This window comes from Rattus rattus, chromosome 13 (genome assembly GCF_011064425.1).
Source record: "Rattus rattus isolate New Zealand chromosome 13, Rrattus_CSIRO_v1, whole genome shotgun sequence".
Lineage (NCBI taxonomy): Eukaryota > Metazoa > Chordata > Mammalia > Rodentia > Muridae > Rattus > Rattus rattus.
The window spans coordinates 63614358-63685409 of record NC_046166.1 but is presented as its reverse complement, the minus strand read 5'-3'; the positions used below and the strand labels follow the sequence as shown (position 1 = coordinate 63685409).

The 71052-nt window shown below is 47.9% G+C and overlaps 2 protein-coding genes across 2 annotated transcripts; one reads left to right on the top strand and one right to left on the bottom strand.

Annotated features, from left to right (window-relative positions):
- Nucleotides 1–19923: 19923 nt before the first annotated feature.
- Plat (plasminogen activator, tissue type) lies at nt 19924–43958 on the top strand. The gene is made up of 14 exons (XM_032918938.1): nt 19924–20033; nt 29298–29385; nt 30593–30635; nt 31227–31364; nt 31755–31865; nt 32184–32358; nt 33161–33252; nt 35359–35533; nt 36926–37011; nt 38126–38321; nt 38431–38567; nt 38654–38794; nt 40994–41157; nt 43066–43958. Exons 2-14 carry the CDS (start codon nt 29323–29325, stop codon nt 43222–43224), a joined length of 1680 nt encoding a protein of 559 aa, XP_032774829.1. The 5' UTR covers nt 19924–20033; nt 29298–29322; the 3' UTR covers nt 43225–43958.
- Nucleotides 43959–49078: 5120 nt separating this feature from the next.
- Ap3m2 (adaptor related protein complex 3 subunit mu 2) lies at nt 49079–70702 on the bottom strand. The gene is made up of 9 exons (XM_032918903.1): nt 70599–70702; nt 68893–69232; nt 65028–65199; nt 62123–62260; nt 58503–58588; nt 58156–58289; nt 56494–56701; nt 56141–56285; nt 49079–51170 (listed from the first exon to the last, which is right to left on the bottom strand). The coding sequence occupies exons 2-9, from the start codon at nt 69163–69165 to the stop codon at nt 51070–51072; spliced, it is 1257 nt and encodes a 418-aa protein (XP_032774794.1). The 5' UTR covers nt 69166–69232; nt 70599–70702; the 3' UTR covers nt 49079–51069.
- Nucleotides 70703–71052: the final 350 nt, after the last annotated feature.

The following is a 71052-nucleotide window of genomic DNA, read 5'->3' as shown; positions in this document are numbered from 1 at the left end:
ATCTGTCACGTATGCTGGGAACCAACCTGTGTCTTCTGGAAGAGCAGACATGCTCTTAACTGCCAGGCCATCTCACCAGCCCCTTGCTTTGTTCCTGTATTTGCTTTGCAACCATTTTATTGAGAATTTCTCTATCTATATTCATAACTACCACGTGGAACAAAGTATCAGGGATTAATAAACACATAACTCAACAATAGTTCTCAATATTACTGGTCTCAAACCGCCAGTAAAATGACACAGACTAACAGATCTGATTAGGCAGCAAGATCTTTCTTTCTGCTTCATCCAAACAAGAAACATACCTCAGCCTCAAGGACAAAGAGCAGGTTACAGTTAAAAAGAAGAAGAGGAAACTACTTTTTGTTTTGGCCTCCTCATACCTTGCCCCACCTTCTCCTGAGGAGAGTCTTCTGCCCTTGTCTCTGTTTGCCTTCTATTGCTGCAGTAAACACCATGACCAAAAGCATCTTGGGGAGAAGGATTATTTCAGCTTGTAATTCCCAGGTCAGATGCCATCGCTGAGGGAAGTCAGAGAAGGATTTGAAGGCAGAAACCTGGAGTGAAGAACTACGGGACACCTTTCCTCCTTTGTGGTTTGTGTATGTTTGTGTTTTGTTTATTTTTTTTTATATCTGTTCAATAAAAATAAGAAAATGTAACCTACATTTCCACATAGTCTCATTAGCCAGAAGGAATATTCACTTCAAGATCTGGAAGTAGAACTCATAACGTTTTTTCCTAAACTTTGACTTTTAAAACAACGAAAACTACCACGTGAGATGAACAAGAGAATTTGTTACTAATAGCAAGGCAAATAACTTTGAAATAAAGTTTTAAGGAAAAAAAAGAACTAACAGAGACCACAGAGGAACTCTGCTAACTGGATTACTCCTCATGGCTTGTTCAGTTTGATTTCTTTTTTTAATTTTATTTTTCTTGGATATTTTATGTATTTACATTTCAAATGTTTATCCCCCTTCCCCCCTCATACCCCTCCCCCTGCTTCTATGAGGATGTTCCCACTCCCACCCACCCACTCCCACCTTGACATTCCCCTACATTGGGGAGATGAGCCTTCACAGGACCAAGGGCTTCTCCTCCTATTAATGCCAAACAATGCCATCCTCTGCTACATATGTGACTGGAGCCATGGGTCCCTCCATGTGTACTCTTTGGTTGGTGGTTTAGTCCCTGGGAGCTCTGGTGGGGTCTGGTTGGTTGATATTGCTGTTTTTCCTATGGTGTAGCTTGATTTCTTATACAGCTGAGGCCCACCTGTCCAGAGGTCACACCACCCATATCAATCTTCATCAAGAAATGTTCTCAGCCGTGTTTCCCTCTTCCCAGATGACTCTAGCATGCATCAGATTGACAGACAGCAACATCAAACTTAAGCACCACCCCCAAGTTAATCCTTCAAAGAGCTATCCTAACAGGACTGACCAGAGGCACGTCTCTTAATTCTAAGGTCTAGTCAGGTTGACAACCAAGATTACCCATGACAGTATGCATCGGATAGGCGTGTGTTCGGTATAAACCAGAATAAGCGTGAAATAAAAGCGGTTTCATTAATTTACTACAAGCTCTCCCCACACTCTGAATACCTCGCTCGATCTATTCCTTCTACCGTCTACTTCAGTTTCCACGATATCTACCACAGCACCAGCCACTCTGATTTCAAAGGCTTATTATTCCACCACAGTCCATAAGTATGCTATAAAAGTCTAAACCAGGATTTAAATGCATATAAATTATATTATTTTATGCTTTAATAGAGATACAGCACATAAAACTTTCAGATTTAGTTTGGGTTACAGCCAAGTTGGGCAATGATGGGACCAGGAACCTAGATAGTGGGCCTGGCTCTGCTGTTATATTGTCCTCAAATTCTGGGTGTAGCCTCCATTTTCTGATGAGGAAGCCCTTGGGGACATGGAGAGCTGAAAGGCACTAACATCAAACCCACCTGTGGTGGTTTAAATGAGAATGGCCCACACCCTCTCATATGTTTGAATGCCTGGTCACCAGTTAGAGGAAATGTTTGAGAAGACTTAGGAAGTGTGGCCCTGTTGAAGTAGGTTTGCCATTGTTGGAGGAAGTCTATCACTGGAGCACTCTTCTTCTTCTTCTTCTTCTTCTTCTTCTTCTTCTTCTTCTTCTTCTTCTTCTTCTTCTTCTTCTTCTTCTTCTTCTTCTTCTTCTTCCTCCTCCTCCTCCTCCTCCTCCTCCTCCTCCTCCTCTTCTTCTTCTTCTTCCTCTTCTTCTTCCTCTTCTTCCTCTTCTTCTACTTCCTCCTCCTTCTCCTTCTCCTCCCCCTTCTCCTCCTTCTTTTCCTCCTCTTTCCTCCTCCCTCCTCCTCCCCATCCTCCTCCTCCCCATTCTCCTCCTCCGTATCCTCTTCCTCCTCTCTGTCTTTCTCTGTCTCTGTTTCTCTCTCTCTCTCTCTCTCTCTCTCTCTCTCTCTCTCTCTCTCTCTCTCTCTCTCTCTCTGTGCCTGCTGCCTTTGGATCAGGATATAAAGTTCTCAGCGATTCCTCTAGCACCATGACTGTCTGTTTCCCACCATGATGATCATGGACCAACCCTCTAAAACTTCAAGCAAGATCTTAATTAAGTCCTTTCTTTTGTGAGAGTTGCCTTGGTTACAGCAATAAAACAGTGACTAAGACATCAGCAGAAGGCAACTCAACATGTCTTATCTGACCATATTCCCATGGGATCAGTCATGGGATCCATGGGATCTTTAAAAAAATCAAGCCATGAAAGCGGATTTTTGCTGCCGCTGTTTTTGGTTCATTTTGTTTTGGACTGAGAGAGGATCCCACTGTGTAGGCTAAGCTAACTTCAGACTCACCACTTTCCTGCCTCAGCCTCCCAAGTACTTGGGATTAGAGGTGTAAATGAGCATTTGCATAAACTATCCTTATAATGGCAAATTTCATCCTAGGAACTGAGCTCATGTAATTGATCTACAACCACTCCCATCATCAAGAACATACAAGGCTTAAAAGGTAAAGTGGGTAAGAAAATAAATGTTCAATTAATTTCTTAAAAGTAAAGGAAAATTTCAACTACATATGGCTAACTCAAAATAAAACAAAAGTGGGGTTGGGGTTTAGCTCAGTGGTAGAGTGCTTGTCTAGCAAGAGCAAGGCCCTGGGTTCGGTCCCCAGCTCCGGAAAAGAAGAAAAAAAATAAAACAAAAGTGAATATAAGAAGTTCTTTCTGGTGATGAATGAGGGGACGTTTCAAACATACAGAGAAGTTGAAATTTTTCTTTGCAGATAAGGTATGGTGCCTGGCATCTGCCACATGTATATGCACTCTGTTTCCTTTTACCTTCTTTCAGACAGATAAACAATAGGTAAAAGATGATAGATAAAAATATAAAATTGTTGCCAAGCAACCAGAGCTTCCAGGGACTAAGCCACTACCTAAAGACTATACATGGACTGACCCTGGACTCTGACCTCATAGGTAGCAATGAATATCCTAGTAAGAGCACCAGTGGAAGGGGAAGCCCTGGGTCCTGCTAATACTGAACCCCCAGTGAACTAGACTGTTGCGGGGGAGGGCGGCAATGGGGGAGGGTGGGGAGGAACACCCATAAGGAAGGGGAGGGGGAGGGGATGTTTGCCGAAACAGGGAAAGGGAATAACACTCGAAATGTATATAAGAAATATTCAAGTTAATAAAAAAAAAAAAAAAAAAGAAAATGACTACCAGAAAACAGAAAAAAAAATATATATATATAAAATTGACTCTATACTTTGCTGTGTGACCCCTCATGACAGGGCATGTGAGTCCTGTAAAAACAGGGTCACTTTTTTCACAAAAGTGGGTCACAATCCCACAATGCTCTTGGGATCCAGCTCCAGAATGTTCCTGAAAGTCACATGCATTGGTTAAGGTTCGTGTGGCTCTACTGGGATGTGATAGGAACCTTTCAGAACTGGGTCTAGTGGAAGGTCTTCAGGGCCCTGGGGACACATCCTTGAAGAGAATTGTGGTACCTTGTTCTCTTCCTCTTTTCTTTGGTGTTCTGGCCATGAGGAAAGCAGGTTTTCGATCCGCATGGCTCCCTTCCCCATCCCCATCAACTGCACTCAAAGACTAAGCTCTGCGAATCGTGAGTGGTCATACACCTTCTCTATCTACATTGGTAATTGCGGGGTCTTGTGACACTGACAGAGGCTGATCAACACAGGACTGTGCACCGTCCATGTCGAGAACCCACAAGCTACCTCAGATGCATCCCTTACAGTTTCACTGTCCTGAGGTTGTTTGCTCAGTGCCCTTCAGTGTCTCCAGCCTAGCTAGACTTTCCACTCTGCCTTTTTCTGTAAGGGATGGTCCTGAGGAGTGCTTTACAGTGTTGACACTGCATTCCAAGTCATTGGCTTCTTGACACCATTTAACTTTTTTCTAGCCTCAGAACACCTATTGTCATGGCCATTCTTGGTTGTCACCTTGATTACATCTAGAATTAACTAGAATCCCCAAAATGGAGAGCAAACCAGTGAGGGACGTTTGTTTAATTTGAAGTGGAGTCCAAAGCTTTATTGTAAGAAGATATCTTCAATTCACATCTTCTGAGATGGGAATACCTACCTCTAATCTGGCCCACACCTTCTGCTGTGCATACAAGGACACGAAACAAGGAAGCTCTTGCTCTTTGCCTGCTTGCTCTCATCTCGAGAGCAAATCCATTGCTTCAGTAGCATTAGAGCCTACCTGTTTGGGGTTCTAGCATATACTGAAGACCAGCTTAGACATTTAGCAACTGCTGGACTATTGGACTCTCTCTCCATAGTCAGCCATTGTTGAGTTAGCTGGACCACAGTCTGTAAGTCATTCTGATAAATCCCCTTTCTACACACAGAGAGATTCATTCTATAAGTTCTGTTACTTTAGAAAATCCACCTATGAAACTGGAAGATAAGTTTATAGCCCTGAACAGATTTCAGTTACACATTCTTCACAAAGAGAACCTTACGTATCTCATGATGAGGAACGTACAATTGAGGTATCTCCCACTCACCAAAGTGGTGAACACCAGACCACTCCCTTGTGATATAAGTTTTCTCTTCCTAATTCATAATCCATGGATGACTCTTGGTACCATGAACATTCTGTTTACCGTACCTCTCACCCATTCTCCGTAGCGTCTATAGCTGATCCTTGACCAAATGAACCATCACTTGTGGGATTATAAACTACTGACTTTGGAAAGGAAGGTCTGATAATCAAATGTCTACGACCTTCTGACGTGCCCACCCGAGAGGGGAGCTGTAGTTCACACGTGTTTATAAGATGTGCATCAGAACACCATCCCAGAGGAAGGGTCTGCATGGGGGATCCACTCCCAGCTCCGTGACAGCAGTCATTCATTCCCAATTCATGCTCATTCTTCCCTCTTTACTCTAACGGTTCGGCATTTCCTCAGGTATTCATATGTAATCCTTTATATAAAGACACCGTGTCCGCAAAGGCACCATCAGAAAATGATAATCAAAATCATCATAAGTATCACCAAAACCAAAATCTTATCTTTTGCCTAAAAACCTAACCAGGTCTATACTCCCAAGGTCCCAAGGCTGCTTCTCACTCGCTAACAAATCCTCTTGCAATTTTGCAACAAAGATGATGTCATCATGATAACTGCTCACGCGCTGTTCTTTGATTGTAAACTGATGGGACCTTATGCCAAATCCAGGGCCTTGGCTAGGTGTGTGGCAATGCACATCTGTAATCCTGACACTCAAAACAAAGCAAACTGGGCTGGAGAGATGGCTCAGTGGTTAAGAGCACCGACTGCTCCTCCAGAGGTCCAGAGTTCAATTCCCAGCAACCACAACGGTCTGGAATGGGATCCAATGCCCTCTTCTGGTGTGTCTGAAGACAGCGACAATGTACTCATATACATAAAATAAATAAATAATTCTTTAAAAAACCAAAGTGAATCAACACCCCAAATTCCGGGGCCTAGCACATGTTATGTAAGTGCTCTAGCATGCTCCAGCCCAGAGCAACTGTCTGAGGAATAAAACTATTTAAACACACGGGCATGCGCGCGCACACACACACACACACATACACACACACACACACACACTGAATACTATATACACACATACACACATAAATACTATACACACAACTATTGTATATATACATACTACATATATACATATGTACATACATACACACATGTGTGTGTCTATGTAGCCTCGTTGGCCTCGGGCCCTTCCTGCCCCACCCGAGGATTACTGGTGTGCACCATCACATCCTGCTTGATAACTATTAACCTTTGAGCCTCCTGTATGTGCATGGCAGACCATATGCAGGCTTAACATACGTTCTTCCTCTGATTCCCAAAGCCACTCTGCAAGGTGCAGAGTGCATGTGGGTCCTGTTTCACAAACAGGGAGCCTACTCCGCAGCCTGCTTCTCCTCACTTCAGGGACTAACCCTGATGGGACTAAGCCAGCCTCCAGCCAGTGGCTGCACACCTGAAAAGTAGTGTCTGACTCATGGCTGGAGTACAGAATCTCTGCCTGGTGAGGCCTGGTGGTGAGGCCTGGCGGTGGGGCCTGGTGGAGGGGACCGTACGTGCTCCTTCCTGGGGCACAGGGAGCAGATCTGAGGCTTCACGTATTTCTATTTCCTCACGGTTGTTTGTTACTTTACTGTCTGTGTGGCCCGGGGAAGTCTCCTTACCTTATTTTCAACCTCAAAAGGCTTGGCAAAGGAATTACGAAACACGGCTCAGAATAGGCATCGCTGTGTAAGACGGGAATTCCAGAGGCAAGATATTTGGCTCTCAGCTCACATGTGTCACTAACCATTTTTCCGTTTTCACTTCCTTCTAACCAACCCAACCCAACCATTACGCCTGCTGGGGACCTGTCCAATATGCCTGCTGCTGGCACCAGGGGTGACCAGATCAGTCGCTTTTAACGGAAAGATGATATGCAGGTACCACAAATGTTTTTCTGGACTTGGAATAGAGCTGGACTCAGATGCACAAATATGTTCGAAGTATCTAAAGAGCTAGCCTGGTAACATGGCTCAGTCGGCAGAGAGCTTACCTGGAATGCACAAGGCCCCGGGTTCAATCCCCCAGTACCAATTACATCAGGCATGGGAACAGATCTATAAGCCAGCAGTCAGGAAGTCCTCAGGCTAGAGGATTGGCGATTCAAGGTCCTTAGCTGCATAGTCACTGAGAGGCTAGCCTGGGCTATGTTCCCCACCTCATCATCATCAAAAAAAGGACTCTTGATTTTTTTTTTTCAAACAGTGGACCAAACCAAGTCCACTGTTCCTCAAAGTTGCCCGTGTCTGCAGATTACCCGGGGCTCTCAGTCATTCGGGAGGAGCCTGAGACTCGGCACTGTTTTATTTTTGACTTCGCTGGGAAGGTAATCCGGGCTTCAGACCCGTAAATGTGGCTCTACCTCTGAGCTGCACATCAGCCCAGACCGCGCCTCCGATGAGCTAGTACAGCTCCCAATCCTTCTGTCTGTAGCGGGTGCCCGGTTTCCAGAAGGACAAAGCTCTGTAAAGCGGGGTTGGGTCTCAGTGAGAACCGCGTGTGAAGAGTGAAGAAGTGAGAGGCACTGGAGCACGTGGTGTCCTCCGGCTTCCCTTGTTAAACTCAGCAAATATTTATCAAGGACTTACCCACGCCTGGCTCAGATGGCAGAGGAAATAGAAGCCTGTTCCTGCAGGTTATGTCAAGTTTGAATGGTGTTAGGGCCAGAGAGATGACTCGGCAGTTGTGTTAGGGCCGGAGAGATGACTCGGCAGTTGTGTTAGGGCCAGAGAGATGACTCGGCAGTTAAGAGCAGACTACTCTTGCAGAAGACCCTGATGTGAGTCCCGGCCCCCACATGGTGCTCATCACCACATGAACTCCAGTCTCAGGGGATCCAATGCCCTCTTCTGGCCTCTGTGGCATGAGAGACACACATACTACAGCAACATGTCTTTAGACAACGACCCCAACACATAAATAAAATTAATTTTAAAAAGTAAGAAATAAGAACCAGAGCGTTCTACAAATGAATCATCACGTAAATGGTGTGGGGGGGGTTAGGAGGTGTGGGGGAGGTGAGCTGACATGTGTCAGGGAGTGGGAGGGTGGGTGCTGGGGTAGTTGAGTTGGGCTTGACCCTTTAATGGGCATTCTGGAATTCTTTGCTTGTCTGACCTCAGGCAGAGGGGCCACTGCCCCTTTTCTGAGTTGCAGGAGGCCTTGACAGGTACAGGAAGAAGGCAAAGGTACCCTGGCTTTCCCCTAGCAACAGTGCAGTGTCCAAGGGGCCTCTGACTAACACGGACTGGTGACTGAAGACCAGCACTGCTCCTCCCCGTGGAGATCTCACACAGCGCCCAGAGTTCGGCGCTCTCTCTCTCTCTCTCTCTCTCTCTCTCTCTCTCTCTCTCTCTCTCTCTCTCTCTGCCACTTAGGTCATGTCTAGTCCAGCCCTGGCAAATCATGGCTCTTCTAACCCCTGTGACTGGTGGCTGAGATCCAGCACTGGAGACAGGCTGTGGAGACAAGGCTTCTGGACACACAACCCGAAGGAGTCAGAGCATGCAGAGGGAAGATCTGGGTTTGAATCCTGATCTCGTCATTGTGGAAACTTAAGCAAGTGTTCTCCTCAGCAACCCTCACATTGTAGTATGAGAACAAAAGTGAGATCATTTATGTAACTGGCTCCCAGATGCAGTCCTCTTTCCCTCGCTGTACCCTTAAAAGAAGGACCAAAGGCCCCAACATGGCCCGAGTCACCTCCCTGAGCTGCCTCCTCTTCTCTACCTGGATCTGCCTCCCAGTTTTCCCCAGTGCCTGTCACACTGATTCAAGGTGGCTGCCTACTCCGTGCTGTGTCTCCTGCAGCCTTGGCTTTAGCAGGAGCCTCAGGCCAGCAATGCAGTATCTCTGTTGGCCCAGCCCACTTGGCGAATCCATACTTCTATTTGATCCATTGTTACTTTATTCCAACGCCTTCCTCCCAGTCCCCCCTTGAGCCACATTGCATTCACTATTCACTCCTCTCCTGAACTCCTGGGGAGGAGGTTAGACCAAGTCCAATCACCTCCTGACTGTGGGCTTGTTTGTTTGTTTGTTTGTTTGTTTGTTTGAGACAGGGTTTCACTATGTAGCCCTGGCTGTCCTACAACTCACTGTGCAGGTCAGGGTGGCCTCAAACTCATAGAGATCCCCCTGCCTCTGCTTTCCGAGTGCTAGGATTAAAGGTGTGCAAGCTATGTCCGGCTTATCACCTGATTTTTCCAAATAAAGTTTTATCAGAGCAGAGACATGCGTTTTGAGCAAGGCTGGTTGCATACCCAGGTGATTTGTTCGTCAGTGTTCTCTCAGTGTGACGGAATACCTGAGATAGACAATTTATTGCGAGGAGAAGTTTATTTGGGATCATGGTTTCAGCCTATCAGTGCTTGGTCACACTTCTTTGGGCCTGTGGCAAACACAGAACATCATGGCAGGACCACATGGCTGTGGAAACAACTCACTTCAAGGCAGCAGAGCCAGGAAAAAGATGGGGGAGGAGAGGAGAGGGGAGGAGAGGAGAGGAGAGGAGAGGGAAATGGAGGGGAGGGGAGGGAAGAGAGGAAAGAAGGGAAGGAGAGGATAGAGAGAAAGAAAGGGGAGGGGAGGAGAGAAGAGGAGTAGAGGAAGGGAGGGGAGGAGAGGAGAGGAGGGGGAAGGGAGGAGAGGGGAAAGGGGAGAGGGGAAAGGAGGAGAGGGTAGGGGAAAAGAGGAGAGGGGAGGGGAGGAGAGGAGAGGAGGAGGGGGGGGGGGAGGGGGGGAGGGGAGAGGAGGGAGGGAGGCGAGGAGAGGAGATAGGGAACCGGGAGAGGAACAGAAGACAGGAAGAAGAACATGCTGTGGGTGAGCTGACTCCTTCTCCTTAGACTCTACCCCAAAGACCCCACCATCTGCAGTAGTGCCAGAGGCTGGGGACCAAGCTTGTGGCACACTGAGCTTTGGGAGACATTCAAGATACAAACTGCAAAATGCCAGAGGCAGAACTCCTGACAGAGCTCGTGCAGCCTCTGTGCCCCTGTGCCACTTAGCTTTACCAGAAAATGTGTCTGCTACCTGCTGGGACACACGCACATTTGCCCTCAGCCGATGGCTGGCTACCTGAGGGTCAGGGTGGGTTTGACTCAGTGCTGGTACACTCGGAGAGCTCAGATGAGAGCTCAGCAAGTAAGGAGAGAAGGACTCCCAGACAGGCCTGCCTCTGTCTTCCTGGGAGAGGGGCTCACTGTGTGGCTGGAATACAGAGGTTCAGGATCTGCTTGGTGCAGGCAAGGCCTCCCAGCTCCTGATAAAGACACAGCAAAGTAAAGCAGTTGGTGAAGGTCACGAAAAGCCAGAATATATGCCAGAGAGGAGATTTGCCTGCCCACAGCGTATCTTGAGAGTGCCTAGGACACCCCAGAAAAGCACACATTAGACAGCGGGGAGCAGAAACTGGATGGGAGCTGTGTAAACCGACCAAGGTGTTCACCATTAGCGTCTGCAGACACCAGAGTTAGTTGGTTATAAAATGGTAGTCGCACTGACTAGCAAAGGCGTCTTATACTTACCTCGAGGATGGTCAGCGGCTAAGCCTTCTCCAAGTATAGCATCTCTGCCTTCATGGCGGTGTTCAGCTTCATCTGATCTGATTGCCACAATTAGTTCATCCCACAATGGGTCAGGAAGAGGGCTGGAGTCTTGCCTTGGTTACACACAGACTGGCTGACTGTCTAAGAGTCCAAAGAAACAAAAATGTAAAACAATGTGCTAGACTAAAGGAATTTCACACACACACACACACACACACACACACACACACACACACACACCCCCACACGCACACACACACATACACACACACACACACACACACACCACACACACACACACACACACACCACACACCACCACACACACACACACACACACACACACACACACCACACACACACTCCCAACACACACACTCCCACACACACATATTTACACACACCCCACTCACACACCCACACACACACACCACACACACACTCACACACACCACACATACATACTCACACACACACACTCACACACAACACACACACACCACACCACACACACACACTCACACCACACACACTCACACACACCACACACCACCACACACAGACACTTACACACAACTCACTCATACACACTCACACACTCACACTCATTAACACACACTCATACACATTCACACATACACTCACACACACTCACTCTCACTCACTAACACTTGCACACACTCACACTCATTAACACACACACACACACACACACACACACACACACACAGGTCTGTAATGCTGAAAACCTGGTTTTCTTCATATTTGCTTTGGGAATACAGAATTCCCTCCCAGTTCACGAGGGCAGAGAACGTTGGAGCATAGAGCAAGAGTGATGTTTCCACGACACCATCTTCTGTGCACGGTATTTGCGTTCCCAGATCCCCTTACTATAGTTTGAACCTGAAACATCTCCTAAAGGTTCATGTGCTAAAGTTTGGTCCCCATGGTGGAGCTATTAGGAGATGGCCAGCCCGTGGTAGGCGAGTCCTTGTGGAAGTTTTCCAGGTGGCAGGAGCAGTTAATAGGGCCTGTGTTCGCTGTGCCCAACTCATTTCTCCCTCTTCTTGGTTCCCTGGCTCACGACCTGGGTGTTTTTATTCCACCCTATTTTCCTGGACTTGCACTCCTAAAACCGTGAACCAGCAATAACCTTGTCCTCTTTGTATGTTGGCATCTTCAGCTACCTTGCTGTGGTAACAGAAGGCTAACCAGCCTGCCGCTCTAGCCTTTTCAGGTAAGCGACCCTACTTGCCAAGGTCACAGTAGATACCCAGCCCAGGCTGGGCAGATCCTCAGGATGTTTCAATGGTCTCGGGCTGTAACATCTGAGCCCAGAGTTCTAGTGTCAATGATGAGCCGTATGTAGCGCCTGACTGAGAGACCAGCTCGTGGCGCTCACGGGGAAAGCAGCACAGAGATGGAAGATAAATCATAGTCTGCTACTGTCAGAGCCACTACTGGCCAGCTCGCTGGTGACCCAGGCCAGTGCTTCTGCTAGAGGTAAGCCTGTGCCTCCATCGCCCGCACGCCAAGCCTGGCTCTCCACAACAGGGTCCAGAGTGCTATTGGACCATCATCCTGGCGGTTTTCTTGTGCAATTGTCATCTGAGAGTTTCAGTGATGGAGTTGCACTGGATTACACATGTGGATTACTCAAGATGGTCGGACTGAGCCCTGGCCTGCTCAATGGTGTGATTGAGCAGCTAGTCATTGCATGCAGACCTCTGTGCTTCTGTTTCTGTGTCTTCAACATAGGGACTGTCACGGGACCTGCCTCAGGACCTGCCTCATGGGACGGCATATGTTCCAAGCGATGTGCAAAAGGTGTCTGCTAACATTTTCTTCCTTTCATTCTTTTAGAAGATGTATTTGTTTATTTAATGTATGTGAGTACACTGCCGCCCTCTTCAGAGATGCCAGAAAGAGGGCATCAGATTTGGTAGTGAGCCACCGTGTGGTTGTTGGGAATTGAACTCGGGACCTCATGGAAGAACAGTCGGTGCTCTTAGCCGCTGAGCCATCTCTCCAGTCTGGTCCATCAACATTTTCAATGTAATCTTCTTAAATAAAAATCGCTTTATAACGGAGAGTCGGATTGTGCTTGGGAGCTGGACAGCATGCACGGCAGCGGTAACTGTTGGTTTTTACAGGAGGTGGCCTCCGTTCTCATAAAGTCTTGTAGTGACGAAATTAAGCCACACAAAGAAGATGCAGCGGTCACTTCTGGGAACACAGCCACACCCGCGGACCTGACACCTAGGGGAATAAAGAGTGTAGGTGTGGGGCACCTGGAATGTTCTCCCCGTGGACTGTACAAATGCGTGTAGTTTGTGGAGGGCGGGGTGGGGGGTGACTACAAGTCTCTGGTATCTCTCATTACGGTAGCGGAAACATGGATTTGCGTGGAGCTGCTTTCCGTCCAGGAGGGCTATCACATGCTCACACTGGTAAACAGTTGTACTTGCCTGTTTTTTTTTTTTTTTTTTTTTTTTCTGTTCGCGCCTAGCGGATAGAACAACTTCAGATGTAGTCTTGTGTATTGCTTTATCTAGAATAATTTACAGGAATGCGGTGTTCAGGTCCACTTCCTGTTTAGGAGAGGCAGAACACTGTTTGGGGAAAATGTGCCGAGAAGTCTTTCCAGCCGTTTGCTGGAACCCCACCCCTGTCGCTGTACAGCTAGGTGGCCTCGCGGTGACCCCATGAAATCCGCGAGGCTGCTCGCTGTGAGGTAGGCAGGTGTGGCCGTGATGGTATCTACAGCCTCTGCTGCACTCCTTTTCTCTCTGGATTCTTTACCAAGTGGCTTCGTAGATAATAGGCTTTGTTTGCGATGTGGGGAATGGAGCCTAAGACCTTGTTCCTGCGAGGCAAATGCTCTACTGAGGAGCTACGCCCTTAAGCAGGAAATGATCCAGTGTATGTTTACTTACCAGTGTCACAGACGCTTGAGATTCTCCCAAGCTTCAGTGTTACAGACGGGGGAACTAGCTTCGAGATGTTAAAGGTCTTGCTTAGTGGCCCCTGCCACTTGGTCAGGGCTTAAATTCTGTGAGCAGTGACATGGTCACTGCTAACCCAGAAGGTCAGAGCCTTTCGGCAGATGTGTTCCAGATGTGCTCCAGACGTGTTCCAGACGTGTTCCAGATGTATGTTCCCCTCATCTCACATCCCCCACCCTGGTCTCTGTCAGCTAGAGAGTAGCCGTCGGCCTAAATGCTCCCTCACCCCTTCGGACGTCCCCCGACTTCCCACGAAAGGATGACTCCCTCACCACAGGATGCTTGAGGGGTCTCTGGGGATGGCCGTGCCTGACCCCTGTAGCATAGCAGCATAGAGACAAGTGAAGGTTAAGTGTCTTTATAGCTGCAGCATCAACCCCAAGCCAACAGCCAGGAGGTTGTGTCCTTTGAGAGCAGGCATCCCGGTTTCTGTGTTTCTGACAAGCCCAGGAGCAGAAAGGCCCCGGAAAAGATCGGACACGTGCAAGACTCGAGGACTGGCTTTCCATTCCCACGAGGAGAGAGACAAGCAGAAATTAAGAGCCCTCTGAGGTCTTTGGAACAGCCACCTGGTCTATAGATTTGCCACAGCACAATCCCTGCTGGCCTGCAGCCTTCTGCGGTTTTGAATCCTGTGGGACGTACGGGTACCAGGCAGATGGCATTGTAACAGCCTCGGTCCTTGGAGAGACCAATGTTGAGCCCTCCATGCACCGCTGACAGGGAGCAACAGAAAGCAAGGCCCTGCTGCTGGTGACCTCCTGAAACCCAGGTTCTGAGAACCAGGGCAGAGACCTCGGAGTATGCCCTCAGTTCTCCAAGATGCCCTGGGAGGGCAGCATCGTGGTTAATTTTGGGGATCACCAATCTTTGGAACCCTTCCGTTTTATCCACGGTAGCCACCACCTCTGTTCCTTCTGCTGTCCTAACTCTGAATGCAGACCTGCCCAGAACCTGTTTTTAGTCCTCTTTTTAAAAAAATCAAGTCTCCAGGAGGTCTCACCTCTGACCCATATATCACATCTCCTGCCAACTTTGCCGAAGATACTTTTACAGGTAGGTTAGGATGACAGCTCTCTCCTCCAGAGCCTTACCTGTCCCCTGGCTATCAAAAGACATTTCAGGTGCCCTTTGCATCCACAGCAAAAGCTGTCCTCTCCTGTGCTGTCAGACAGCACCTTGTGAATGGTGCATTTAAAAAACCTACGGCAAAGGGTCTTATAACCTGGTTCATTTTTCCATATCACAGTATAACGTCGGTATTGGTCCTTACACAACTAAAGGTAACCTTAGAATAGCTCTTCTGGTTAGATGCTGACAATGGGTCTTTTCTTCGGGTAGCGTTAGGTCAGCTACGCAGGTGCACAGAGTCCATTCATGCTCTGCCCTGCTGAGCTGCACCTCCGATTTACTTCCTTAATTTCTAATAAAAGCTGTGGACTCGGCCACTCCTGAACAGGTAGTGAGATCGGTCAAGGGACAGTCAGGATGTCACCATTCCAGCTGGTGACTAAAATCAGACAGGAAACTCTGTGCACCATAGATAAAAGAAGGCTGGGACCAGGGAAATGACCTCAGGTTTGTTTGGATTGCTATAAATTCTTCATCGGGGAAAATGTTTGATGCAGTGAGAATGAGGTAAAAGGTCATCTTCATAAATCATGCATCATTTGCATGGGTGGGGAGAGGAGTTGTGGGAAGTGACACTGAGGCTGTGTTTGCTGGGTAAAAATGTCTGGCTCGGGAAGGAGGGTGTCCTGCCACCGTGCTGCAGAGGGAAGGTGGGCATAGAGTAAGCAGTAGTGCTCCCATTACTCTGAGTAAACAGTAGTGCTCCCGCTATCCTGGTCTCACGCAAGCCCTCGCTGGAAACCAGAACAAATGTAAGAGCGGATGCTTCCTAAGTCACTGCGCCCATTAGGAGTGTATGTCCCTCCTGAGGAACTTGCAATGAGCTAGAAGGCTCCAGAGTCTCTCCACAGAGCCTGGCCCCAGCACAATCTACCACTGTTGGGTTCAGAAGGACTGACTGTGGTCATTTGGTTTGGGGTTATTGTCACGCTTGTTATTTAATAACTAAACAAGTAAAGTAAACAACCTAAAGGCCGAAAGGGAACAAGCATTCCTCAAGGGAAGAGGAGTGAGGGCAGAGACATAGTGCCCAGTTGGCTGCCAGAGGCTCAGGATTGTCCCTTTCCTGTGCCTTCAAGCCTAGAATGCAAGGGCTGGGCTTGGGCATCTGGACAGTGGCAGAGGAGTCGCCTAGCAAGCACAAGGACTGGGTACTGTCCCCCAAACACCAGGTAAAACAAAACTAAATAGAAGAAAGAAATGACGACCTGGTTAGAATAGCTCTATTAATCATGGACACCTTTAAAGTTGGTAAAGCTATGACAGAGTACTTCTGCCTGGCCGTTGGTTTAAGATGCTGGCATGAAAGCAAAGGGTAACGAATGATCTCATAGAGCAAACTGATCTCGTCAGAAGAGTTAAGATCTTATGTATAAATGTGTATGGTAAATATCTTATAGATATGTTTTTTATGTCAGAAATGGCTGATATGCATTTCAAGTTAGAGCATTTTTTAAAAAAGATTTAATTTTATATTTGTATTAATCTATAACTCTCTCTCTCTCTCTGTGTGTGTGTGTGTGTGTGTGTGTGTGTGTGTGTGTGTGTGTGTGTGTGTGTGCTAGAGACATTGGATCCTCTAGGGCTGGAATTACAGGCAGTCATCAGCTGATGTAGGTGCTGAGAACCAAACTCAGGTCCTCTACAAGAGCAGCCTGCGCTCCTCACTGCTGAGCTGTCCCTCTAGCCCTCTTAGGCCAGTCCTAAGTTTATAGAGAAGTCAAGCAGAAGGCACAGAATTCCCTCACACCTCCTGCCCTCTACAGTTCCCCCGTTATTAACATGCATTGGATAATTTTGTTCACTTTGTCACCCCAGTGTTGCTTAGCAGACAGTTTGAGAAAGTCTGAGGTGGAAAAATCTTTAAAGGCTCCTTCACCATCTCTAGAGAAACAAAGCCTTCCCTTCCATAGAGCTACCCACCTGAGTAGAGGTAGGTGCCTTGCCAGTGACCCACCTCCCCAGCCCCGAAACCCTTAACTGACTTATTACATCCACAACAGCAGGTCATTCAGCAAAAAGCATTTTTGTCCCAGTGACATCCTATTTGAGTCACATAATAACCCTGAGTCCGGCATTCTCATCTGAAACACAAGAGAGCAAATCTAAGCACAGGGCAAACAGGAAGAAAAGAACAAACTTCCTGGTGTCCAACCTGGGCCTCTGCCTTGGGCCACAGAGCCCTTGGGTGAAGCCCCTGGATCAGAAGCTCAACCAAGTGATGGTGGGCCCAAGGAAAAGGAATCCTATTCCAAAGATTCAAAGCAGATCAACTTAAGAAACTTAATTCTTACCATCACCAAGGAACTGGCTGAAAACCCAATCCTTTTGGAAAGAAGTTGAATAGATTCCGGAATGAGTCCATGGTAAGTTCACCAAAAGCATATTTCTGTTGTTGGAGCCTGCCTGCGTGGACAGCCATTGCTTCCTCATGCCTGTGTCAGATTCATGAGCTCGGCATATCCTGACTTGCCTGCATCCAGTATGAAGTCACTTTCTTTTTCTTCAAAGTAGTGTGCAGGTTATCATGAAAGGAACTGAAAAAAAATCGTCAGTCACTAGAGCAACCGAACCCTAACGCTGAGTTTTAATCTTTACCTACCCATTCCCGTGGGGTTTATAGAGTTTACAGCACAGCATGTACTTAGGGGCAAGGTGATATTCCTAATTTTTGACATGTCTATATAATTGTGCTATCAATCATCCTCACACTGTACAACCCTGTACCATGATGATACGTTGAATGGCATAATTCCTCTATTTTTGAGCTTCTAAATTATTCTCAGCGTCCCATGGTCAAAACAGTGCTATAGACCAAGCTTCTTGATGGTGCATTCTTGTGAGTTCAAGGTCAGCCTGAGTTACATCGTCAGTTCCAAAACAAGCAAACAAACAAACAAACAGAACCACGGTTTTACAGTCCTGCGTGGAATTTTAAAACTTATTAATATTAGGTTAAAAAATTCGGAAGAATTGCTGCTCCTGGAGAATTGCCTGTTTTTTTTTTTTGTTTGTTTGGTTTTTTTGGTTCTTTTTTTTTTTTTTCGGAGCTGGGGACTGAACCCAGGGCCTTGCGCTTGCTAGGCAAGTGCTCTACCACTGAGCTAAATCTCCAACCCCAGAATTGCCTGGTTTTTAACTTTTCATTTTTGTCCTTGCAAACGAGCCAGGGGTTTGTAAGACTAGAGCAAATCCCCCTTGTGCAGAGTGGTAAGCGATTCTTCATGGGTAGCTCTACCTCCAAGAAGATGCTCGTATTTTGCTTTGTTCTATCTATTTCCTTCTCAAGGAATGTGTGAGCATTGCAGTTCACACAGCCGGTCCAGGAGTTGGCATAAGTGTCCAGTTCCAATGAAGGCCTGGGCAATCTCTTCCAAGAAATTTACTTCTTCTAAGGAAATGTGAACAAATGACTTTTGACTCTGCACTGAGGACAGACAAAAGAAACAAGTCTAGCTCGGATAACTAAGCAGTGAGTTTAGCTGGGGTTACTTACAGGAATATGGGTGTGAGAGGTTTCCTATGGTAAACTATGTCACAGAAGAAAAGTCCCTTGCCACCTCAGAATTTGTTAATAGCCCACACATGTGTGCTCCGGGAGAAATGGGGTAGGGAGATGCAGATCTGTGAGCCTTGGATCTTAGTAGGGGCTAATTTCAAGACAGGACCAGCCGTGGCATGCATGAGGGGGCACTGCACCCCAGCATGCCCAATGATACCATCTGAATTTTTACCACGTTTGTCCTTAAAAGCTCAGTTTCCCTTTAAAAGGAGGGCCTCTTGGTCTGTAACAGCACACCTGTCTCCTGGTTAAGGGCGTCTTTGCCAGCTTCTTGCCCACCTCTCTTTCCTTGGGCTATCCTCGGAATCGCATCACTTCTTATTAGGTTTTTGAGCTCATCCTGGTCTTTGTCCTGGTGCCTCATCAGCTGTCCATTGCCCCAACAAAGGGTTCACTAAACCCCCTCTCTACTGCCACAGGTGACACACTCTACAGAGAGGACTCCCCCATTGCAGAAGCTAGCTAGACTCTTTCTTCCACACTCCTTTTTCTTACCCTTCTGTCCCCAAGTTATCGGACTTGGAACTTATCACTCTTGGGAGCAAAGGGCTTCTAGTCAAGTTTCCCAGGATGTGATGTCACCGAGATTTATTTTCATTTGCTCGCCCCCATGGCAATCCTTTGACTAAAATCAAAGTTCCCATTGTTATGGTATCTGCTTCCCATGTGTATTTCTGGCATTCCAGGCTCCGCCAGAGTCTGACGGGGGAAACAGACTCACAGGTGGCAAAAAAACGAAAAAGCTGGGGTTTCTGAGGATGACGGGTTTTGTGTGCATTTAGCAACGCTCAGGGTGCCTGTAATTGCTGAGACTGACCACTAGTTCAGCCCCTTTGATGTGCAGACATCTGCAGAGGAAGACTAAACTGGGATTTGGAGCGACCTGGTGTCCCGGGGACTGTGGAGGCTTCCGTAGGTTGTGACAGGATGTGGGCCACTAGAACGGCAGTTTTCAGGAGCTTTCCTTGTCCACCCCTGGCGTGGGGGAGCTTAGAGAAAGGATGGCTTGTGATGGAATTTCTGAGGCTGAAAGACTTGCGCGGTGTTGTGCTTTTTCTCAATTCCCTGAGAGCTCTCCCACTGAGAAGAGTAGCTCCTCAGCCCAGGAGGGCAGGTCAGAGGTAGGGAGAGCACCATAGCTTGGTGGTCATGTGCTTACTGTCTCCAGTCACTCCCAACCAGCTCATCTTCTGCCTCTTGGCCTATGGCCCACGTGTCCTGAGGGGTAGTCGCTTAAAATTCCAGAAGACCTCTCCCCTCCCTAGCCTAGTTGGGCGGGGCTGTTTAGAACTATAACCTCACGGTCAAGACTGGAGCTTAGAGCCGCACATCCTTACAGTTCCTTTTAGGCCTTTGAGACCAGGATTTTAAAACTGGATGATTCTTAAGTCCCCTCCAACTCTGAAAATTCCTGTGATTCGATGACATCAGTACGGTGAATAATCAAGCTGGCGTCAAGCCAAGAGTGGCTGTGCTCCTCCGCGCGCACTTCCTCCCCTGGCCCGGTCCACCCGGCACCCACCATCATAGGAGAAACCCCGCCCACAAGAACCTCTGGCCCCACCCCTCCTTCACCCTTAAAATTGGCCTGAGCTGTCCAGGGAGACAGAGCCTGCGGGGGAGCTCATCAGCTCAGCGCCAAGGAGAAGCCCCTGCGAGAGTGGGAAAGAAGCCAGCAAGGCACGGTAAGTTGGGTCTCTGCCTTTATGGAACAGCCCAGCCGGCTCTTCTTCTGTCCCTTTAAAGTCTTCGGGGGCAAACTGAGCTAGTGAGGGAATGCTTAATGGAAGCACAGACTTGTAGTTCAGCAGAAAGCGGACCAGCCAGCATCATCCACACAGAAGGGACAGTTCTTTGCAATGACTCCGGGTGAGCTGCGGTGAGAGGGAGAGAGTGGGAGAGAGGTGTCTCTTGCAGAAGTTCTGCTTGCACAGTAAGGGGAGAAAGTAAAAAGAACGACTCCGGTTCTCCGAACGGACAATGGGAGCCGTACTAACGGGCGGTAACTAGATCCAGCTGCCTTCCAGAGCGGAGACATCGTATGGCTACCTTCTGACCTCAAGGGACGCACTAAAAAACAGGCTGGGTATCAAGGAGGGGCGTTTGCGTGGGCAGCGTGTTTCGCTTGGCTGGCAGAGAAAAGCTGAGACTTTTAGGAACCTCTCGTTACTGCTGGGGGTTAGGATGCAAAACCTCTGGTGTCTCGCGAGTTCATCGCATCCTCTCTACGATTTACCAGTCAATTTCACCCCTCGCTCATCACGCACGGCTGCGTTTGCTTTCTCATGCTGCAGCAGGAAAAGTCTAAGGGCTCTCTGGAGTCTGTCAGGACCTTTATTTTCTTAACCTCGGAGACAGCGGGAGGATAGACGGAGGCTGGGTGAGTGGTGGGGGTGGGGGTGGAAGGAAAGCGTGCAGCGCTCGCAGATAACTAAGGGCAAGCTTCAGTGCAAAGAGATGCAGTGGGGAAGCTTTGGCCGGGTTGGAACGATGCATTGTTCTTCCGCAGCTGATAATGGGGCAGGGGCATACACAAAAGGTGAGTGTGTGGTGGTGGTGGGCATTTTCAATCCTGAGTGCGCACAGCCAGTGAGGATTAAATCAGTCAGTCCCAGCCCAGATACTGGAAACACTGAAGTGTAAATCGTCCCTCTGCTCACCCTGTTCTTTCCACCTAAAGTGTTTTCAGGAGAGCCTGTATGTATCTTGGAAGGGGCGTACTAGCTGCACACCCCCAGACGAGCTGGATTAGGGCAGACTTTGCAGGACAGCCCAGATTATTTGGGAAGTCTCCTGTGAGATATACAGCAGCTGGTCTGCCTCCTCCCAGACCCAGGATGCACAATGCAGCCAGGAGGAACCGAGGAGCATCCCTGCTTCCGCTAAGGCGCTGGGGACTGAAGGAAGAGCGAGCTGCACACATTAAGACGCTCACTGAGCAGGGTGCTCAGCCAAGGCCAGAGAGTGACTCAGAGTTGCCTGCAGGGTTCTTGGACTGGAAAGACTGGTGTGAGGGTTTGAAGGTGAAAAGCATGTGTATGTGCTTGTTTTCAGTCTTAATGGTGGAGGCTACATCAACACGGCTTATCAACAACAGTACTGGGCTTAACGCCATTCACAATGTAAGGTTCGCCAGTCCCTGAGACAGCCGGTCTCTGTGAGTGGGAGCCTTTTGCGGTCTGAGCTGAAGTAGTGCAATCTGTGCACCGGCAACTGAGTGTCTATTGTCTCAGAATAGTTTTTTTTGTTTCTTTTCTTTTCTCTTGGGTGGCAGAAAATAATGCAGGAAACAACTAAACGAGGGAGCGAAGGGCAGCTTTGAGCCTGCCGTGTAATAAATAGGTCAGGGCTGGAATTGGGGTTGCAGCTTAGTTGGCAGTGTTAATGGAGCTCGCAGAGAGCCTTTCCACCTGATTCCCAGCACCATATAAACTTGGGGTTGACAGTGAACACCTGTGATCCCCAGTGCTCAGGAGATGCCGGCAAGGAGATCAGAAACTCAAGGCTAGCCTGGGGTAAGTGAGATCTTGTTTTAGAAAGGAGGGAAGGAGGGAGGGAGGGAGGGAAGGAGAAAATTACAGGTAGAGATTCATAAAACCTTGGTCGAGCACCATCATCTTGAATATTGAGCCCAACTGCTTTCAAGATGCCTGGGAGACAAACTGTTATAGCTAGGAGTACAAGGTGAGATAAACTCGATTCCTGGTTACTGGAAAAAGCAAATGAAGCAGATTGCTGGTTATGTATCACAAATTTCTCTGGCGTGTTTGAAGGCGCAGCCCAGGAGAGCTGTGTCAGCTGTCCAGGAAACACAAACCAGCTGTTCTTCATGCAATACATAAAGAACTGGGTGTCTTCAGAGGCGCTTGCCAAGCCGTTGGCCAACATCCTGTAACTGACAGGTCTAGCTGAGCTATATAGACTGGCTGTTGGGTGCTCCAGACGCACAGCAGAGAGAGGTCTCTAGAGTTTTTTTAGGGGATTGCCCTAAAGACCTGGGTCCACACTGAGCCTCTGAAATGATCACTGCAGACTTAGGCTGGTCCCACACATTGTAGACTTTTCTACTGAAAGCCTATTCTGTGGAAGCAAATACCTTGTTAGCATAAACCTTAAGGACCATGGAAGGGCATGGAAGTGGCTAAATGTGTCAACTGCTAATTCCAAATTCCCAGAGCGTTTCAGAGGCCCTGCTGTGGGGGCATAAATTGGCCTGGAAAAGGCGAAGAAGAGAAACAGATTAAAGATGGGATACAAGATCTCACTCTGCTCTCAGGAAATAAGTGCTCCTGTCCATGGGGCTCTCTGACCCTGGTGAAGAGCGTGGCATTTTCTATCATATCCTGTGAGCTAGGAAAAAGGATTTGCCAATAACCCTTGAAGACCATGAGGACCCCACCCCCACCCCAGAGAGCTTGGTACCTCTTCTTTATCAGTAACTTCATACAAACTTGATTCCTGTTGACGAGGGCATTCTCATGAAGCCCAGTGCACACCTGCCACCCGTCAGGCTTCCAGGGTCTGTAAGGATTGCTTCTTTAGCTTTCAAAAAAATATACAAGATGGAAGGGATTAACTCATGGGGAAGCCTAGGAAACTAAGGCTCAGAGAGGCACTGAGACCACCCAGACCTATAAGTGGCTATTGGGGGTCCAAGTTGAGAGTTCAAGGGTCACGTTCCTAGCATTAAGAAATGCCAGCTCTCTTCAAGCAGCTTAAGAATGTTACCAGTAGGGCTCAGTTGTGTAGCTCAGCGGTTGAGCATGTGCTTAGCGAATGCAAGGCTCTGGGTCCAATCCATAGCACCGGAAATTAAAAATAAAAATGTCACAAGCAAGGATCATGCAGACAGTTAGTGGGAAGAGTCCAGAGCTCGGCCAGCTCAGGAGGCAGGTGTCAGTCCACAAACCACCGCCTCAAGGAATGCTTTTGAAGTTCTGTCTTGTTTTCACAGCTGTAAAATGAGATATGGTGCCTTAAGTAATTAATGAATGTAAGGTGCTTTGAAAACTCATCAGGCTAGTGATAGGCATTCAGACCCCTGCTGAGTACCTGGCTTTCATCCACGACCATCTACTCGCTGGTGTGGTGCCATTCTAGAACGTTCCAGAATGATCCAGAAAGTTCCAGAAAGGCTGGTGAATTTCAGATACATTCATGGACTAACCTAGCGAACACTTCAGATCGTGACCTCCTGATTCAAGAGGGCGAGCATCAGAGACAGGCTGAGGAATTGCCAACCTATTTCATTGTTAATTCATTACATCTGGAGAGGGTGGTGTTTACCTTAGGGACTGGAAGGAGTTGAGGAGATTGGATGGATACCAGATTCCCTTTGTTTAGACTCTCGAGTGAGTATTTCATGGCACTGACTGGCTGAACTCCCCCCCTGCCAAACCCCCTTTTTTTTCTTTTCCAGAAGGATATGAAGTCACTAACATAGTTTGTTTTTATCCCAAGAGGACACAGGATACACTTCCTAAACCCACAACCAACAGACAGTTGCTTACTTACTTCTTCTAGACAACTAGATCACGTAGCGGGAGGTAGAACAGGAGATTCCACAAGGAGCATGGTGGTGGTTGCAGGATAATCCCACGTAGCTTAAACACAAGTCGTGCCTCCGTGCTAAGAATGCTATACCTTCTCGGATGGGTGGGGGGCGGCAGAAAGGATTTGATTCGATTCAATTCATCTTCCACCCCCTTGTGACTGGTCATAGTATATCAAGAAGCAGACTTTTCCAGGCGCAGAAGTTCAGCTACCCCAGTTACATAGCAAACTTACGGCCAGCCTGTGTTACATGAGACCTTGTATCAAAAAACAAGCAAACAAACAAATAAAAAACCAGAGACAGAGGACAGAGGGGTGTGGAGAGAAGGAAGGAGAGAGAGAGAAAGAGAGAGAGAAAGAGAGAGAGAAAGAGAGAGAGAGAGAGAGAGAGGAGGGAGGAAGAAGGAAAGGAGGAAGCAAGGAAGGAAAACTTTCTTCTCTCCTTGTTGTAAAGCACTCTGTTCAAAATGGGAATGAGAAAACAAGCATTGGCCTTATGGAAGGTTACTTTTTTGAGAAGTTAAAAATTGCTTCTGGAAACCAAACACTTGGGACTAAAGGAGAGCTGGCAGGAGCTGACTCCCTTCTCCACCATTTGGGTCTCTGGGAATGAATTCGGGGCTTCAGACTTGAGGACAAGTGCCTTAACCCGCTGAACCATCTCATCAGCCCAAGAGTTTCTTATATCATGGTAGTATATTTTGAACATAGCTGGGTGTGGCGGTGTATAGCTGCAATACCAGCGTTCGGCAAACAAACACGGGAAGATCAAAAGTTCAAGACCAGCCCGTAGGGCACAGCAAGTTCTAAGCCAGCCTGGGCTATGGAGGAGGGAGATCCTGTCTAAAACAAAACAACCAAACCAAACAATAAGGCCGTGTAGAACGAAAATAAACTAAAGGTTAGGAATTTAGGTCAACAATAGAGCATAGCTTGCTCAGCGGGCTTCTTTAAATTATGTTCACTCTTGACAAAAGGAGGCAAATCAAACCATAGGCTGAACTGTCATTAGAAGGCAGGGGTGGAGGTGGGGTCGTCTCTGCCTGGACGGGGAAAGGCAAGCTTATTTTTCCTTTCTTTGAGGCACTCTGTATGTCTGGACTTGGATAGTCCAGGTTGAGCTCAAATTTTGTCCTTTTCCCTCTGCTTCTAAGGGGTGCTAGGGTTCCAGGTGTATCCCACCAAGCCGGGCCCAAAGTTGAGCAGCTATGGAAACTCCCTGTCTTTCCCAGGCCCAATTCCTACTAAAGCAACTCACCTCACCTCTTAAGCTGTTCTAGAAACGTGTCTGATGGCATAGGGGTCTGGAAGACTTTCCTAATTGGTTGGCTTTCTGGGCTGTGGTGATCGAATGTGAGTGGAATCGTGGCTTCAAGGCCATGAGTTATTTTAGGGTTATTGTTCCTGACTCTCCAACTCTGATCTCTATGGTTTCAGCAAAGCAATAAGAACCCCAAGTGTCCTTAGCAAAGACACAAGCAGTACAGTCTAGCACGTAGTACAAAACTTGACAGCAGGGTGGGGTCCTAAGTGGCCTCTCCTGGTCCCGCTCTGGCCTCTTATAACTTGTTGGCTCCCTCGTTCAAGTACAAAGTCCAAGTCCCTCTCTCCACCAACATCTAACTAAGCAACGGCATAGCAGGCACACAACCTCGGGCCCAATGTATACAGTTGCACATGCATCTACGTCCTATGTCACAAATTGCTTTCCGATATATGGAACAATGGCGGGCTTATGAGTGAAAGCACTTTATCCGTTTACAGGTCACCACTCATGTCACAACAGAAGTGGGAGAGCTCGCTCTGGAGGAGGGCTCCAAGAGTCTAGCCGCTTGGGCTTCCTTTCTGGAAGTTCATTTTCTCTCCCAGTATCATTACTCATCTTTTTGTTCAACCACCTTTCCTGTCTGTGAATGAGTCATTACGGTTGGGGGAGGGGGGGCGGCGGATGGTTTTAGGAATGTAAAGAGGACAGGGTCGTGCAAAGGCCCGGGGGACATGTCACCTGCCTTTTTCAAAGCTTTCTTTCCATCCGCTTATTACTATTCCAGTAGCTTTGTCCGATCCAGAACCGCGCAGTCACTGCCTGGTATCCATCAAGTGCCGTGCCCCCAGGTGTCCTGCTTCTTATAAAATCCCCACTCTCTCAGAATGGCCCCTGTTCTTGGCTCTTGGAATAGTCTGTGTCCAGGGAGAGCCAGTTATAGCAAGCTCGATATCTTCTTCCCTTACCCCCTCCCTTGCAGGCAAGGGGGTAACTAGCGTATTTGTATCTTAAAGCCAGCCTCAGATGCTGTCCTTAGACCCCACGCTGGCCTTGCCATGAGCACCCATGAATACCCCTAGTGGGTTCCCAGGGTCTACAGAGTCAAAGCCTCCCCTCCCCCACTCTGTGGGCCTTGAGTCTCGGTCCGCACTTCTGCTGGTCACTTTAGCTCTGGTCCCAGCATTGCCCGTGACCTCTCCAACCACATCTCCCCACAAAGTCGAAGGAGGTTCTCCTCCCTCTCTTTCTCCCGCTTTGGAATGGCTCTGGTTTTCGTACGGCATGTGACTAATTTCCCTGTCATCCTCTTAGGCCACGTGGCCCATCCAGCAGCTTGCTCTGATTGTCTCCCTGGAGTGTGGGAAGAGGTAGTTATTTATGTATTGCTTATGCGCAACTCACCACCACTGGCTCAAGGCCCAGCCTTCGAAAGCCCAGACAGAGATAGGTAACAAGGCTTTAGCCTCTGAGCTCCTGTCCATCCATCCGGTGAGAAGGGGCCTCCCATGATGCAATGCGGCTGAGGGAGTCTTGGGAAGAGGAAGATGCCGCACATGCCCCGGTGATGTACTTTTTTGCTCTGCATGTAACTGACATCTACAGAGTCTTGAGTTAGCAGGGCATGGTGGGGAATTCCTGTAACCCCAATCCCTGTGTGGTGGTTTGAATGCTTGGGGTAGAGGTTTGAGGTTTAAAATCCCACACTATTCCCAGTAAGCTCTCGGCTACTTCTCTAGAGCCAAGCCTGCTCACTGCCATGCCTTCTAACATGCCGGCCACGGACTGACTCAGTCTCTGAAACCGTAACCCAACCCCCCACTTAAACGATTTCTTTTATAAGTTGCCTTGGACTTGGCCAGTGTCTCTCCACAGCAATAGAAAAGCAACCAAGAAACCCAGCATTCCAGGGGCTGAAACAGGGTTGGACTAGTTTCCCTGTCGTCAAGACCAAACTGGCTACATAGCCAGATCCTATCTTAGAGGGGCAAACACAACCCCAGGAACTTAGAAGGTGTCTAGAACAAAGACTCAGGAGACGCCCCTGAATGGGCTGACTGGTTTGAAAAAGAAGAGGGCCGAGTCTCTGAACCACTTCTGCAGTAGTGTTCAGTTTCCTCCTGTCTCACTGTCGCCAGGTAACAAAGACAAGGAAACCTGCATCCGAACTTAATCCCACTCTCGGAATTAAGGGTGAATTTAAGTGGAATGGTGGGGGAACCTGGGAAAGGGAAAAGTTAAAGGAAGTTGAGAAAGGGGAAGTCACCCACGAGAAGATTCCCCGTCCTGTCTGGGTGGCCTCCGTGGCCACTTGCTTCCTTCTGGAATTGCCAAAGGCAGACAGGTGCTAGCCCAGATGGCCCTCCAGTGGAGAAAGGCTTCCAAAGGCCCCAGGCCACCCTGCTAGGGGCAGGTCAAAGTAAGCAAAGACCCTGGGAGCCCTTCTGCCCCTGTCATGGCAGCAGGGATGCTCAGGAGGGCAGGTCCAGCAGGGAAGAACTTCTTGTGAGCCCATGACCCTCACTTTCTCACAGAACTACTTTGTTCCTTTCCCCAGCACCCCCCTCTCTTTGTGTTCTCCCTTAGGGCTCTGTACTCCTTTCTCTGAGGCTCTTTGTTCCCTCCACAGTGACTCTACTTCCTCCTCCTCCTCCATCACTCCATCGTGCACTTTCCCATTGGATCACTTTTGTTCTACCCCCACCCCATGCCTGACCTCCCTACCTCCTACCTTCTCCCTATAGCTCCATACTCCCTCCCAGCAGCCCCAGATGAACCCAGAAATTAGTAGTCTCCCCGCTCAGCTCCCCCCACCCCCTTTCTGTTTCCATCCTGAAGCTGAAGGGATCTCAAACTCAGAGAAGCCAGAGCCTGCTGGCTCCAGATGAGATGGCCCCCTGGATCCCAGTAACTTCTGAGCCAGCGGGCTCAGGGGCCCCGAGTGGCTAGTGGTGGGAACCAGAGTTGTTGTGACTGAAGGGAAATGAGTCAGGGCGAGGAAAGTCCTGCTTCCATGTCATGGATGGGGGAGTGAGAGGGCTTGCCAGACCACAAAAGAACCAGACCAACTAACCTACTTTCAGACCAAAAACAGAAATCACGGGGAAGGCAAGTAGAAATTGGATCGGGGGTCAAGGGCGATGTGAGTTCATTGTCCAAACAGTGTCTGCAGATCTGTTCTTCAGTCTACATAAAAGGAGTCAGATATTCCAGAGGGAACTGGGGCCAACATGGAGGGGGCCTTCCCTTGGACGGAAGGAGGAGGCCATGCCTCAGAAGCAGCAGTTAATCCACTATGACCACCAAGGCTGGGGCTATGAGGCAGCTGACGAGGCAGCATGATGTGCCGGGAATAGAATCCCTACTGCTACTTCTGAGAGTCAGAGAGGACAGCACTGTGGCTTCTAGCTCAGCCTAGGGGAGCCATTCCTTCTCAGGAAGCCAGGTCCAGGTGATGTGGTACCTGAGAGGCCAAGAAGCTCCAGAGACGGCCCCTACTCGGCAGCCCACAGGAATCCCTGGGGAAAAGATACTTTCAGCAGCTGCTGCTCTCCATCTGCAGATTGCTAGACTGGCAGAGTGTGCTCTCAGCCAACAATGGGCTATTGTTCAGCCTCAAAAAGGGCAAGGATTCTACAGTGTGGCTGACCCTTCAGGATATCACTCTAATGAATCCTCGTCTATAATACGGGCAAATAGTCAAAGCCACAGATGCAGAAAGGATGGTGGTGGCCAGGGGTCGGGAGAACAGAGAGATCCAGTCTTTGATGATTGAGGGATAGCATTCTGGGAATAGAAGGGATGGTGGGATGAGTTCATAGTGGTTTGTACATGCCGAATACCGCCGAACTGGATACTTAACCCTTAAGGCAGTGAATGCAATGCTGTTGTACACTCTTCACACACATTTGTGCATGTGCACACACACATATATAACACACGTGCACACACACAAGTGTTTATCTCTACCTCTAGACAGACACAGATGCGGGTGAAATCTTTCAGATGATGTCTGTAAGAGTCAACGCTGGAAGGGTCACCCGAAATAAAGGGACAGCCCTGGATGTCCTAGGATCCTTTGCACACCCACATCACGCACTTAATTGCTTTTACTTGTCTTCTAAAACTTAAGGGACACGGAAGAAACGGGGAGCAAAATGAAGGGAGAGCTGTTGTGTGTCCTGCTGCTTTGTGGAGTGGCGTTCACGTTGCCTGACCAGGTGAGTCCACCTCCCTGCCTCATCCCATTGGGCCACCAAACTTACAGATACTGGTGGTGTCACCAGGAGTCTTCATGCTTCCAAGCACCTCAGGGTGGGGCAGGCATCCAGGAATGGTCAGACACATAGCACACACTCCCCTGTGGGTAGGATACTAAGGATTTGAGTCCCAGAAGTAGAATCTGGCCATGTCTCTGGCTTAAAGCCGTTTTTTTTTTTTTTTTTTTTTTTTTTTTTTTTTTTTTTTTTTTTTTTTTTTCGGAGCTGGGGACTGAACCCAGGGCCTTGGGCTTGGTAGGCAAGCGCTCTACCACTGAGCTAAATCCCCACCCCGCTTAAAGCCGTTCTTAGCACTATGTCCCTCCCTGCTTCGATGTCTGCTATGGAGCTCTTTTGTGGAAATGTGTCTGTGCGTGAGTGTGGCGGTGCACACGTGCGTTCCCACCAACCGGGAGGCCGAGGCAGGAAGGTCACAAGTTTGAGACAGAGGCTTCAAAGAATCCAGGACTAGGGTGAAATCAGTGAAAAAGAGCCTACATAGGGGCTGGGAGTCAGCCCAGGGGGAAATGCATTTGAATTCACCCTCAGAGTACTAAGGGAAGACAGGCATTATGAGCCAAGGAAGTAGGTCAGTTGACAGGGACAGAAGCTGCACCCACTTTCCAAAACCTCACCTCCACATAGAGAACGATATTTTGGGCAAGCTTATCTGAGCTGTGGGACGTGCACCCGGAACTCGGTTAGGGTTAAGGGTTAGGGTTTAGGGTTAGGGTTTAGCATTAGGGTATTCAATGCTCTGACACAGGGTTTTTAGAGAAGCGAGAATCTCAATGACTTCAGGAAGGGCACCAGGAGCTGTAGCTTTACTCCTATCCACTAGCCATGCACCAAGACCTAAGTTTAAAATGAACTAAATCAAATCGGAATTCCAGTTTGTCAGTCACACTGGCTGCACTTTAAGTAGTCTGTGGTTACGTGGGTGTAGCATCTGCCACCTTAGACGACACGGATAGGAAGCATTTCAATTGTGCAAGAAGTTCTTCAGGGGTGGGGATGGGCATTAGGTATGTAAAAAAGAACAGGTATTTGACAAAAAAGTAAGAAAGGCTATTCTCTATCTCCTTAGTAGGTAGCACATGGCTGGAAGACCCTGGCCAGTCTTTCCCCAGCCCTTGGTGACCGTTCCTCCATTCTGGTCTCTTTGCAGGGAATACACAGGAGGTTCAGAAGAGGAGCTCGGTCCTACAGAGGTGAGTGGTGAAGGGGAGGCAGTCCCAGGCTTCACAATGCTTTGTCTGTCGGGAGATCGGTCTTCCACCTAGCACCTGCTTGCAGGATCCTTGGGAGATCTTCCAGTGCTTTCGTGAAAATGCCTGCCTCATCACTATTTGCAGGTCAGCAGACCCAGCTGGCTGGAGATAAAAGCTGGTGACCTAGAGCTGGGTGTGGTCCGTGTCTATAGTCCTGGCCCTTGGGAGGCTGAGGCAGGAGGATGGTGAATTCAAGGCCAGTCTGGGGCACTGTCTAACATGGCTCAAAGCCGTTGGTACAGAGATGAGAAAATGGCCCTAAAAGAGGTAGATGACTCTCTGAAGGCCCCCCACCAGGCCTGGGAGTGCATAGGTGCCCTGTCCTCTAGGTGTTCCTGGGCTGAGCGCTCACCAGTGTCTGTAGTATCTGCTACTATCCCCATGTCTCCATTGCTTTAAGCCTCACCACAGTGCCGCTGTAGAGCTCATGAGAGAACCTGGAGGTCCAGAGGGCTCCTTGCACGCTGCCAGCAGAGCCAGGAGTGGTGGATGACTCTTCTCTCACTTTTGCAAACCTGCTTTGTGTTTCAGCGACCTGCAGAGATGAACAAACTCAGACAACTTACCAACAGCATCAGTCGTGGCTACGTCCCATGCTCAGAGGCAACCGGGTGGAATACTGCCGGTGCAACAGCGGCCTGGCACAGTGCCACTCGGTGCCCGTCCGAAGTACGTACCAGCTTCTCACGGAGGGAGGCCTTGCACTAGAGCTCAGACTCAGGGCCCAAACCCTTCCGCTGTGGTTCCTAGCACATTCAGATCTTCTGCTTGCTTTGGGCGGGATCTGTCCAGGCAAATGTGAAAGCATTCGGGAAAGCTGAGGCGGGGCAGGGGTGGCTTCACCGGTCCGGTCTCCATGTCCACTTCATGTATGTGAAGTGGTGTATAACATGCACACTTTGTAGTTGACAGGGGCAGGGGAGGAAGGTTGGGGAGGGGCTACTTAGGCTGTGGACTGTGGAATGGAGGCCGACATTAAAACACTTTTACTTTTATAATTCTGTTATTCATGGAGCTGCTTTGAAAGTACTTAGGGGTCTCCTTGTTTGCACTTGACAGGTTGCAGTGAACCGAGATGCTTCAATGGGGGTACGTGTCAGCAGGCCCTGTATTTCTCTGACTTTGTCTGCCAGTGCCCTGACGGATTTGTTGGGAAACGCTGTGATATAGGTGAGTGCTTTGATGGGTGGGTGTGAGAGACGTTCTGAAATTCCGGCCCTCAAATGGACCAGAAGAGGAAAGGAAATACGTGCTGGAGGGCAGGGCCCAGGGAAGGGGAGCTGAGGTCATTTAGAGAATAACACTGTTGGGCCCAGTGGTCAGAGCCTGAAGTGTCAATCCGGAGTCTGGCTTGGCAGCAGTATTTTTAGTGACCAAGTCCACCCAGCTCACTTTGAGGACCAGCAGTTTCAGCAACAGCCTTCTCCACTGTGCTGAGGGAAGGCAGAGGATCCCTTGAGAGCCTTTTGGTGTCCTTCTGTCTATCAGATACCAGAGCAACCTGCTTCGAGGGCCAGGGCATCACCTACAGAGGCACATGGAGCACAGCAGAAAATGGGGCTGAATGCATCAACTGGAATAGCAGTGTCCTGTCCCAGAAGCCCTACAGTGCAAGGAGGCCAAATGCCATCAAGCTGGGCCTTGGGAATCACAATTACTGCAGGTAAACAGACTTTCTACAGGGTGGGAAGTCTGCTAAAAATCGATTTCATTCAGGGAAGACCTGGCCAATCAATCACACTTTCCAGATAGACAGGTAGATGGGTAGATAGCTATGTATATATGCACATGAATATATACAGGCATACATAGATACATACGTAGATGGGTAGAGAATTGATAAATGTATACACATATGAATACGTGCATGCACATTTACATAAATTGATATATCAATGCATCCATATATCAATGACTGATCCATTTGATTTGAAAGCATCAGTTCACATCTCTGTATAGACATCTGAATCTGTAGTCGTAGGGTAGACCAGCAGGCTGAGAACGCAGGCAGGAACTGCCATTTTTTTGTCTTGATACTTTTAGACTTTAAACTGATTAGACAAGTAAACCTTCCTTGTCTAGGATAATTTACTTAAACTCAACTAATGGTGAATATTAACTACAGTTACAAAACACCTTTATAGCAGTGCCCGGATCACAGTTTAATTACATGCCTGAGACTACAGTTCAGCCATGTTGACACACAGGCACCCATTGTATATTCTTGTCAACTTGGCACACACACACACACACACACACACACACACACACACACACACACACACACACACACACTTCCTTATAAAGAGCAGGATGAAGCCATATTTCTACCTAGCATCGTAAAACTTGACAGTGTTCAGTCCAAGATACACTAACCCTACCCCCCCAAAGCAGGTCTAGTCCTTGGGCCAGGAGGGGAGACTTCCTGTTCAGCCCTCACTCATCTTCTTTGGCTGATTTTTCAGAAACCCAGACCGAGACGTGAAGCCCTGGTGCTATGTCTTTAAGGCAGGGAAGTATACCACGGAGTTCTGCAGCACGCCGGCTTGCCCTAAGGGTGAGTGTCTCAGTTTGGGTTTTATCGCTGTGAACAGATACCATGACCAAGGCAAGGCAGCTCTTACAAAGGACAGCATTTAGTTGGGGCTGGCTTACAGTTCAGAGGTTCAGTCCATTATCATCGCAGTAAGAAGCATGGCCGCATCCAGGCAGGCATGGCGCTGGAGGAGCACAAAGTTCTACATCTTGATCCGAAGGCAGCCAGGAGGAGGGTCTTTTCTGCGCTGGGTGGAGCTTGAGCGCTTGGAGCCTAACAAGGCCACACCTATTCCAACAAAGCCATACCTCTAATAGAGTGTCACTCCCTGTGGGCCAAGCCGATTGAAGCCACCACAGTGAGTGACAGCTACCCTGCACCTTCTTCTGTAGTATCTCCATGGGAGAAGCATCAGGGAGTGTAAATCAAACTCTCCTGAATAGTCCCTTCATGCCCAAGGAAGAAAGCAGCCATTGCAGAGTGAAGAGCTGTCAGAAGGCTCAAATGCTCAACCAGGCTTCTCACCTAGTGCTAGTTTAGCCTTGTGCTCATTCCCTGATTCCCATCAATAGCATTTCTAGTAAGAAGAGGATGAGGCCAAACCTGTGGCTTCTAGTTCTTTGGGGTTTTAAAAATTAATTCTTTTATTTTTGAGATTATAATTACATTATTTTTCTCTTCCCTTTCCTCTCTCCAAAGCCTCCCATATATACCTTACTGCTTTTTAAAAAATTCATGGCCTCTTTTTTCATTGTGGTTACATACATATATATATATATATATATATATATACATATACACAAACACCAGCACACATACATATATATGCACACATTCCTATATATTCCTATATAAACATGTGCACACATACATATATATGCACATATTCCTATATATTCATATATACACATATACACAAACATATGCACATATATATGCACACATTCCCATATATTCATATATATACATACATATACACAAACACATGCACACACACATATGTATGTATACATTCCTATATATTCATATACATACACATGCATAGATATGCACACATTCCTATATATTTGTATATATACATACATATACACAAACACATGCACACATACATATATGCACACATTCCTATATTCATGTATATATGTATATATTCCTAAATATAGCCTTCTCAGTCTGTATAATGTTAGTCATCATGCAGGGCTGTGTGTTTTCAGGGCTGACCATTTGGTATTACACAACCGATCAGTGTGCTTTTCCCTGGGAAGACTGTCTCTCCCACTCAGCGTTCCTTAGTTGCCTGCAGTTCTTTGTGCTGGGTTGAGACCTTGCAGGCTTTCCCCCATCTGCTTTGGCGTGTCTGTCGTTCTCATCCTTGTTTAGCTCGTGTGGAGGCGGTCATGTAGGTGAGACTTGATGGGTGTAGCCTCTGACACTCCCACGAGACACAGTCTCATAGCAAGCTCCCCGAACCTCTGGCTCTTACAATCGTTCTACCCCCTCTTCCAAAACGATTCCTGAGCCTTAGGCGCGGTATTTGTATCCGCTGGGACTGCTCTCCAGATCCCTTCATTTTGACTCGCTGTGGTTTTGTTCCTGTGATGACCTCTGTTCTGAAGAGTTGTTTCCTTAGGGAGGGGTCAGGACTACACCTATGTCTGGGTAGAAGACAAATAGTCAGTGCACTTAGGGATTATGCTGGTCTAGTGAGGTAGCAGTTGTAGGCTCCTCCAAGATCCATGGCTTCAGTAGCCCTGGCTAGGTTCCCAGTACCAGTGACAGTTTCCGTCCCGCCGACCCCTTCCTCATCTGGTCAACATTAGGGGTCAAGACTCAAGATAACTTTACAGATACCTTTCAGCTGTAGTGAAGCAGACAGGAAAACGTGGTCAAGTTTCACAAGAGGGCGACAAGGACAGGATGGGGCAGGTAGATGGACATGGGCAAGGTTGGCAGAGCAAAGTTGAGGAAAGCAGGCTGGCAGCCTAGCATGGCCCCGTCGCAGTATCCTGGTACCGACTGCATGGACTGTCATTGTCGCCCTTCCCAGCACCCTTTCCCACCGAAACCCTGCAACTGCTGCATCAACGTTTAACCACTTTGGCCTAAGTGAGAAATATTCTGTTCCAGGACCAACTGAGAACTGCTATGTTGGAAAAGGTGTGACTTACCGTGGCACCTACAGCTTCACCACATCCAAGGCCTCCTGCCTCCCGTGGAATTCCATGATCCTGATAGGCAAGACTTACACAGCGTGGAGGGCCAACTCCCAGGCACTCGGCCTGGGCAGACACAATTATTGCCGGTAGGTAGCATGGTCTAAGGGAGTCAGGTCCCAGCAGAGAGGCCTGGGATACTGGGCGGGGAAAAGATTCAGTGTAAAGCGTTGTATAAAAGATAACAGATGTTATCTAGACAAACCCATTAGTTTTCTAAGACTCATGGGCTTTGTTGTTGTTGTTGTTGTTGTTTTTTTGGTCAAGGTAGAATGGGGTATGTGTGTATTTGATAGTGTGCGTATGCTATGCGTGGAGGTACATGTATATATACACAGGTGTGTGTACATATATGTGTGTGTATGTGTGTATGTGTGTGTATGTATATGTGTGTATGTATGTGTGTGTGTATGTATGCATGTGTGCATGTGTGTATGTGTGCATGTGTGTGTATGTGTGTGTGTGTAGGTATGTATATGTGTGTGTGTGTGTAGGTATGTATATGTGTGTGTAGGTATGTATATGTGTGTGTGCATGCATGTGTGTATGTGTGTGTAGGTATGTATATGTGTGTATGTGTGTGTGTGTGTGTGTGTGGCAGGTATGTATATGTGTGTGTGCATGCATGTGTGTATGTGTGTGTAGGTATGTATATGTGTGTATGTGTGTATGTGTGTGTGTATGTGTGGCAGGTATGTATATGTGTGTGTGCATGCATGTGTGTATGTGTGTATGCGTGTGTGCGTGTGTGCATGTGTATATGTGTGTATGTATGTATGTGTGCATGTGTATATGTGAATGTGGTGTGTGTGTGTGTGTGTGTGTGAGTGTGTAGGCCTGAGTTTGATATCAGGTATCTTTTTATCCATCTATCTCTACCTTCATTTTCTACAGTCTCTTTTTGAAGCTAATTCATTAGACCAGGCTGGCCCATGAATTTCAGAGACCTGCTCTCTACCCCAGAGGCCCCAGCCCCTTTCCCACTGGGCTTACAGGAGCAGGCTGCTACGCCCGGTTTTCCTTTTTCAGGCAAGGTCTTCCTTTGTAGCTCTGGCTTGCCTGGAACTCACCATATAGACAAGGCTCGCCCGGAGACCCTCCTGCCTTTCTCTCTCATGTGATCCACCATACCCAGTTCTGACTTTTTCTGTGAGCTCTGGAAGTTCAGACCCCTAATGAAGCAGGCTCTTTATAAGCCATCTCCCCAGCCCAAGATACATACATTTGCAAGCAAGACTCTTGTTCTTTCCTCACATGGCATTTCCGTGACATTGTAAAAAAAAAAAAATCTCTCCGTAGGCAGCTTTCGGTTCTTCCCAATGCTGATTGGATACATGGAGGTTAAGGACGTCATCTTCCCCTATGGTGGAACTGCTACAGCCAAACGGAGTTTGGGACCCCTGTCCCTGGCTTCTTGGCTCTGCCCTGGGTCTATCAGTATTCTGTGCCATGACTAAAACCCTCATGCTCTCCTTCTACAGGAACCCAGATGGGGATGCCAAACCTTGGTGCCATGTGATGAAGGACCGAAAGCTGACATGGGAATACTGCGACATGTCCCCATGCTGTAAGGGTCACTCCCATTCTCCTAGGCTCACGCCCTCACTACCACTGATCTTCTATAACCTCTGGACCTCCAGGAAGGCCAGGCCCTTGGCGGTTAGGGAGGCTTCTCGACCATAGCCGTGGCAGGCATCCACGCTGGGGGGCGTAGGGGGAGGCAGGGAGGGACACATCCACTCCTCTTCTAATGCAGTAGGCTCCAGGCTACCTCTGTTGACTGTAGTGATCGCCCTGGTAACCATGAAGAGAAAGCGCTCCTTGGACAACTTGTTATGTGTCCCTAGTAGCCTGGTGACAGTTAGACTTCAAGATCCATTTATTCAGAAATGCCCTAGAAACCATGTGGCCCTGCCAAGCTCTGCGCACTTCCACATCCCCGTGGAGCCTGTTTAACACAGGGGATCTGAGGTGACAATAGAGGCTTGGGGACAGACAACTCGGGTTGGCACATGTCCCCAACGTGAACGTTTAGTTTGGAAATTGCCCAAGAATAGGTTATTACTTAGTTTCCGTGAACACACAGATAAATCAGAGTGATCCTCCAGGAACAAAGAGTCTACTTGGAAGGTTAAGACCTAAACCGAACTCTTAGCCAAAGTCATTATGATGCATTCACCTCAGGAAGTCCACCAGGGGGTCTCAAAGGCTATGGCTTCTGTGGGGAACCGTGTGCGGCAGTGGGGCTTGACTCGGCCTTGAAGGATGCATCAGGCTGAGGAGATGGAAAAGGAAGGGCTCCTCAGGAGGAAATCTGCAAGGTCACATTATGTCTTAAGCCCAGAAACTGCCGTAGGCCAGACTGGAAGGAATGCACAGAAGAAAGGCGCCGGCTTTGGGAGTCTAATCCCAACGTCACTGTAACGTTCAGTGAAAGTTTCCCTGCCTTCCTGCCGCTCAGTATTGGGAAGGCCAAGGACCCACGTCATCGTTGGCACGTCACTGTACTCAGCTGTCACCATCTCTGAGACAGTTGAATCATTCTCTATCAACGTGTGGAAGGGCTGTAGTCTGTGAAAATTCAGGGTTCTGACAGGAAACTATGGTGGATTTCTCTCAGCCCTGGATTCCCACACTTCGGGTCTGAACCCTCCGTCTCCCATTTTTTTTTTCCTCTCCAGCCACCTGCGGCCTGAGGCAATACAAACAGCCTCAGTTTCGAATTAAAGGAGGACTCTTCACAGACATCACCTCACACCCTTGGCAGGCCGCCATCTTTGTCAAGAACAAGAGGTCTCCGGGAGAGAGATTCCTGTGTGGAGGGGTGCTGATCAGTTCCTGCTGGGTACTATCTGCCGCCCACTGCTTTGTAGAGAGGTATGTTTCCTAGTCTCTAAGGTCCTGAGGCGAGCCCATGGGAGGAGCCCACAGCAGTAAACAGTTAAAAGTGAAATTAGGAAACACCCTCGTGCTGTTTTCCCACCAGGTTTCCACCCCATCATCTTAAAGTGGTCTTGGGCAGAACATACAGAGTGGTCCCTGGACAGGAGGAGCAGACATTCGAGATCGAAAAGTACATAGTCCATAAGGAATTTGATGACGACACTTATGACAATGACATCGGTAAGACGCTGTTCTTTTCAGACACCCTGGTCCCTCCCCTTTCCTCCCCTGACACCGACTCACTCCTCTCCTCTCTTGGCTCCCAGCATTACTGCAGCTGAGGTCAGATTCCAGTCAGTGTGCCCAGGAGAGCAGCTCTGTCGGCACTGCCTGCCTCCCTGACCCCGACGTACAGCTCCCTGACTGGACAGAGTGTGAGCTTTCTGGCTACGGCAAGCATGAGGCATGTAAGTGGCTGGAAGTCTTGTTCCATTCTTGTCTGTCATGAGGTAGTCACACCGATGGGGAGGGGATGTGATCATAAAATGTTCTGGTCCTAATTCTGGCATTGCCACACAAAAATGCAGGCGAGGACTCCGCCTGTCGTGTGATGAGAAGCTACCATCCCTTGCATCACAGGGATACTGTGCAGGGGCACAGTAAGTGGGGACAGGGAAATGTTCTGAGGAGCTTTACCATCCAGTGGAGGGGGGAGGGTAATGGGTGTGTCTGTTCTTAGATGACGACGTTGCACAGGTTGAGTTCAAATCCCAGACTTGCATCTGGCTTAGCTGTGGGACCCTGGATATTTCACTCAGCTTTCTAACAATATCAACAAATATGAGTGAAATTAACCTAAAGAAAGGAAAGCTTTGTTTGTGCTCATGGTTTTGGAAGTTTCAGATTACGGTCGGTTGGCCCAGTCTGTGGGCCTGTGGCAAAACAGCACATCATAGGAGGACAGCACCTTATAGGACAGCACATCACAGGGAGGAGGATACATTATAGGAGGGGAGGACAGCATATTACAGGAGGAGCCCACAGCAATGGAGAAGTTCACCTTGTAGGAACTCACGAGTGAAAGGAGAACCTGTGTTGTTGTAAAAATATAAAAAAGTAAAATAAAAAAAAAAAATAGGGTCGGGGCTGGGGATTTAGCTCAGTGGTAGAGCGCTTACCTAGGAAGCACAAGGCCCTGGGTTCAGTCCCCAGCTCCGAAAAAAAGAACCAAAAAAAAAAAAAGTAGGGTCGTCGTTTATCCCTGCTAGGTCTGGCACCACAGTGCCCAAGATATCTGCTGGATATCTTAATTCTCAGTCAGCAAAGCCTCTCACCCGCTCTGCTCCATCCCCTACCACACTGCTGAGGGCCTCTCTCTGAGCCTGGCAGCAATCTCTCTACCTATCTAGGTTCCAAGAGGTTTCCATGCCAGAAACACATCCCAACTCCGAGGTGGCCCAGACCAGCCGCCCCACACTCCATTACACTTAAATCTACACCTGAAAGACCACACAACACAATAACCTTTGATCCAATTGATAAGATATAATTGCCCACCTAAACATACAAAGCCCAGTACCATCCATCCCTTAAGAACATTCATAACAACCTGTAAATACACAGAGCAGAATCTTAACGTCACCTGCCATGGCTTCTCGCCCTCTCCCTCCTGTCTCTTCTCCTTTCCGTTCCAGTCTCCTCCTCTTCCTTCAAACTTCTCTCCTGCCCATCTTCCTTCTCCTCCAATGACAGGCCTCCTTCTATCTTGACCCTGCCCCTCACCTGTATTTTACAAATTCAATGGGGAGAAGATTCTGATGAGGTCACCTGAGTCCTGAGTAGTGACTGGGCAGCTGTCCTTGGGGCAGTGGAATTAGCATCAAAAAAGATAACTACAGGGCAAACCACCACAAACCTGGGTCTCAACATCTCTTCCAAAGGCTTAACTTCCTTCTCCCAGAGCCACTTCCTAAGGCTCTGCCATCTCCAAAGAGCACCAAGGTCTAGGACCAAGCCTTCACCACAGTGGCCTTTGAAGGAGCGAGGATCCCGACCAGATGTGTATTTTGTATTATTTTATGAAGGTGGGGGTTGTGGGGGATCTCATGGTGTTTCCTAGAGTGGTTTCAAACTTGCAATCCTATCTCAGCCTCCCCAAGATTACAGGTTTGGACCATTAGACCGGGCTGAAGTACTTTATTTTCCTAAGCCTCAGTTTTCTCACTGCCAGTGTGGAAACAGAACCAGCTCCCTGGTTAAACTATAAGGAGTAAATACCACAGTGCACAGCTGAATGGATGGTCCTCACTTGGGGAGATTTCGCTACCTAGGCCACGTTTGGCAGTGTCTGGAGTCATTGTGGCCACAGTGTCACATGTGTGGCTGAAGGCTGATCCTGACCTTTGGTTAGCAGAGAGAGGCTACCAAGCATCTGTGGTACACGGGGCATTCCTCATGACATTTAGCTATCTAGTAAACCGTTGGTGGCATTACTGACCAGCGTGATCTCATCCTAGAGAACTGTTGGGAGGTTCCAACAGTAAAATAGGGTAACCTCACCGGGGACAGCCCGATTTGTGTCAGCTGTTACCGGGACGTTTGGCTTTCTCCTTCTAAAATGCTTGAAAACAGCATTGAGACCCCAAGGCCTAATTGTTCTCTTTCAGCATCTCCTTTCTTCTCTGACCGGCTGAAGGAGGCTCACGTCAGACTGTATCCGTCCAGCCGCTGTACCTCACAGCATCTGTTTAACAAAACCATCACGAGCAACATGCTGTGTGCAGGAGACACCCGAACTGGGGGCAACCAAGACGTCCACGACGCGTGCCAGGTAAGCACGGTGCCCCGGCGCTCTGGGTCCTCCTCTGTGCCCTTAACAGGGTGGGGGAGCGCACAGGGAAGGGTTTGATGCTGGGGTTCAAAACTGGAGCTTCAGAGAATAAAACTATAAAGACCAAAACACCCCAAATCGAAGAGATCTGAACTGCAGGAAGTTTTCCCAGTCTGTGGACAGGAAGCTCCACCTAGCACAGGATTTCCTGTGAGCCCTATTGAAGTGATAGGTAAGGCGACATCAGTAACCCTTGACTTGTGAAGGTGTTGGGCTGTGTGAGCCTCCTTTGTAGGATGGGGAAAGGCACCCCTACCCCCCACCCCAGGACTCAAGAGATGGATAGGATATGGGGAAAAATCCAGTTTCAGCCTGGGAAGCAGGGCCTTTTAGGTTCTCAGTGCTGAGTCCACTGGACTTGGTACTTACATTTCCCCCTTAATAAGGTGCTGGGGTGCAAGCACAGAGCAACCACTGACAGTGAGACCCAGATAGCAACCACCTGATCAGGAGACTTGAACCAGAGGTCACTGAAGCCATACGACTTACAAGTAGCAATATATATTCCTGTATATATATTCCTGCATACATATCCCTGTATATATACATATATTCCTGTATATATACATACAACTTACAAGTAGTAGCAATATATATATATACATATATATATATCCCTGTATATATATTCCTGCATATATATATATTCCTGTATATATAAATATATTCCTGTATATGGAATATATATATTCCTGGCTGGCATGGAACTCTGTGTAGAAGAGGTTGGCCTCAAACTCACAGAGATCTACCTGTCTCTCCCTCCTAAATGTTGTAGTTAAAGGTATGTACCACCTGCTCAAAGCAGTTTTTGTTTTTGTTTTTCTGGTGCTAACAGTTATTTTAAGTCTGTTTTTAGTGGATTTTTATTTATCTATTGTTTTCTTTTTTTGTTTGTTTCGTTTTTTTTTTTGTTTTTTGTTTTTTGTTTTTTGTTTTTTTTTTTTTTTTTTTGAGACCAGGTCTCACTCACTGTATGGTCCTCAATAGCTTGGAACTCTATATGTAGACCAGGTTGGCCTTGAACTCAAAGAAATCCACCCCCTTCCCTTTTGAGCACTGTGATTAAATGCATGTGTCACCTTGCCAGATTCTTTTTTTTTTTAATCTTTATTAACTTGAGTATTTCTTATTTACATTTTGATTGTTATTCCTTCCCAGTTTCCAGGCCAACATCCCTAACCCCTTCCCTCCCTTCTATATGGGCTTCCCTCCCCATCCTCCCCCATTACCACCCTCCCCCAACAATCTCGTTCACTGGGGGTTCAGTCTTGGCAGGACCAAGGGCTTCCCCTTCCATTGGTGCTCTTACTAGGCTATTCATTGCTACCTATGAGGTTGGAGCCCAGGGTCAGTCCATGTATAGTCTTTGGGTAGTGACTTAGTCCCTGGAAGCTCTGGTTGGTTGGCATTGTTGTACATATGGGGTCTCGAGCCCCTTCAAGCTCTTCCAGTCCTTTCTCTGATTCCTTCAACGGGGGTCCCATTCTCAGTTCAGTGGATTGCTGCTGGCATTCGCCTCTGTATTTGCTGTATTCTGGCTGTGTCTCTCAGGAGAGATCTACATCCGGTTCCTGTCGGCCTGCACTTCTTTGCTTCATCCATCTTATCTAGTTTGGTGGCTGTATATGTATGGGCCACATGTGGACCTTGCCAGATTCTTAAATGCTGTTTTGTCAGGATGGATTAATATACAGCCTAATCTATACCATCAAAATAACTGAGCCTCAAGTCTCCCTCTCTGATCCAAGTACTTTGAGGGCTACAATCATCAAAGTACAAATAGCAATACAAACCTTCTTCCAAACATTCTGCCCTGCGTACAAGCCGCTGATCTCTGCTCTTCCACAGGGTGACTCAGGAGGCCCTCTGGTGTGCATGATCGATAAGCGGATGACTTTACTGGGCATCATCAGCTGGGGCCTCGGCTGTGGGCAGAAGGACGTGCCCGGGATATACACAAAGGTCACTAATTACCTGGACTGGATCCAAGACAACATGAAGCAATGACGAAGAAAGCCCAGCTCCTTAAACCCAGAGGGACCTGCCTTCCTCTTCCTCTTCCACAGAAGATTCGCCTGAAAGGCCAAGCGTTCTTCGCAGGCTCATCCTCCTGAGCTGCCGCTCAGCAGAGGGAGTGACAGTCTTTAGGCGCAGACAGCGTTTACTTTGTGACAGGTACTTCACAAACTTGTACGTTTTAAGGATGACGGTCTGACTTTAGAATCAGCTCTGTCAGATGAGATGACAGGGAAATGCCAACCTTCCTATAACTCTAAGATTTTAAAAAGAGAGATAGACCAAAGTCCGCCCTTCCTGGACCACTATTTTGTACACTGAACCACAAAGATCGTGTCTCAACAGTGAAATACAACTTGATCTTTCAGGAGTGAAAGTCTGCACTGAGGGCAAGAATGTGTTTTTATAGTTACACAGGGGCCCAGCACGGCCTCCAAGAGAAGGAAGGGGTTAGCTGATCAGACCACAGCCCCCTAAAACCCTTGAAATCAAATATTCCCCATCCTCCCACAATCCTCAACTCTTGGGGCATAACCTTTGTACACAGTGTAGATGTCTTTTACTTCATAAACTTTCCAGATGGCTGGGAGAACTGTATGATTTTATAATCGATGAGATGACACTAGTATATTTATATTTGGATCTATTTAGTTTTTATTGTGTTACTAGAACTCTGTATTATGCTGTACTGAAATAATAAATTTCAAGTTATTTTTCACACTTTTCAACTGGTGCATATCTATTCAATTTCTTTTCTTTTTTTCTTTGAGTCAATTGAAAGACTTCCTTTCATTTAGTCAGCATGTGGAAATTCTGCGTACCCCCAAGGCAATATGCTGGGTGCCACCTAGTAGAAATGGGCTGGGGCTGAGGCTGGAGAGGTAGCTCAGTGGTTAAAGAGCACTGGCTGCTCTTCCAGAGGACCTGGGTTTAATTCCCAGCAACCACATGGTAGCTCCCAGCTGTCTGTAACTTCAGTTCTAGGGGATCTGACTCCCTCGCACAGATATGCATGCAGTCAAAACACCAATGTACATAAAAAATAAATAAATAAATTTGAGGAAGAAGAAATGGGGTTGGGAGATTTGGCATGGACAGGAGGCATTTACAGAAATAAAGTAGGATGGAGATGGTCACGGCGCAAAGGAGACCTCACTAGAACAAAGTTGTGAGATCAAGAAGGGGTTTGCAGGAAAAGCAGGACTCAGGAGGGTCTTCATGCAATGGGTAAGATGGGGTTAGTGGGTGGATCCAGGGCAGCCGGTCCCCGAGACCCTGAATTTCACTGTTTGAAACAACAAAGAGACAGCAGAGATCAGGGACTGATCCACAGTTTGTCTTAAGTGAAGTTTTAAAAATATATCTTCTGCTATGTTTTATTTATTAGGGGTGGGGGAGTTATGAGTGCCCCAGTGCACGGGCAGAAGTTAGAAGGTATTTGGCCGAGTCTTTTCGCTTCCACCATGTGGATCCTGGGGGTCTGACCCACATTATCCTGACTGGGTGGCAGCATCTTTACTCACCAAGCCATCTTGCTGGCACAAAGCTACCACCTGCCACCACAGGACTGAGGGTTGAACTGGGGACCCTGCATATGCTAGACAAGGTCTCTGCCACTGAGCTGCATCCCCGGTCTGTTAACTCTCGATCGGGACTGCAGATGAGATGCTAGCGACTCCAGAGACCTAATGACTGTTTTGCTCCAGGAGGCGATAAACAGAAGACACATCTGGAAAATCTGTGGTTACACTATGACCACAGACTGAGCAGACAGCTGTGTTACTCTCTAGACAGTAACTACAGCAACACAAAGGAAGAAAACCCTGAGCCAGTTCTTACTGACCTAGCAATGGCTCAACCAATGATGGCTCAGAATACACGTTACTACCTTGGTTCCTCCCCCCACCCCCATTCTGTTTTGGTTTTCTACTCCCCAGAAACAATTAGCTCCCAGGTCAGTGCACACAAGCATGATGCTTCTGCCTGCCTCTCTAGCGCCCCCTTTTTTTAGTGTGTGTGATGTGGGTGTGTGCAGGTGTGCACACATGGAGTATACAAGTCAGAGGAGAACTTTCAGAAGCCATTTCTCCCCTGCTGCCACAGGTTGGAGCATCAAACTTTAGGCCCATGTGGTGTGCACTCTCTGGGGCTCATCTTTCTCTGGCCCCTTGTACACTATCTTCCCAGTCACGGGATGCAACCTCTGTTCCAGCTTTCTTCACCATGGCTTAGTTCCAAGAATCTATTTCATGATGTAATGTTTGCTTTCGGGTGTAGCTAATTAAATTTTTTTAGGAAGAGTCTTATCTCTCTAGGGTTGTTGGTACTGCCCTGTGAGAGGCTCTTGGGAGAAAAGTAGTTTAAACTCACAAAAGACATTCACTGAAGCAGCCCAAGGACTTGATGGGGGAGGTGTCAGGTGATTTCCCGAAATCTCTGAAGTACCCAGACCAGTTCCATCCATTTGAGTCAGAGACTAAGTCACAGGTTTCTTGACTTCACACAAGTCTGCCTTCATGCTCTGATCTAAGGTTTTAGACAGAAATGCATCTCTACTCATTTCTGGAAAACACCGCTTAAGAGAGCAGTAAGCAAGGCTCTCAAGCCCGCTGGTCGAAGCTGGCTTCACCCCTCCCCCACTGGAAGAGATTTTCTTTCGACACTAGGATTATTGAGACTGAAACCGAAGCTGAAAAGCCTCCTGGGATAGGAATACAAAGTCAAAAGGCCCCAGCATTCCTGAGGGGAGTCCTGGAAACCATACACAGATGGGGACAATTGCTCATTCTTGCAGGGAAGTGTCCAACTCGAGAGTCTTATGAATCATATTAAAGGGTCGGAGGAGCTCATCCCGACCCAGTGCTGGTTAGGAAATGGAGGGTGCAGAGACTGGAATTCACCAGGAGAAGGGGATGAGTCAAAGGGAAAGTAAATGCCGCCCCATTATTCCTGGTTGATTAATAAAAGAGGGTAGCAGACCCATAGAGCAGCTATGATCCCAGTTAACTGCATGCTTGGTTTTGGTTGTCAAAGACCAGAGGAGCACAGAGCCTTGGTCCTGTCCCCCACAGAGCCCAGGCCTTGGCATCGCCAAGTGTTACAGACTTTCAACTCCACATGGAAAAGCTGGGGCACACAATCCTTCGTGTTTAAGTCTCCTTGGGTTTCTCATGAAGTTCCTTTTCAAAGCCACTAACAATTCATAACCAGTTCTGATGGCACCTAGTCACCTCCTACTGGCATAGAAGAAAATATAAGTTGATAAGGTTTCCTGCTCCCAGTGCCCCAACCCCCAACCATCCAGACCAAGGGAAGGGGTCCAGCAGTCCGCCCTGATCAGGAGGGAATGCATTCCAAGATCCCAGTGGGAGTCTGAAGACAGACACAGAAAGCATCTTTTTCCTTTGAGTTGTATCCTACGGGAAGATACAGTTACAATGAGATCCAGTAAGACATTGGTGGTGAGTTAGCAGAAGACTTCAACACTCAACGGGTGCCTCTTGTCCAGAGAATCCCTGCTAAGTCTCCCTTGGGCTCAGCACAGCATGTGAGAACAGAAGCAACCAGAACATAGGTTTTCTTCCCTGCCGCCCTCCCCCAGCGACACTGATGCCTTTGTCATTTGCTGCCAAGGCACTGCAGTGTTGTTGCAACAGAACTGCATGCAGCACCCCCCCCCCCAGTGCTTTACAATTTCAGTTAGAAGTCTCCTCCTTACTGAGATCTTTATGTGTGATTTTTGTTCTTATTGGGAGCTTTGAATTTCTCACTGAGAGGAAACACTTTCTTTCAACCTTCTTGATCTTTCTTTGGTCTATCCAACCCCATGGCATTTACTTGTGAATCAGGGCTACTAAATAAAATATCGGTTACCTGAGCACAGAGACTGATACTATGGGTGTTGATAAGAGTGGAGACAGGCGGGCCCTTAGTGGCCAGTGAGCAAGAGAGTGTGGAGATGAGGGAGGGGCGAGGCATGATCTGTGTCTAGGGAAAGATGGGTCCTGCCAGGGTGAGATGGCAAAGTCAGAGATAGACGTCATCAAGCTACTCAGAACAGTACACAACCTGAAAGGTTATCTGTTCCTGGAATTTTCCATTTAATACTTGCAAAATTGCTAGGGAAAGGGGAGGGCACTGTACTAGAGAAATGTCTGAGAAGTGGGCCAAAAAAACTGGATCCAAGAGTAAAGCCGCTTACAGCCAAACTCACATAAAGGAAGAAGAGACCCCCCCATAGGCTTGATTTCTTCACACAGGCTGTCCCTTGACTTCTTCACACAGGCTGTGGTATATAGAACCTGCCTTCCAATGGAGACATATGTGTCAGGTCTAAGAGAAACAAAAACAGAACTTTTTTTTTTTTTTTTTTTTTTTTCCGAGCTGGGGACCAACCCAGGGCCTTGAGCTTCCTAGGCAAGCGCTCTACCACTGAGCTAAATCCCCAACCCCCTTTTTTTTTTTTCTGGAGCTGGGGACCGAACCCAGGGCCTTGCGCTTCCTAGGCAAGCGCTCTACCACTGAGCTAAATCCCCAACCCCCAGAACTTTTTTTTAAAAAACGTTCATTGGTGTTTTGACTCCATGTAAGTCTATGTGAAGCAGTTAGAGTTCCTGGAACTGGAGTTACGGACAGGCGTGAGCTGCCTCGTAGTGGATGCTGGGAATTGAACCCTGATCCTCTGGGAGAACAGGGAGAACATCTCTCCAGTCCTTAAACCGAACTCTTAAGAAGCACAACACACTTCCAGGTAGTAAACGGAAGTCTGTTGGGGTGCACTCTGTGAGGGTTGTCTCTGTATATTCGACTGCTGATTGCTACACCAGCAGAGAGCTGAGGGCTGGCTGGATTTTCACATTGTTATTCTTATATGTCATCATTATCTGCCTCCGGACTTTGTAAATACCCTTCCTTCCTCCCTCACCTTTTGATTGGCTTAGCAAAGATCTGACAGCCAATAGCTAGGCAGGAAAGGGGAGGCGGGACTTATGGGCGGACCGAGAGAGCGGGTCATAGACTAGGATAAGAAGATTAAATTAGATGAGCTAGACGGGAGATTGCCCAAGGTAAAGGCCTAAGCTATACTAAAAAGTCTCTATGTCATTATTTAACCTCTGGCAGGTCCAAAAAGGCCCGCTATAGATGTCTAAACAATCGGTTTAGAAGTGGAGTATCAGTGTTGATGTTGACTGGCAGGATAAGACGCCTCCTGGTGATCAGAATGAGGCTCTCTCCCCTTATGTGTTTGGATTCTTGGTCCCCAGTGGGTGGAACTGCTTGAAAAGGATTAGAAAGTGTGGCCTTATTGGAGGTGGTGTGTCACTGGGGGTGGGACCCCGAGGTTTCAAAAGCCCACACCACACCCACTATGCTCTCTGCCTCCCGCTGGTGGGTGGAGCTGTGTGCTCTCAGCTGTGCCTGCCATCTTGCCTTTGCTCTGGCATCACGGACTCTAACCCTGTGGAACTGTAAGCTCAATTAAACACCTTTGATGAGTTGCCTTGGTCGAGGTTTTTTTGTTGCAACAACAGAAAAGTAAGTCACCCCTGACGCCTGTCTCCCTTGGAAACTCTACAAGAGACACTTGGGACCTGGCAGTTCCCACCTCCTGCCCGTGTGGAGCACAGAAAAGGTCTGCTATGGGCACCAGGAGCTTTAATGGCATTGCCTTTTACAACCTGGTAAAATCATTAGGTTCCTCTGGACATTGGCGGCCACCAGCCTTGCAAATAGCACCAAATGACCCGTCTCCCAGGGTAACTGGAGACTCGCCCTTTACACATGGTCTTACATGTCCCAAATGAGTGTCTTCTACTTAGTGAAGGGCAGTCTTAGTAACCAGACAGAGTCCACAAGACTGGTAAAGCTTTATTAAGACTTCAACAGAAATGCTACTTCCACACATGGACCACACACATGGAGCGAGCAGCTATGGAGAGGCCCTGCACGACCTCTGCTGACAGCCACTGGGTGGGGACGGCGAGGCTTGGCTGTATCCACGGTGTCTGGGCCTGGGGAGCCCGTACTCCAACCCTGTCTCTGCCTAGAAAAACAAGCTATACTGTGCTCTTGGGAGTAATGAGCCACACGTACAAACCTAAACACACACGGGGACCGATGCAAATAGTTACCTATGACCCAAGAAACCTCGGAATCCCCCAGAGCCTGTGAAAGTGACCCGAAGTGTCCCCTGCAGCAGGGTGTGGGGCTACACTAGTCCAAATCCTGGTAAGGAACATCTGACTGTACACAGTGCAGTTCACCCCACAAGGAAACCACAGAGTAACTCTACTGGGCAGCAAAAATAAGTCCTGGCCACAGCATGAGAGCACTAGCAAACAATAGAAACTAAGCAAGCACGAGCACTTAGACACGGGACTTCAGGGGGAGCCCTGCAGACTGAAGCAAGCCGGTCTTCTCCCTCCAGGCACAATACAGAGCACAGGCTGCTCCCTAAGCTCTAAGTTAAAAACAACACACACCCGCACCTTCTGTGTTTAGTAAAATGACTAAAGGACACATTGAAACAGATTGAGAATACTCTGCTCCTTAGGCTGCTGGGTTCAAACTGGGGAGTAATGGGGAGCTACTCGTGGCCAACACTGCCTGCCCTCCTATGGTATTCTATTCAGAGACTCAAGACACCTTTTTAGGTTGTAAGAACGGACTGGGAGCTGTCTGTCTGGAGACCGGAACAGACAGTGGGAAGCATTTGTGCACTCGCGCATGTCCTCAATGGGTTCACATCTACTCAGGGGTTCTGATGGGACCTTCAGACAGGAAAAAGCAAGGCATAGGGCCAGTCCGGCCTCACAAACATTAATGTAATGGAGGTCACCGAGCATGGGCATGGTCCACTGTGGGAGGTGAGTTCCACCTCGACTCTGCCACTATCATTCACAAGATCTGCCTGCACCGAGCACTGCTGTTTTGGGGGGCGAGCCCACCGAGGAGTCAGATAACCAGCAGAAGGCTGTAAGCTGCTCTGACAGGTAACCTTCCCACCAGGACGATGGGCCAGCGCAAACAGCGAGTGAGAATCTCAAGAGGCAGGCCGTGCGTGGCACCTTAGTCTCCAAAGGACGCTGATCCCACTGCAGTTTCAGTTCAAGCGTGGACTTGAACTTTGAAAGTCCTGGACATGCAAATCCTTTCTACACGTAAGAGGGGGTCAGAAAGCAACCACTGCGTTCTGCTCGTCCTAGCCCCTGGGGAGATTCTGATGACTGTTCTCACCAACTCTTCACTGTAACCTCTCTCTTCACAACTCTCTTCACACCAGCTTCTCGGTCTTGCCCCTCGTAGAGCAGATCTGTCTTGTACTGTGGACGGTACCAGGAATGAACCAGGGCTCGCACAGGACCCAGGTCGGCACTTGATCACCGAGTTACAACCCAGACCAACGAATCAAATCTCAACTGCTCTTTCTTGGACTAACACCCATTTTTTCTATTCTTTTTTTTTTCTCTTTCAAATCTTTCTATCATAAAAAAAAATCGATATAGACATCTTCCATTGGGGTTAGGTGATTGAAACCAAACGTCAAAGGCCGGTTTTTCCCGATGGCAACCGTGTTAAGAGGTGAAATGCAGTGCGACAAGGCCACCGCTCTCCAGCCCACACCTCTAGGACTCAGTCAGTGCTGCGATGGGTTTGGCTGCGTTTTCCCTGAGGAACCTCCTGTCCCTCCATCACTTATGTGGTACTGAAGACAGAGGACAACGGGGGCAGATGGAGCCTGAGGGAACTGACCTAAGAAACAGGCTGACATTTTACTTTTAGACAAGTAAGAAACGAAAAAGTGTTCGTGACTGTTCCTTCACCAAGACTTTCCCTTCAGGTTCGGACTTGGAACTTGCCGGCTTTGGTCATGTATTTTATGCCCTTAAAGGGCTTGTACTTCTCTCCGTACATATCCAGACGGTTCACTTTGAGTCCTGGAGGGAGGGAGGAAGGGAGGAGTGAGTCGTAAGTATCTCCCAGGAGTGGCAAGCAGACAGTCTGGGTTTGTGTCAGCGCACACAGCAGGGTGTGTAGAAGACACTGTCTAACAAGCCTGCTCTGCCAAGCAGAGGCGGACAGCCCTGCAATCTCTCTACTCGCATTTACAGCAACGGCTGCATCAGAGGACGGCTCTCCTGGGGGAAGCCGTCTTCTCGGTGGACAGGGCAGAGAGGCAGGCACAGACCGCAGCAGGGGTGAGACAGAGTCACACGGTGTTTTGCTCAAGTTGTTTGACTGACTGAATGATAGCAGCATAATGAAAGGGATGGATCGATGAAGGCTTCCTAAAGACTCTTGCCCAACTGGACAAAAATCGGTTTGCCCATAGCATTATGGCCCATTATGAGGTTTAAGAAAAAGAGCATCACTTAACTTAGTCACCTAAGTTAAGGAGTCTTTCAGAAAGGAAAAACAATGCTCTCTAGAGAGAGCCCATGTCTTTCTAAGGCTCTTAGAGGCCATTCTAAAAGTTAAACAAGAATAAAAGTGTTTTAGGAGCTGCCAGGACGTAACATACCCGGCAAATGGTATCTCTTATTACTTTCTGAAGTACAGTGAAGCCTGGCGGTCTCTAAAGACGGTGCCAGCGAACACAAGTCTGCTGAAGTCAGGGGCACTGGGGGCTTAGTTCTTCCCTGTTGGGCCCTACCTTGGTGTTTCCCTCCCCCCTTGCTGAGCCTTTTAGCCTGCTATAGCAAGAAATTGTTTACACCCTTGGGAGCTGCTCTGGGAGCTACTCTTAGCCCCTGATTTGGGGCTGGGATTCTCCATGGCACCCTTCCTCCCTGCTGAGCCTTCCTGCTTGTTGTTGTTAAGAAGTTGTTTATGCCCCTGATTGGGCCGGAACTTTCACCACATAGACTTTTTCCTGTTTTCCTGGTTGGGGGTTTTCACCTGCCTTGTTGTTTTCCAAGGAGATCTCAGTAAAGCCTTGGAGGCACTCGCTGAAAACCGATGACCTGTGTATTTGATTTATTTCAATCCGCAGACCCACGCCTGATACTCACACACTGTCGATTTGCAGGCACCCGACATCTGGAGGTTCCACCGAGATCGGGAAAGAAGAGGACAAACTGACGGATCGTTCAAAACCCGCCGGCAAGGAAGGGAAGAATTGGGGACAAGCGACCATGGGGCAAAACTGGGAGTAAGTAGTGCTACAAAGGTTTTGTCTTAGTGATGGGAACTACAAGTTCCTCGTTATTGGTCGTAGATAAGCTTGTAATTTACTCAAACAACAAGGTACTGGTATTAAGGTAAAGATAGCCCAAGATTTTGTTAAAACTATAGAACAAGTCAGTCCTAGGTTTATAGCTAGTGGCGGTTTGAATATTCTGGATTGAACGGAGGTTGAGAAATTGGGGAAAATGGGCTAGGAAAGGCCCCAGTAAGCAGAATTCAGAAGGACTGCAGAAATTGAAAGCGTGTGGCGTGTGCAAAAGATAAAGATTTGGGGTAGTGCTGAGTAAACCTTGTCAAAAGGGACAAGGTAATAATGGTAAAATTTTTTTGTGTATGTGTTCTCTTAGAGTTATGCTAAAATCTAAAGAAGCAAAGTCAATTCTCATAGATGCTTTTAGTCTTTGGACTCTGACTAGAGACAGTTTACACCCTAGACAAGAGAGAGAATGGGGTTGAGAAAAACAGTCCTCCCGGACTCTCCACAGATGCTTTGGCAAAAGAAGGAAATGAGCTTAAGCCTTTTTGGAGCTCTCCTGGGAACAGAAGGAGGTGGGAGACCTTATTCCTGGTTCTGGTCCTTTAAGATATCTGGGTCCCTTTGGTGGAACACCATCTAGTTCTTTTCCTCTGTGTCTATTGTTTGTCCTTGGTGCACCAAGTTGTCCATGTATGTCAATTTATGTCTGGGTTTTGCTTCCGTTGCTTGAATGTTTTGTGTTTCATGTTTAAAAGAAAAAAAAATGGTTAAAACTTTAATTGCTGGTTGATTCACCCATTGATGAAGTTTTAACTCCTTTCAAGAAAGGAACAAATAAAAAGTTTCAATTGGCTTTTGGAGCCCTGCATCTGTAGTTAGAAGCCTAAGTCCGCTGGGGAAGCTCCCCAGGGGGCTGGCTAAATGTTTACACTAGCCGATCCTAAAGGCATAGAGCTTCACAGCTTCTATGGCAATGGAACTGAATTTTTCTCTTAGAAAAATTTTTGACTGGGATTATTGGACTCAACAGGTGACAAGGTGTTTCTCTTAAAACTATACCTAGAAAAAGTAAAAATGGTGATTGATTTAAATATTAAAGATATGTGTAGCCACTTCATTTTTGTTTCTGATTGGTTTTAAGTGTATAATACCTCTACATTGTCTTGGTTAAAGGTTACTGGCTTTTAAGTTAATGAGTATGGTTAAAAAGTTATAACATTGGTAACATAAAGTTGACTTAAACCTCATAATAGATAGAGTAATTTTAGACAACATGTGGCATGAACCAACCCAGGGAAACAGGTCTTAATTGGAATAATATTTTAATATAATTCTTATCCTAGAAACCAGACTTATAAAAATTTAGGACAATGTCTCTTTGTTAAGGAATTAGAGCCTACACCATCATCCATTCATACGCAAGAATTGGCAGTCAAACTTTAAAGCATGAGGAATGAACTTGGTGTTTTGGAAAGACTAGATTTTAAAGAATAGATGGTTTGTTGAAGGTTGAGTTTTGTTTTCCAAAGTTATGGTTGTGCTCTGGTGTTAAAGGGAAACTTAAAGATTGTGGTTAAAGATTTCTAGTGTTACATTGGCTACAGTTTACAGTTTGATCACAGACAAGCTCAAGATTCTAACTCACACATATTTGTAATTAAGAAAAATCAAACAGGTGGAGATTGTTAACAGGATTTACAAAAGGTTGATGAGGCTATAGACACTATTTGTTTACTCAAACCGCTATTTCGAGAAATATATGTAAAATTATTATGGATTTAAGAGATTGTTTTTATGCTGTTTCTTTACATCCTGGTGATTGTAAAAGATTTTCATTTAGTGAGCTTGCTTGTAATTTTGGAGAGCCCATGAAAGTGATACCATTGGAAAGTTTTGCCTTGAATCACTTTTGGCCCTACATTATGTAAAAATTTTCTTTGTCACTGCTTCAATACAAGAAGACTTTGAATTTTTCAGTGTATTATTCATTATATAGACATTTTAATTTTACTACAAGCTTACAACGTGCTTTAAATTTTTGGGAGTAGCTGCTGCTCCAGAAAAGATTCAGTATTTCTTTTCAATATTTGAGACATTGGTCAACTAAGCAGAGAGAAAAAATTTTCTAAAATCTGTGCCATTTGGGTTGGCACCCCTTTTCCTTTGGTTCGGAATGGGACTAAGGCAGTGTCAAGGGAGGAGATTCTCAATTGTTCTTCCAGGTCCTTTCCTACCGACCAGTTGCTGGGAACAGGGAGATTCTGCATGGATTGTTCGAGTTCCTGGTGTGATCCCCATACCTCTGGATAAAGGCTGATGCCCAGTGGTACTCTACAGGCATAAAAGAAACTTTGGCATTACTGCGACAGTCATTGCTGCCATCGCCATTTCAGCCACTACTGCTACAGTGGCCGGTGTGGCCATATCTCAGTTGACAGTTGTCGTTGGGACTGTGGGACTATGGATACATTCTGGAGAAGTTGCCACGGCATTGGCTGTGCAGAATAGCATTAATATTCAGATTCAGTTGGTCATTCTTTATCTCAACCAACAAACTGTTCTCAATTGGACTTCCTCTGTGAAACCCATGTTATATCTTGTTCTAACTTTTATCATTCTATGTGTGTAACCCCTGTTAAGGTCCTTAATAGTGGCAAGGCTGTTGGGGATGAATGCTTATCTTGATTGCTCGCTCTTAGCAGCTGCCCTTGGGCTGTTTTAAGGTACCAACAGATCCAGTCTCAGGCTGAAACCAAACAGGTTTGGTTTTCATTGGCCGGGAATAATCCATTGGCCCAAATTAGGCTCAGTTTGTATGACAAGTAGTTAGCCGAAGACGGGCAACCTTCTGGGACCATACTCTCCTAAGACAGAAAATCCTGAGGCTGGCGGGATTTTCAGAGACAGGAAAGAGTTTTGGAACCCCAGATTGATCCTAAGACAGGCGCTACTTAAAAAAATAAAAGAGGGGGAATTGTTGGGCCCTACCTTGGTGTTTCCCTCCCCCCTTGCTGAGCCTTTTAGCCTGCTATAGCAAGAAATTGTTTACACCCTTGGGAGCTGCTCTGGGAGCTACTCTTAGCCCCTGATTTGGGGCTGGGATTCTCCATGGCACCCTTCCTCCCTGCTGAGCCTTCCTGCTTGTTGTTGTTAAGAAGTTGTTTATGCCCCTGATTGGGCCGGAACTTTCACCACATAGACTTTTTCCTGTTTTCCTGGTTGGGGGTTTTCACCTGCCTTGTTGTTTTCCAAGGCTTTTGCCTTGGGTATATAAGGAGATCTCAGTAAAGCCTTGGAGGCACTCGCTGAAAACCGATGACCTGTGTACTTGATTTATTTCAATCCCGCAGACCTACGCCCGATACTCACACACTGTCGGTGCAGGCACCGACACTTCCCATTCCTGGTAAAAAATGGAGTAGCACCCTAATACCAAACACCTTGGGCAACTCAAACCGGCAACTCTACACGACCCAACAATGACCTGTGGAGACCTCTGTCAGCCCATGCTCATGGGTGCCCCAGACACTCTGACTCAAGTCTTTATGGCAGCTTCTAAATGATCCGTACGTTCTCCCCAGGAAGGGACTGGGAGGGATCCTACTAATGATCCGTATCAGGTAATAAAACCAGACCCAATACTATGCCCATCCTCAGGTAGCCCCGGGAAGACACTGAGGTCTGCCCCTGGCAGAAGAACACCATTTCCACTCCTTTCAAAACCACCCAAGGTGTGCCACTCACCAGAAATGGCCAGCTGCTGGATCTTGAACTGAAGATTAATTGTAGGGTTCTCATCGGGTTTAGAAGCTCCGACCTGGAGACCCATTGTCCCCTTCAAACTTGGCAGCTTTTGCGGGTTTATTTTTCCTACATCCCAAGACAGCATCTTGGAAGGAAACATAAAGAAAGTGGGTTTCCCCACACAACCGGAGTGGTGTCTTCATCTGAGCCACGGCCTCAAGTCTGTCCACCTTCATAGTATAAGCGACCTCTGATGGGAGGGGGGGGGTTCCATAGAGAACCTCCTGTCAGAAATATCTGCCTTCTGCCACATGCAGCCCGTGTGGACGGCGAGTCAAATGCCCAACCCCTACCTTTGTCACCGGGTCGAACGTGTGTGTCCCCTGGGATGGAGTGAGACTCATGTTCAAGACTCCCTTGGGCATCTGGCTGGTTACAGTCACACCCTCTATGGTCTTCCCCATGGTCTGCTTCGGCCCCACTGTGATTTCAAAGCGTCCAAGTGAGCCACTGTCCCGGAAGCTGATGCTGTGTTTGACGTAGACTGGAATGGCAACTAGGCTGCAAAAGAGACAAAACACCTTCTTCAAAAAGAAAACAGTAGGGGCTGGGGAGATGGTTCAGCCCTTAGGACCACCTGCTGTTCTGGCAAGGACCCAGGACTCCAGTTCCAGCGTATCAGACACCAGACATGCATGTGAGATACAGACACACACATAAGCAAGACACTCATAAAATAAAATAAATAAATCTAAAAGAATAAAGTGGGAAAAAAACACCCTTTGGGGGCTGGCAAGCTATAGCACCAGCTAAAAGCACGGGCTGCTCTCGCAGAGGACCGAGGATTGATTCCCAGCACCGGCATGGACGCTCACAAGAGTTCCAGTTCCAGGGGATCTGACAGCCTCTTGTGGCCTCCACAGCAACCAGTCATGTATGCAGTGCACATACATGCAGTCAAACACTTACACACAGATAGCAGGTAAGAGACCTTTAAAAATAAAATACCCCCTTTGATATTCTCTTGATACCTTTTCTCACTTATTTAAAACTATCTTTATTTTTAAATGTACTGGGATGTGTGTGTGTGTGTGTGTGTGTGTGTGTGTGTGTGTGTGTGTGAGAGAGAGAGAGAGAGAGAGAGAGAGAGAGACAGAGAGACAGAGAGACAGAGACAGAGAGAGACAGAGAGAGAGACAGACAGAGAGTGAAAGAGGGAAAGACAGAGAGAGAGGCAGAGAGAGAGAGAGAGAGGCACAGAGAGAGGGGGGGAGAGTGGGAGAGAGAGAGAGAGAGAGAGAGAGAGAGAGAGAGAGAGAGAGAGAGAGATATACATTAATACTGATATCCTTCTGCTTCACTGAGGTTGAATAACTTGCCTGGGACCTGGTCATATCTATAAGGAGAGGGGAGGTTTGAGCTGGGGTGATTGGATTCAGGTACATAGGCTGGAGGCACCAGAGAGGAGGCATTGGCCCTATCTCATTAGGATCCCAACTCCACTCAGTTTCCATGCCTTCTACTGCAAAACAGTACTCAAGACGCATGTGAGACCAAAACGCACTGCACTGGAGTCTTTCAAAGCATGATTAAATGCTTTATGGAGGCCAAGGGATTTAATAGGGATATGCGGAATATTCTAAGAAAAACATTCCTCCTTTGAAGGTGGCAACAATGTAACAGCAGCTGCTATGCTGGTAGCCCACACCTGCAGGCCCAGGAGGAGGACTGTGAGTTTAAAACCAGTCTGGGCTGGTTTTGATGGACTCAGCAGACACCACTATGAAAGCAGTAATGGCAGCCTCAGTGACCACTCAGTGAAGCAAGGTCCACTCAAGTCCTCACAGAAAGACACTCACTATCCCCAGACAAGAGACAGGGTGGGGGAAAGCAGCTCCCTGCACCAGCACAGCTTGGGACCTAAGGAGCTGGAACGTGAACCCAGGTAAATGGAGCCCAGGAGCCGGTGGCTCCTCACTACAGACAGAGCTTCCACAGACAGGGACTCTGCTTACTTCTGTGCACTGACGTGGTAGGAGAGCAGGCGGAAGTTGCCGTCAGGAGGGATGAAGGAGAGGATGCGCTCAGATTCCCAGCGCTTGAAACGGACACAGGGGTGGAAGCTAACATCGTCCAGCAACCTGGGGTTCTGCAGAGCCAGGCGGGGAGAACAGAAAATGGGGGTAAGCGCCCAGGTTTCCCTGGAAAAGCAATGCAGACGACATTTTCTCTAAGCACATACGCGCGTCCAAGGGCCAGGGTAGGCTTCGTGGCCACCCTGATTACTGCTTGTGCTAGCTTGCTCTCATTCTTTCCAGAAACACCTCCTTGACATAAGGTGAGCAATGGCTCTAGGCATTACCATGAAGGACAGCGTGAGATCTGGCATCCCGGTCAGTTTAACACAGGCATCAATCACCCCTTGGATCTCAGCGGTGACTGTGGAACCTAGGAGGAAAAAGAGGAGGACTGCTGGGACCACACAAGTCTCAGGTCTCGTCCGGCTGCCCGCCTCTGTCCGTCCTTCCTTCCTCCCTCCCGCCTCCCTGCCCGCCTCTCCTCTAACCACCCATTTCATTTATTCATCCAATCTGTCCATCATCCAAGCTCAATCTATGAACTCCAACGGAAGCATGGAGACAGAGACCAGTGAGAGATGTTCTAGAAGGGTTTTGCACGGAGCGCCAGTCGCAGAGCACCAGCAACTTAACTAGTGGTCCAGATAAGTTTAGAGATTCGCTTAAAGAGGCTGACCTCCAGGAGCTCAGCTGCCAAGGCTGAGGCTGCCCCTGGTCTTCACCCTACAGATCCCTGTCCACACATCTTCAGACTTCTCCCTCTACAAGCAATCCTCCCTCTCCTCACTCCTCCTCCTCTCTTCCTCTCTCCCTCCCTTTCTCTCTCTCCCCTTCCATCCTCCCTCTCCCCACTCCTCCTCCTCCCTTCCTCTCCCCTTCCCTTTCTCTCTCTCCCCTTCCATCCTCCCTCTCCCCCTCCCTCCGTCTCTCCCCTCCTTCCCCCTCTCTCCTCCTCCTTCCCTCTCCCTCTCCATCCTCCTCCCTCTCTTTCTCCCCCTCCCTCCCTCTCTTAATCTTCCCTTCCATCCTTAGCTGCTCTTCTGCTACACATGTGGGCCTCTGCGTGTTCTAATGTGCACTTAGGCCAAGTCTGTCTTGTCTTATTCTCCTTGCTGTCCTTAGCTTCAGTCTTGACCACACCCAATTATCAAAGTCTTTCTCTTTTTAATTGGAAAAAGATTGTTTCTGATCACTTTTCTCCCCAACTCCTCCCAGATTCTAACTACCTCCCTACTCACCCAACTCTATGCCCCTCTCTCTTTATTTAAAAAAAATAATCCGGGTTGGGGGTTTAGCTCAGTGGTAAAGCGCTTGCCTAGCAAGCGCAAGGCCCTGGGTTCGGTCCCCAGCTCCAACAAAAAAAAAAAATCCAAATGCAAACAGAAAAACCCCACAAAAACACAAAATTGGAAACAGAAGTCCAATATAACAAAATAAACATGCCCAAACAAAGCTATAGAAGACACAAGTCAACAGAAATACCATTGAATTCATTTTGCACTAGCCGTCTACTGCTGGGAACAGGCCTGCCCTTGGTGTGGTTACTATACCCAGTGAGACTCCATTAGAGAAGACTTAGTTTTCCTCTGCAAGTGGCTGTCAGCTGTAGATCGCTTTGGTTAGGGGTGGGACCTGGGTCCCCATGACAGTCCCGGGACCCTGTGTGGCCTGCATCTGTGCAAGCCCTGTGTCACCCTGCACTTCAAGCTCAGCCTTACTCCTGATCAGGGGAGGACTCTGCAGGTGTCATCAGTGCTGCAAGCTCATTGCCAGCTGCAGATTCGCTCTGACTCCCTGATGGCCCCAATTCTGGAGTTTAAGGTGGTACTATCCATGCAGGTGCCTCAGCCAGGTGTGCACGGCCGACTCTCACCCCTTCTCTCTCCACGTCTGGCTTAATACTATTTTTGTAGGTCAGGCTGGTCTTGAACTTGCTCCTTGTGCCTCAGCTTCCAAGTTCTGGGATAAAAGGTAAGCCACTCTGTCTGGGAACCAACTCCTCTCTTCCTGGAGATATTTATTTACTGGACACCTGCACTTTGAATTGGAACTTTAGTCACAACCTCCTAATAGTGTCCCTGCCTCCAGCCCACCTCACAGTCTCCCACACTATAAGGAGACTAGCTGTGGCGGTTTGAATATGCTTGGCCCAGGGAGTGGCACTATTAGGAGGTGTGGCTTTGTGGGTGTAGGTGTGGCCTTGCTGGAGGATGTGTGTCACGGTGGGGTTGGGCTCTGAGACCCTCCTCCTAGCCACATGGGAAACAGTCTTCTATTTGACTTCAGATGAAGATGTAGAAGTCTCAGCTCCTCCTGCACCATGTCTGCCTGGACCCTGCCATGCTCCCACCTTGATGATAATGGACTGAACCTCTGAACCTGTACGCCAGCCCCAATTAAATGTTGTCCTTAGAAGAGTTGCCTTGGTCATGGTGTCTCTTCAGAGCGGTAAAACCCTACCAAAGACAGTGGCCATTGGTTTGGTTTATTTGTTCGTTTTTTTAAGACAATCTCACTATAGAGCTATGACTGGCCTGGAACTTAGAATACAGACTAGGCTGGCCTGGCATTGACAGAGATCACCCACCCATGCCTCCTTAGAGTGCTGGGGTTAAAGGTGTGTCCCATCAAGCCTGACACAAATCGCCACTGTAATAAAAAATGTTATGATATTTTCCTGTATTTTTATTCCGTGGTTATGGGCTATTGCCAGCTTATGTCTGTGCACCACTGTGTGCAGTGCCAATGGAGGCCAGGAGAGGGCGTCAGATCCTCTGGTATGGGAGTTATGGCCAGATGGAAGCCATCCTGGAATTCAAGCCAGCAGAGGAACCCAGGGCTCCTAACTGCTGAGCCAGCTCTCTAGGGTCAATTAGAAAAAAAAAATTAATGTGATATAAAATAACAAAATGTAAAAACCTTATGCTCTGTGAATTTCAAGCACATATACATATAGATATGATCCACATCAAACACGGAGGAAACTTTCTAACATGACAACGTGCTCCTCCCTCTCCTTCCTAGCTAATGGCATCCCCCTTAGTTCTGACTCCTATGACTTCAGATTGCACCCGCTTTCAAGTTTCACTAAGTGCAATTCGCTGTATACAGCATCCGACGCTTTTTTCCCCAACAGTCTAAGAGCCACTCGTGTTGCTGGGTGAATCAATTATTCTTTTTCCACTGGATGACCATATCAAAGCTTACTGATCATTTTTTTCACTAATGGACAGTTGGGGTGTTTCTCATATGAAAAACTGTAGCCGGCCCAGTTCTAAAGCTTCACAGGTTCCTTTTCTCCTCGCGCCTGCGCCCCTCGATCCAGGCGCGTTCCTGTGAATGCCTCTGAATGGCGGATCTCAAGCGCAGCAGGAAGTTAGGACTTCCGTTTACTCTGCTACAGCACGAGGCTATGCCCACAGGCCTGCACCTCCATCACCTGGACCCACTGAGCTATGAGCAAGCTTCCAACAGCAGACAGTGAGTGGGTAAGTGCCTGATTATGAAGGCTCCCACGTGCTCAGAACTTCTATTGACTTAACTGAAGCGAACAGGAAAGAACCTTGCCATTCCGACTCTAGCTCAGCCTCCAGTCCCGAGAAGCCAATACTGCCAAGTGGGACACCTAACCAACGAGAGTGCCCTTTGCACTGCCCTCTCTCCCCCATTTCTTTCATAGTTTCCTGAACCAGCGTCTGGCTGCACAGCCCCAGATGGCCCAGAAATCTTGATCCTCCTGCCTCAAATCCAATGACTGGTACTGACCGCCAAATTCCTCCTTGTTACTCCTTGTCCCACTTCCCCACCCACAATCCTATTTCTTCAGAAGTCCCGCCAAGGGCGATGTGTAAGAGACCGGGCTACTTCATCACGCGCACTCAGGGAACACCCGCATGGTACCTACCTGATTTGTCAATGATGGCGTCTATCTCTTCAACCACGTCGAAATAGGCCTCGTTGTTGGTATATTTCACCCCAGTCCGTCGCCAAGGCACCACCGACAGCTGCCCAGTTGGAAGCTGGTCGCCCACATTGGTGCTTCCTGAGACAATTAATACTGGTAAACTAGAATCAAATTGGTACTTTAATGCCGGTTTGGATCGAACAACCTAAGGATATTCCCCATACAAGTTTCCGTGTCCCTGTTACTCGTGCAACACCATATGGGAGATAAGCCTTCCCTTTCTCCTAAGTAGGACAGCCCCGTCTATTTTTACAAACCATTGTTGCCATCTGGTCTGCTGCCTGGAGCAAGGCTTGGAGGGAGAGCCGCCTGAGAGGTGGATATCATATTCTGGATTTGAGAGTAACAAGGACTGAAGGATCTCAAATTCCACGATAGCTCAGATAATGTTCTGTGTTTCAGTAGGGCTGGGCACCTACACACTGACACAACACCATCATCAGTGAAACACTGTTGTAGTTTAAGGCAGGTCCTCATCAGGTGGATATCATATTCTGGATTTGAGAGTAACAAGGACTGAAGGATCTCAAATTCCACGATAGCTCAGATAATGTTCTGTGTTTCAGTAGGGCTGGGCACCTACACACTGACACAACACCATCATCAGTGAAACACTGTTGTAGTTTAAGGCAGGTCCTCATCACGGGCGGGGATCTGTGTCAGGCTCGCACTGAACAAAAGAGACCCACAGCCAGACCCCGCCCTATCCCTGCATCCGTGCATCGGTTCCTGCTACCCTGCTCCCACAGACATCAAGGCTTATTTTAAATCGAACCAATGACTGTAACTAATTTAAATCCTATTTCTTCTTCCCACTGCCTGTATCTTTTTACTCTAAAGAAAGAACCCCTAAACACATGTATAGTCAGAATATGTATAGAACATTACAGCTTTTCAAAGCGGTGTCTCATGGGAGATTTACCTACAGCTGAGTGAGATGGGGACCTAAAACTGAATAACAAAGCTCTCCCAAAGGCTTTAAGGTTTCAACTAAACTCAGAATGTTGCAAAACACAACTGGGTTGGTACTGTTCTTTTTTTTTAAATCATCAAAACAGCATTGCATGTATCTGGGACACTAATGTTTCTGGCACATGCTCATGTACTTGGTACACTGCATGTTTCTGGCACAACCCATTTTCTCTCAGTCTCCTTTGGAAAAAAAAGTGAAAATTTGTCTTGTCTCCTCCGAGGTGGTAACTCTTCTGAGTTCCTGCCTCAAACGCCACAGGAACTTGATGCCTCTCGATGGATGACAGAACAAATCTAATCCTTCTGTGATCCCTTCACAAAAGTGTCCTGTCCCCCTTCATGGTTGTATTTCCCAAAAATTAGTTTGTCGACTTTGCTGAAACCCCCACTTACATTATAACTAAATCAAAACATTTCCCACGGCAATGGCCATGGCCATAACAAAGCGAAGTGCAAGTAACAGGTTTCCAGGGGCTGCTTTCAAAGCAGAGCCTGCAAACTCACGGGCACTTCCATCACGGAGGGCTGCGGGGCCAATCAGAGGAGTCCTCAAGTCAGTGTGGAAAGACGCAAAAACCATCTCAATACAGAAACGAACAAAGGACACAGAACAGGCCGCCACAGAGGTTGGAAACCTTCCTGGTAACAAGACTGTGTGGAATGAAACACCAATGTCCAGAACCCACACCCTCAGGCCTTAGTAGGGTCTCAACCTTAGTAGGGCTGGCCGCAGTGGGTCAGCTCTACAACAGAAAGCCAAGGCTGCCAGGAGTTTCCGGGCCTGGTGTGTGAGAGTCTCTAAAACCCCTTAGCCTGGCTCCTCCTCTTCCAGAACTGAATAAACAAGACTCAAAAACAAGGGCTGGAGAGATGGCTCAGCGGTTAAGGGCACTGACTGCTCTTCCAGAGGTCCTGAGTTCAAATCCCAGCATCCACATGGTGGCTCACAACCATCTGTAATGGGATCCAGTGTCCTCTTCTGGTGTGTCTGAAGACAGCTAGAGGGTACTCATATATATTAAATAAACAAATCTTTAAAAAGACTCAAAAGCAAGAATCCTATGTTTTGAAAGGATAAAAAGAAATTCAGGAGCATCAGGGGCTTGGCGACGAGCCAGGGTCCGTCGGACATAGGAAAACACCAATCATTAACAATAACGTCAGTAGATCACAGTGGGTGCTCGTAAAACACTGCTAAGAGGCGTGATTTTAAAAAATATACATGCTATCATTTAGAAGTATTTTATCAGGGTGCTGGAGCGATGGCTGGTCAGTTAAGAGCACTGGCTGTTCCTTCAGAAGACGGGTTCAACCCTCAGGACCCACACGGCACCTCACAACTGTCTGCAACTCCAGTTCCGGGGGATCCAGTGCCCTCTTCTGGCCTCCTCAGGGGACCAGGCCACACACGGTACTCAAACACACATGCAGGCAAAATTAAAATTTAAGTAAAAATGTATTCTATCTGTGCATCACTCACCTGTTTAAAAGAAATAAATGCATTCACTATACATGTGTACAAATATTAAAAGAGTAGTTAAATTTGGAGATTTTCATGTTCTCGTATTTCTGAAGTTTCTGACTAATCATATTTTCCCCTTTAATTGGAAGAAAATCCTGTTAAATAAGGGTTTTTTTTTTTTTCTTCAGAGCTGAGATTACATGCTAAAGCCAAGCGCTGTGCCGCCAGGAGCTACATGCAATTGAAGTACAATTATAATTATTAATTCAACTATAATTATAATTTCCACACACGACTATAATTTCGGGTTAGGTCCCCAGCACATGAAAGGTAAGACGAGACTCCCAGGAACCCAGAGATGCCAGGGGTGGGAGCCCGGGCTCCCGCAGCCCCCTACCCCCCGGGGCACACCTGTGATGGTGTTGACTACTGTCCGCAGGATGGTGGGGGGCTTTATCAGCTCCTTGAGGATGTTTGACTCCGTGGCCAAGGGGAACCCATTGTCCAGCATCTCTTCCAACACCTCGTAGACCACCACCACGTTGTCTTTGATCACTGGCTCGGAGCAGACCCCGAAATAGTCCTGATGAGACACAGAAGCATATCGATCACCCAGACGGCAGGGAGAGGTGAAACAATATTCGTGACAGGAGGGACTTGCCTGTCCATGGCGTTCAGGATAGGGCCTCCCTTCTCCTGGGCAGCCTGGCTTAGGTTAACGACCAGGACTGGCGTCTGGTTATCTGTGCTGTCAGTAGACAGAGGAAGCCAAGCTCTTTGCATTGATTCCCTTGGCTTGATGAAAATGTAACAGCATAATCTAGACTAGATGTGCTCACGTACAAAACATGTGAGCCCTTCAAAGCTGCAGAAGTGGCGTGGCGTGGAATTGTACAGAAAACCTTTGACCTTCTGCTGTTAGGTTCTTGAAACTCACTCAGGAAAGGATAGAATGGGGAGTGGGACTAGCCCAGCAGAGGGCCTCTTTAGAGCATCCCTGAAGTTGGGATTTCCAAATGTCTGTCATTTAAAGGGCTAACCGCACAGCAAACGTATGTATCCACGGTGTGGGAAAGCAGGGGAGACCTAGATCATGCTCTTCCTGTCCTCTCTCCCCTTTCTAGTGCTCTGGATCAAACCCAGGGCCTCATAGGCTATAATCTTAAGTGTCCTTGTTAACTCTTCTGGGTCCTGATTGAATGGCACAATGCAGTAACACTATGTGTGCGTACAAACTAGACATGATAGGGATGACAACAACGGCGAGCAGGTGTGTGGTCAGTTGGTGTCTGTTGCTCAAGGTGCCAGGCCTGGCTCTTCCAGGGCCTCCAAGATGGCTACACAAATTACTGAATGGGGGAAGTGAAGGGCACACTGAGAAATCCTGCTCTACTCAGGGGCGTCGCTGACTGCTAAGATGAAGCCGGCCTCCGGGCTCTTCTATCTAAAGACACCGGCAAGGTCTACTTCATTCTTTCTTCTCCAGGTCACACCCCTGAGGGTCTTCACACCCCTGAGGGTCTTCACACCCCTGAGGGTCTTCACACCCGAAGGCCTTCACAGCTCAGGTGAAGGGATGGGCCACAGGTCGTGTCATTGCCTGGCCCTTAAACTGATTCTATGAGATACAGCCTAAACTACACCAGACAGTGATAGGCATCAGTGAGAGTCCAAGGTAAACTCAAGATAAAATTTTAGGGATATATCCAGAGAGAGAGAGAGAGAGAGAGAGAGAGAGAGAGAGAGAGAGAGAGAGAGAGAGAGACGCGCACAAGCATAATTGAAGGAAAATACCATGTTTCCTTCCCAACAGTGATCTCATGTGAAAAATGAGTACTCTTCTCAGGAGGTTCTATAAACCAAACACAACGTAGAAAACTGCAGTTGGCAATGCTGCCACAGGGACTCCATCGCCTCCAAGAACAAGGAACAGATATTACAAGAGGAGAAACACTAAGCTAGGTTCTAAGCCCCACGCTGGCCCACTTTCCCCAGAGGCTTCGAAACTGAACTCAATTCTACTTCCCAGGTTCCTGCGTGGTTTTAATTGTTTCGTTTTTGTCGATTTTTCTTTGTGTATGGGCATTTGTAATGTCTGTCTGCACAGGTTCATACGGTGCCCATAGAGGCCAGCAGAGGGCAGCAGATCGCCTGGAGCTGAAGCTACAGAACGTTGTGAGCCACTGTGTTAGGGCTGGAAATGGAGCCTGGGTTCTGAAGACCCCGTTAGTGTTTTTTTGTTTTTTTTTTTTTTTTTAACTGATGAGCCATTTCTCAAGCCTCACCTCTGCGGTTTTAAACAATTTCTTTTGCTTCCTGGCTTGCAGTAAGTTATACGGTAATTGGTATGACAGCACACCGTTAAGTTGTGTATGGGTTAAGTACTTAGAAATCACAGCAGGGGCCATGGAGGGCAGCTTAACAACTTAACTACTGGATTCTTCTGTTCGCTCCATATTCTGGGCTTGGAATAGTTGAATCAAGGATTGGAATTCCAGAACAGTATTTTGAGATAAAATATGCTTTGGTTCTCTTACAATGAAAACGGTCCTAACCCTGTGATGTGGAGGTGAGCAATGTGGACAGAACAAACTTGCTCCCACCGGGTCATCACGAGCTCCTCCCCTTTCCTACCATAATTCTTATATGCACGTGGCTAACTCCAGACCCCACGTGACAGACAATTTAAACCAAAGAGCCCTTCTCCTAATCTATGGTCCAGGTAATGCAAACAGACATGGGCAGTAAAGTCAGGTGAATCTGTGCTTCGACCACGCTCCCATGTTGGGATAACTCACCTCCTCTCCTTGGTTCCCATTGGGCAGTGTTCTCAACCTTCCTCAATATAACTAACTCCTCATGTTGTGGTGACCACCACCCCCCACCATAAAATCATTTTCATTGCTACTGTAGCTTTTCTACTGTTGTGAATCGTAATGCAGACATCTGATATGCAACCCCTGTGAAGGGGTTGTTTAACCCCTACAGGTGTCATCTCCACCACAGGTTGGGAACCACACTGTCTGAGAGCTACAAACCAAAATGAAAACTACAGCATACCTCACATCCTCACAAGAACGGAAAACCAAGACAGGAACTCAGGCCAGCACACAGGCTCCATGTACTCAACTCATTCAGAATGAAGGCTGAACTCGTCAATGACCCCTGTGCCAGGAACAGCTCAGGTAAGTGCCTCTTGGCTTTTCCTCTTTGTTCTCTTAGAAAACTTGACGCTTGTCATTTATGAACATAACTCAAAGCAACGTAGCTCGCAATGGTTAGCATAAACTTCACGGTGCTAAAGAAATAATCTGAACTCTCCGGGTGGTGGTGACCCACATCTTTAATCGCATCACTTAAGCAGATGTCTGTGAATTTGAGGCTGGCCCTGGTCTACAGCGTGAGTTCCAGGACAGCCAGGACTACGCAAAGAAATCCTGTTTCAAAAAAAACCAAAAACCCTGTCTCAAACCCTGTCTCAAAAAACCAAAAAAATTGTGTGTGTGTGTAAGTGTGAGTGTGTGTGTGTGTGTGAGTGTGTGAGTGTGTGTGAGTGTGTGTGAGTGTGTGGGAGTGGGAGTGAGTGTGTGTGAGTGAGTGTGTGAGTGTGAGTGTGTGTGTGTGTGTGTGTGTGTGTGTGTGTGTGTGTGTGTGTGTGTGAGTGTGTGGGAGTGAGTGTGTGTGAGTGAGTGTGTGAGTGTGAGTGTGTGTGTGTGTGTGTGTGAGAGTGTGTGTGTGAGTGTGTGTGTGTGTGTGTGTGTTGTATGAACTCTAATTTTCGAGCAAAGCTAAGACCATACACTCATGTACAGTGGGTGGCTCTCTCATGAAAGAGGCTTAAAAGCATCTAATTGGCTCTTTTGAACACAGCCAACTAAGAAAATCGGAAGGATCTTAGGATATGAGCAATGCTCAGTTTTGATTTTTAAAAATGCTCTAAACCCAAGCTAAATAAGATGGAGACAATATTATAAAAATATTTTTACAAAACGGCATGAAATGCCAAATGGCTTGTGCCTATAAACCCAACACCCAGAAGGCTGCAGAAGGACTGCTGCAAATGTGAGTTCAGCTTGGGCTACACAGCTCAGGCTAGCCTGGGCTACACAGCTCAGGCTAGCCTGGGCTACACAGCTCAGGCTAGCCTGGGCTACACAGCTCAGGCTAGCCTGGGCTACACAGCTCAGGCTAGCCTGGGCTACAGGATGAGAGCCCACCAGAGGTGTGGTTCTTTTATGGTTTATATACATTTATATAGCTCCCCACATTTACAAACCTGAAATGTGTCCACTACTCGGTGAAGGAATTCAATGACAAACAGAGGCGGGACCTCCGTCTGGATCACAGCCACAAAGAAGATCTTGTGTCGGTAAACGCTCAGAAGGTAGTGGTGAGGTGTAGGGATGACGGGAGGCACATTTTCCGCCTCTGTAGCTCTCTCTTGGGCCTCGAAAAAGTAATCGCAAACAGAGCGGCTGACCACGCTTTTCCAGTGCTTCTCCAGGAAAATATCCCCAGCAGAGTTGATCAAGAAAAGACTGTGAATCATGGTGAAGAAGAGGCCAGTGGGAGAAGTGTGCTGTTTCAGTCTGTGAGCCTCTGGATTTGGCTAAACCCTAAAAATGAAAGAGGCTGGAATCAGTTTCACTGAATTAAAACGCCCTTGTTTTCCAGCAGCTCAAGACCCACCCTCCTTTCAGGATCAGGCTCAAGTCCTCCTCCCATGGGCACAATCAACTTTTCGATATTGTGACAGGACACTGCCATCCACAAAAAGCATGCTCAGGGACCATGTAAGTTGCAAAACATGATGGGAAAATAGATCTCCTCATGATTTAAGTAAGTTTACAGCTTTGTATTGGGCGGCATTCATAGCTGTCCTGGGCCACTTGTGAATTCCCAATAACTAGTAGCCATCTTGTTTGTCCGTTGTCTATTTTCAGTTCTCTTTACTATCGCCTGAGTTATATCCACTTAAAACACTAGTTTCAGGCTTGTGAGATAGCTCAGCGGATAAGGTTTGCTAACCATCCTACCAACAGGATTCAACTCACTGGGACCCATGAGGTGAGCAAAGAGAAGCGACTACCTGTTGTTCACAGGGCACACACAGATACACTTAATTTCCTCTTGAATACTACTCTGCCTGGAACTTGGGAGGTTAAGACAGGAGGATCACAAGACTGAGACCAGCCTGGGTTACATAACAAGATCCTGTCTCAAAAAACCTTAAAGAAATAAAGAAAGATGGTGGGCCCTACCTAAAAGGGGAGTGAGCATTTGAAAAACAGCGGACGGAACTGACATGTACTGTAAGATAAACAAGGGAGTGGACAGCTTCGGCTGGGAATAGGACACAATTTTAAATATCTTACCATTAATCTAATACTGCTGATATGTTTGGGTCAAATGAAATATATTAAAAATTTAACTTATCGTTACTCTACCATGGTTCCTATTCGAAATAACATACACGATGCGCTTTCTAATTCTCCTGAGCAGAGTCGGCCCTTGGAATCTTTGCCATTGTGATCTTTACTCATCCACTAAGGACCTATTCTCTGAATTATCTGTGCACGAAGCACTTCGTTGCGTGCTTTAAAAAAAAACCCTGGAGACACCCTAGTCTGTCTACAGTGACATCTCCAGGATGAGGCTGCTGTCCTGCGCCCAGGGGTGGCCTAGAAACGGGCACAACTGGTCACATTGCTAAGACCTGCTTTCTCTCCCAGGACAGTCCAGACCGCAGGCTGCCAAGACAGGCACAGACAGGTTGCAGCCCAGCAGTCTGCAAGTCTAGGGTATTGGAGGCCCTATGGGCCTAGGAGCTCCAGCCTGAAAACTGTCCAGAAGCAGGGACCCTGGTCCCAGGACTGGGCACCTGCGTTGCCATGGCAACAGTATTTGTGGCCCGCGACTCCACCCGTCTCTCTCCCAGGTGACGCCCAACGCAGCCCTTCCCAACCGCGCGCCCAGCCCTACCAGCTTCGACCAGGTCTCAGGCTCCGTTCCGGCTCCGCAGCAGCGCAATCGCGCTGCGTACAGCTCCCTGCGCGAAGGCTCCGCCCCCTCCTCACCGCTCGCACGTTGATTGGCCAGCCGCTCCCCGGCCGCCGCTCCTGCGCTCTGATTGATCGCCGTTCGCTTGCTAGGCTCTAGCATCCGATTGGCCTTTCTTGAAGGTCCGGTAACCTTCCATTGGTGTAGCCCTGAGACTCCAAACCCTGATTGGAGGATGAAGGCAGTCCGTCATCCAGTCACAAAGGTCGTCCGGGGAGCTAGAAAGTGGCCGGAAAGGTAAAATGATTCCCGGGATACTACTAATTTAATGCATCACAGATAGCCAATCATAACTACCCTTCATTACACAAGTGCACTTAAAAGAGACTGCTTGCCCGGCCTTTTGGCGCAGGTCTTTAATCCCAGCACTCAGGAG

What these genes read in the sequence shown, in the direction of transcription:
- Plat (XM_032918938.1), top strand. Translation starts at nt 29,323, where the DNA reads ATGAAGGGAGAGCTGTTGTGTGTCCTGCTGCTTTGTGGAGTGGCGTTC. An exon ending in CCACTCGGTGCCCGTCCGAA is followed by an intron (nt 31,365 to 31,754) that starts GTACGTACCAGC and finishes TGCACTTGACAG; the next exon opens with GTTGCAGTGAACCGAGATGC. An exon ending in CTGCGACATGTCCCCATGCT is followed by an intron (nt 37,012 to 38,125) that starts GTAAGGGTCACT and finishes TTTCCTCTCCAG; the next exon opens with CCACCTGCGGCCTGAGGCAA.
- Ap3m2 (XM_032918903.1), bottom strand. Translation starts at nt 69,165, where the DNA reads ATGATTCACAGTCTTTTCTTGATCAACTCTGCTGGGGATATTTTCCTG. An exon ending in CGCCATCATTGACAAATCAG is followed by an intron (nt 58,589 to 62,122) that starts GTAGGTACCATG and finishes TTTTCCTCCTAG; the next exon opens with GTTCCACAGTCACCGCTGAG. An exon ending in CGTTCGACCCGGTGACAAAG is followed by an intron (nt 56,286 to 56,493) that starts GTAGGGGTTGGG and finishes TTTCCTTCCAAG; the next exon opens with ATGCTGTCTTGGGATGTAGG.